Here is a 71120-nt window from a genome sequence, read left to right as displayed (position 1 = left end):
TATAAACAACTATCCTTTCCTGATCTATTTAGTACCACATTTCTTACACTTTTTTTGGTTGATTTTGCTGTTTAAAAAGACCCCCAAGTAAAATGTTGAAGTGCTGTGTAGTGTTCCTAAGTGCAAGAAAACAGTCATGTGTCTTTTTTTTTCTTAAAGATTTTATCTATTTATTTTATATATTTATTTGACAGACGAAGATCACAAGTAGGCAGAAAGGCAGGCAGAGAGGAGGAAGCAGGCTCTGCTCTGAGCAGAGAGCCCAAGCCGGGGTTCGATCCCAGGACCGTGGGATTATGACCTGAGCTGAAGGCACAGGCTTTAACCCACTGAGCCACCAAGGCACCCTGAAAACAGTTACATGTCTTAACATGTTACGTTACCTAGGTTTTGTTTAGGCATTAGTTACAGTTCTGTAGGCTGTGAGCTCAATGTCAATGAATCACATATACAGTCTTTAAACAGAAACACACATAGAACAGATTGTGTATTGAGTAGTTGGCAAAAATGTTACCAGAGGCCCTCAGGAATCTAACCCTGTATCTCCCCTAGGAGTAATGATTCAGTACTTGCTAATTCAGTGTCTGCAGCAACTTTATATGATAACTCCCATGAGTAATGAGAATTGACTGTTTATGGTGGGTTTTTTTTTTTTTTTGTAGATAGTTTTTGTCAGCTTTAAAAAGTGAGTTTTATTCCTAAAGTAAGGTTTTTATTTTGTTCTGTTTTAACTTGAATGATGTTGAAATTTATTTGGTGTTTTTTTCTGCATCATGAATAAGCATATGGTTTTACACAGTTAATACTTTGAATAATAGACTTTCTAGCATTGAACCCATTTTAAGATATACCCAATGTGTCATTTATCATTTTATTGCTTTTAAGCTCCAAATGCACCCTTCCTCAACCTAATTTGTGATATTGGACCCTGCAAACATTTCTCCTTTGCCAAGTGGCATGATGTTAAGCTTTGTCAATAGAAGGCACTGGAGAGACACTGAAGGAAGAAGTGTCTTGACCTCCTCCAAGTGTGCTTTCCTTAGTTTTTGCTCCTGTGATGCTCAACTATTGTGCGGAAGACTTAACGGGGTTCACCTCCAGTGTAGTTGCAGTGATACTTCTGCAGGCAGCTTCATGGTAAGTTTCATTGGCTCCTCCAATCAGCTTCCCAGCAAGTTCAGTGGCACTCATGGGTAGCTCCCTGGAGTTACCCAGTGACCCATCTGGTTTTCCTTTTCCCTCCCTCCCTCCCTTCCTTCCTTCCTTCCTCTTTCTTTCTTTTTATCTTTCTTTCTTTCTTGATTTCATTTATTTATTTGACATTAAGAAAGAACAAGCAGTGGGAACAGTAGAAGGAGAGGGAGAAGTCTCCCCACCAAGCAGGGAGTCCGATGTGGGACTCAATCCTAGGACCCTGGGATCATGACCTGTGCTGAAAACAGACGTTCAACCGTCTGAGCCACTTAGGTGGTTCCCCGCCACCCCCCACGATCTGGTTTCTAGCAAGTTGTATAGGCACTCAGGAGGTGGCTTCCCAGCTCATTTCATTGGTGCCCCAGCAGGCTTGCTAGGAACCTTGCAGGCACCCAAGTGGCAACTTCTTGGTGAAATTAAGCAGCACTTTGCAAGCAACATTCTAGGGAGTCCTCCAGCACCCCTGAGAGTAACTTCCCAGTGAGTTTTGTTGGCATCAGCGGACAGTTTTTGGCTTGCCAGCTTCATTCTGAGACATCTAAAGAACCTAGCTGACATCCAGGAATGCTACATAGCAACAAGGTCTGAATCTTAACCTTAGAGAGAGGGCCCTATTCCAAGTTCATTCCTTCCTTGGACATGTGGCTGTTCCCCACATCTGCTCCTCCTGTTATTTATCAGACTTCTCTTTACCTCTAGCAGCCAATCCCTCATTACATAATCTTATTACATTAAATTTTCCTTGCTCAGGGCATCAAGGACATGCTGCTTTCTTTAAAAAAAAAAAAAGTTTTATTGAGATATTCACTTACATACCATGCAGTTTAGCCACTTAAAGTGCACAATTTAGTGGTTTCAGTGATTTCTGTATTCATACAGATGTGAAACTGTCACCACAATCAATTGTAGAACATTTTATTTTGAGACTCGCTTCTTTCATTTAGCATAATGTTTTCAATGTTTATCTATGTTGTACCATATATCAATATTTCATTGCTTTTTATTACCGAATAATATTCCATTGTATGGCTATAACACATTTTATTTATCTATTCATTAGTTGATGAACATTTGGGTTTCTTCCACACATTGGTTTTCATGAATTGTCCCCTTTACCAAATAACCCTCTTTATGTTTGGTAATATTCTTCGTTCTAAAATCTATTATAGCCACTTCTACTTAGTTTTATGTTAGCGTGGTATATCTTTTCCATCTTCTTATTTTTAATCAATTTCCTCCTTTATAAAGTGGATTTCTAGTAGGCAACATAAAGGTGTTGCATTTTTATTCTGATAATATCTGCATTTCAGCTGGAGTGTTTATATATCATTAACAATTATGATTATTGATTTAGTTTAGACCTACCATTATGTTTTTTGTCCTTTTTTGGGGGGGGGACTGCTTTGCTTTTTCTACCTCATTTTGGATTAACTAAGTATTTTTTTAAGGTTCCATTTCATCCCCTTTTTGACTTATTAACTATTACTTTTTATATTTGTTTTTCATTTTTTATTGGTTGCCTTATGCTTTAAAATAGGCATTTTTAACTTTGGCTATTCTCAAATAATATAGAAGTATATTACATATGACACTGCACTTTTGAGCACTTGAAATGTGGCTAGTACCACTGAGAAGTTGAACTTTTAATATTATTTTACTTTAATCAAGTTAAAAATAAAAATGGATCACTTGGTTATTAGAAAACATAAGTATATTTGGAACAACTTGGATATGGGAAATTTTTTTACTGTACATTTTATGAAGTCATATATAGACCAAGTGTTTCCAATCAAAATTCAGTATTTGAGATGTAAAATCTACTTTGGATCTAAAAATTTAAAAAGCAAAAAAGAATGTAAAATATATTGTTTATATTATGATTACTTGCTAAAATACTATTTTGGCCATATTAGATTAAGTTCCATTAAAGTTAATTTTACTGATTATTTTTGCTTTTTTAACAAGGTTATTAGAAAATTATAAATTTCATATGTGGCTTTATTTATCTATTTGACAATACTGGTATAACCTGCTTAAATACAGCTTGCTTCCATTTTCTCCTTCTCAGCCTCTGTCCTATTGTTTTCATGCATTTCACTCCTCTATAGGCTATAAACCCCATAATACATTCATGGTTTAGTCATAAATTTTTGCTATAGTCCATTATTTTTTTAAAGTGGCTTAAAATTATAAAGTTTTTAATATATGCCTTCATAATTACCATTTCTAGTGCTCTCCAATTCTTTGTATAGATGTACATTTCTATCTGGTATCATTTTCCTTCTACATGAAGTATTTTTGTATTGTAAGTTTGCTGGTGGTGAATTCCATCAGCTTTTGTATGCCTGAAAAAGTCTTCACCTTCGTTTTTGAAAGTTTTTTTTTGTTGTTGTTGTTGTTGTTTTTTAGAGAGGGAGAGAGAGGGTATACAGAGGGAGAAGGAGAGGGAGAGGGAGGGAGAAAATCTTAAGCAGGTTCCACAGCCCATGACCTGAGCTGAAATCAAGAGCAGATATGCTTAACCAACTGAGAACAACTGAGGCCACCCCAGCCCCCTTGAGAGAGATTTTTATTGGGTATAGAATTCTAGATGTACTTTGTTCTTTTAAGATATTGCTCCACTGTCTTCTGACTTGTCTTTTTCTGACAATTTTTCTATCATTATTATCTTTGTCCTTTTGTAAGTAATACTAACTTTTTCTCCTGCTACTTTTAAATTTTTTTCTTTGTCACTGATTTTAAGCAATTTGGTTAATGACGTGTCCTCATTTGCCTTTTTTCAATGTTTCTTGTTCTTGCAGGTAGCTGAGTTTCTTGGTTCCATGAGTTTATAGTTTTCATCAATTTTGGAAACCTTCCAACCATTATTTCTTCAAATATTTTTTCCATTCCAATTTCACTTTTACTAGGCTGCTCAAAATAGTCATACAGCTTACTGATGCTTTGTTCATTTCTTTTTCTTTATGTGTTTGGATAGCTTTCAGTGCTTTGACTTTATTTTTTTTATTGAAATTCAATTTAGTTAACATACAGTGTATCGTTTCAGGGGTAGAATTTAGTGATTCATCAGTTGCATATTAACACCCAGTGCTCACTACGTCAAGTGCCCTCCTGAATGACTAAAATTAACAAGTCCGGAAACAACAGATGTTGGCAAGGATGTGGAGAAAGGGGAACCCTTTTACACTGTTGGTGGGAATGCAAACTGGTGCAGCTGCTCTGAAAAACAGTATGGAGTTTCCTCAAAAAGTTAAAAACAGAAATACCCTATCACTCAGCTGTTGAGCTAGTAGGTATTTATCCAAAGGATACAAAAATAGTGATTCGAAAGGGCACATGCACCCCAATGTTTATAGCAGCAATGTCCACAATAGCCCAACTATGGAAAGAGCCCATTCTTCATCGACAGAAGAATGGATAATGAAAATGTGATATATATATATATGAATACTACTCACCTATCAAAAAAAAATTAGAATCTTGCCATTTACAAGGATGTGGATAGAAATAGAGGGTATTATGCTAAGCAAAATAAGTCAGAAAAAGACAAATACCATATGATTTCACTCAAGTGTAGAATTTAAGAAACAAAACATTTGAGCATAGAGGAAGGGAAGGAAAAATAAAAAGATAAAAACAGAGAGAGAGGCAAATTGTAAGAGACTCCTAAGACTCCTAACTGTAAGAAACAAACTGAAGATTACTGGAGGGGAGCTGGCTGGGGGGAGGGGTAATTGAGTCTTTAAATTCAGTTATTTTGTCTTCTGTTGTGTCTAATTCACTCTTAATTCCATTAGTGTATTTTTTTTTGTCAGATTTTATATACTTTATCTTTAGCAGTTCTACCTGGGTCTGTTTCATATCTCCCATGTTTCTTCTTATACTCAAGCTTTCCTGTACTCTGTTGAACACAACAAGTATGATTATAGCTGTTAAGCCATCCTTATCTGCTAATTCTATCATCTGGTCTGTTTCTTTTTATCCCTTTTCTTCATTATGATTTGTTCCATTTTGCCTGTATCTTTTCAAGTCTGATAATGTTTTATTAGATACGGGGCATTGTGAATGTTTCCTACATTTATTCTTAAGCTTTGTTACGGGACACAACAAAGTTACTCAAAGACGATTTGATCCTTTACTGTCTTGCAGTCTTGCTTTTTTGGGCGGGTTTTTTTTTTTTTGTTTTTTTGTTTTTTTGTTTTTTTACTCTTAAACTTTGTAAGGCAGGCACAGAACAGCCTTTATTTTACTACTGAGGCAAGGCATTCTAAGTGCTCCTCTTCTCTGTCAAATATGAGAGTTTCTAATTTGACGGGTGGAACTCAAACTATTCTTGGCCACGTGTGAGCTCCAAAAATTGTTTCTCCTTGTACTTCCAGGTGGTTCTTTACATGACCATGGGTAGTGACCACTTACGGTCATCAGTACTCAGCTGCAGATCTCTAGAGCTCCCTGTACAGCTCCCTCACTTTGGTTCCCTAGCCTGTGATACCTCATTGTTTTATCTTTCCTGACTCTTCTCCTCAACTCTGAGAAACTTTCAGGTCGCACCCAGGTTTTCTGTCTATGCCATGAAGTCTTGAAATTCTTTAGGCAGTAAAGTAGTACAATTACTGGGCCCGATTAACTTATTTTCTCTATTTCACAGATCACTGCTCTTCATTGCCAGATGCCCAATGTCTGGAAATTGTTTCATGCTTTTGTCTATCTTTTTAGTTGTCTCAGGCAAGAGAGTATATCTTATCCCTATTACTCCATTTTGGCCAGAGCAGAAGATGGCATACCAATTCATAATGTTCTTTTTAAAATCTTTGTTGTACCGTCGCTTTCATCCCTTTCATCATTTCTAAACTGTTTTTTTAATACTTTTTATCTTTTGTCCCAAAGACTTTGCCAAATTGCTATATCAACTCTCTATATTCTATGTTTTTTTTTTTTACTTCATTAGTTTCTTCTCTTAATTTTGTAATTTCCCATCCTTTATTCCCTTTGGATTTATTCTATATTTCTTTTTCTAATTTCTTAGAGATGTTTAGTACATTTGTTATAAACCTTTCTTTTCTAAGAAAGGCATATTGAGGCTAACAATTTACTTTGAATTACCACTTCACTATCACTTTACCAATTCCACAAGTTCTGATATATAGCTTTTTCTTAATATTTGGTTCTAAGCATTTTTAAATTCCATTATGATTTACTCTTTTGCCTATGAGTCATTTAGAAATGTTTTGAATCTTCAAGCTTTTAAAAACCTTATGACAATAAATAAGTGAATAAAAAACACTATGCCGTTAATTTCTAAGTTGTGATATTGCATGTAGTTCAAAAAAGTTGATGCTTTATGGTTTACCATATGCTGTTTTAGTGAATGTTCCATGAGTGCTAAAAAAGAATGTGTATTATTAATTGATTCACATCTTTTATATATTTATTAGTCAGTGGAATTTGTCATTTTCTAAGAGAGATGTGTTAATTTCCCAAGTTAATGGTGGGCTTGTCCATTTTTTTCTTGTAGTTTGGACCATTTTTTAATGTATTTAGATGCTACATTATTTTGTGCATACAAATTTAGAATTAGTATAACATTTTTCAAGTTTGAATGAGAATTTGTATATTTATGCATTAAAAACCAGAATAGTTATTACAAATTTTATTTGCAGCTTATGTGATACATGAATTAAAATAAAACAAACAAGTTGAAACCTAATTGAGAATATTTCTCTTAGTTCTTTTGGTGGGAACAATAGATTTTGCTGCTGAAAGCTGAAGACACAGCAGCCTTATTATGCCAAGATGAAAATGAGATCAGATTGAAGGTTCAATCATAGTTTTTCATGGTGAAATCTTCTGTACCAGGGCACTAGAGAATGGCCACCACCCAAAAAAGCAGTAAGTATACAGAAGGAAAGAGTACAAAACCTTTGGTCTAGGATTTACTAATGTTAAAAAAAACTTAGGTGACAGGGAACAGATTGGTTAATAAGATGAAGTAACTAAAACAAAAGAGGACTAACAACAGAAGTCCTGCTCCCAATCTCTGTTCTAGGCAATTTTTCTGTAAACATCTTTGCTTTAAGCATTTTCCCTTCAAACCTTTTTACAACCTAATTGGCCATAAGGCAATTCTGTCATAAAAGATAAAATACCTGGTTGATGTTTGGTTTCATTCTCTACTGATGAATCAACAAGCTTTAGGAAAGTTAATGTATTGAAGATAGGTGTCTATTTGGTTTTTTCATTTCTCCATTGACAAAATCCCCATTTTTATATTCTATGAATCTGTGCTCTTGTAATGGTCTATATAGTATTCTATAGTTTTGGTAGTGTCCTTTCTATACAGTGTACTACTGTTTTTAATACATTTCAAGTATCTTTGTCTTCACTTACCAGTTTGTCTCATTTATTTGGAATACCAATAAATCTGGATTCATTTTAACCATGTTATTTTGTCCTGTTTCTCTTTTCTATTCTCTCTTTTTCTTTCCCTTCCCCCTTTTCTGCCTTTCGACTAAATTCAGTTGTCTATTTTTAAAAAATCTCTACTTGTTTGAGGGTTCATATTTTCTCATTACCCTAGAAATCTTAGCATATATATTTACCTTAAAAAAGTCTAAAGTTGATAGTTTTACATTCCTCTCAGTCAGTGCAAGAGTCCTACCCAAATACAGTGGAAATTTGGTTGAAAATTTAGATTTTGAAGAACACTTAGTGAATGATATACACAGAGTGCTCATTTTAGCATTATCTGTATCGACCCCAAACTGGACCAAATATCCAGATAAACTGTTGCATATTCACAATGGAATACTTTAACAAAACAAGGATGAATAAACTCATGCTACACAAAATTTGTGTAAGGATCTCACAACATAATGTTGAATCTAAGAATTCACCCTCACAAATGCATATTGTGTAATTCTATTAATATAAATTTCAAAAACAAGCAAAACTCATCTATGGTGATAAAACTCACAACAGTGGTTACCTTTGGATGGTAATGACTGACAGAGGGTAGAGGAGAGGTTTCTGAGATGTTACTGGTGTTCTGCATCTTGACCTGGGAGGTGGTTTTGCAGGTGTGTTCACTATGGAAATAGGTATCAAGCTATACACACTCTGTGCACTTTTCTGAATACAGTTCCACTTCAGTAAAATTTTACTGAAAATAAAAATAAAAAGACTTTTTGCTTCTCTTTAAAACCATGGCAGTTATTTCATTAAATATTCTGTTTTACCTATCTTTTATTGTTTTGGTAATAGTAATGATCCTCTGATTAACACCGTGTCTCTCGGAATTTCATTTAGCCTTAGCTTGTGCGGCCAGTGCAGCTTCTTCACGCCACTTAGCTTTCTTCGCCAGGTTCCAACTTGTTAAGGATTCATGTCGTTCTGCTGCCTGAAAAACAAGAATAACGAACAAAAACAAAACAAAAAATGAAGCAAAGCATTGTAACTCTCTGGAAAGAATTTGTATTTCAGACATATACGAGATCCTCTGTGAAAAGGAGAAAAGTAACTTAATACATCTGTCACAAACAGTAGCCAAGAAAAAGGATCCTTTGGTATAGAACAAAGTAGCTATGTAAGTTGCAAGACTTGTAGTCAACAGGACAACTGACATCGGAAATCTGCCCTGGATCTCTCAGCACACAAAGACATATTTTTTTGGATAAAAAAATAAAAATATTTTCAAATAGTTATGCTAAAAATCAATAAAGGGAAATCTTCAGGTATCAGAAATGGAAAGAACTCAAAAAGCATGAAATGGTGAGGAATAAAAAGGATTGAAGCCAGGAAGAGAAGGAATGATTTCAGGCAGAGGGCATTAGGGAAAAATACAGGTTTTAGCAGCTGGGAGCTGGGAGTTTAATCTCTGCCCCAAAAGGTGAGTGCAGAGTTTGGATCTGGAGTTGGAAGTATCAGGTACTCCATTGAAATGACTAAAATTACTCTTACCAGCCCAAGGAACTGGCAAAGAAACCAGAAATTTTCTGGGGGGAAAAATCACTTCTGAAAAGAAAAGATGATCAGCATCATAATTAAGACATAAAAACTCTAGCTAGAAAACAGATCTGTGGGAATAATCTAAGTGCAGTGCAGAGAAACAGATACAAAAAATAGAAAAAAAGTTAAGAGACATGGAGAGTAGAATTTAGAAGTTCCAACATACATACATAACAGATGGAAAGAATAGAGAGACTGGGTGAAGGGGTCATATTTGAAGTTATGACAGCTTGGACTTTTTCAGAAGTGAGGAAATCTATATATAGGTCCTCAGACTGAAGAGTGTATGAAGTCCTTAGCAGAAAAAAAAAAAAAGATATGGATGAATTCCTAATCCGTCCCTCACACTTATTATATTCCCAGTACAGGGCTTGGTGTATTTTGCCTGTTGTGCCTACCAGTTCTCTCCCCAGCATTACACATCTCCAAAATGGTGGCACCATCAACCTTGTTGCTGAAGTAAAAAACCCAGGCTTTTTGGTTTCTTTCTTCCATTTACTTTCCTCCTCCCACATCAAATGTACCACAAAGTTCTATCCTTTCTATCCCCCCAAATACATCTCAGATTGATAAACTTTCCTCCACCTCCATCTATCACAATCTCAGTTAAAGTATATGCATTGATTATTTAAAACAAAAGAATTGGAGAGAGGCAAGAGGGACAATTATGAGACTCTTTAGAAGATATTGGAATCAGTTTGGCAACAGATGTTGGTTATCTCAGACCAGGGTGATATCAAGAGAGATGGTGAGGAGTGGTCCAACCGTACGTATATTTTAAAATGGAGTCAACAGGATTGCTGATGTATCATCGCTTACTCATGAGTAGCTGGAAGATGATAAAATCGTGAGCACCTGGGAAAAGCCATGTTAAAGCAGGTGGTCATGGAAGATCTCTGCCTGGAGTGAGAATAAGCCAGCTATGGAAAGTCCAGAGGAAGGAAGGAAATCCTAGTGAGGAAAAAGGGTTTAGTATTAAAAAAGAGAAAAGACCTAGAGTAGATGGAGCATAATGAACAAAGAGAAGATGTTATAAAAACAAGGAGGGTCCAGACAGTATCAGACTCCATTCTGTCATTCAGGAGCTAGAGAATCATGACCTTGGTGGACAGTCATTTTATCTACAGTAGGTTATAAATAAGAGGTCACCAAATTTCTTTATTCCTATGTTTGAACATTTAAGAAATATTTAATAAATTTCCCCTTTGATGAGAATCCTTTCAAAGCACACATTCTCTGACACAGACCCATAAATGGGTATGTACGTGACATCAGTAAACTTACAGACTCAGTTCCTATGTGAATTACTGGGCTCAAATACTCTCAAAAACCTGAAAAGTAACCCAGGGCAGAATCACAGGATGAGGGAGAATGGTAATTGGCTACACACGCCCAGAGAGGGAAGATGTGCAGATCCAAGCAAATTCTTCTGTGTGATGCAGCTGCCAAAACTTGCCTTCAACTCTGGTTGTGTTACTAGAATGCAGTTCACAAACAAGGAAGTTAGTTGCGCTCTAATGGGTTCAGTTGCAAATGCCACTGTGAAGGGAGACACTGATAAAGCAGTGTGTTCAGAGGAGAGGAAAGTTGTACGGGATAGGGAAATTAAGACGGGAGAAGAGAAGACTCGTAGGGATGTGTTAGATGTCCCCCAATATTTGTGGGCTGCTCTTCATGGTCAAAAGTGATCGGCAGATGAAAGGATTTGGGGAAGCAAGAAACACAATTCGAGTAATCAGCTCTTAATTTCTCTCTAGAAACCACATACTGGAGATGACAAGGCAAGGGCTCACATGCAGGATACAGACAAGTTGGCCTTGAGCATGTCCAATATTTGCCATTTCTGAGGATTTCATGATTCTGTGTGATAGTTATGATTGAGTTCATGACTTCAGGGAATTACCAAGTCTGGGTAACTTTCACACAGCAAACTTCTTCTTGCACAGATTTTAACCAAGCTATGAACTGTCCTATTTAACCAGGCTATGAACTATTTTTACCTTATAAATGGAAACAAACTTTTGTTCCTCCTCTCTAACCATGTAGTTTGCATTTGCAGGCTGAAATTTTCATGACAGAAATTGTTTCCAGGAGGAGAGATATTTATGGATGGCTCAAGAAGTCTATGATGAAATTGTGCTTACATGTAAAACAGAACAATAATCTTCAAATTAAGAATAAAGCTCACAGTATTTCTTAAAATTCACCAGTCCAGCTGTATTTTAAAGAGACACTCACCCTTTTGGCTGAGACGATCACTGCAAAACAGGCGATAATGGTGAGTCCAATCATTATGTAACAAGCTTTCACTCGAGCCTTGTTTCTTGCAGCATCTATCATTTCTGGCCTAAACCAAGATGTGTATTCTGTTAATTATATTGCAGTAATCTGCTTTTCTCTCCCTGGCATGATAGACAATCCCTGATGGCCAACTGCAGATGTGGAACACGTCCAAAGCCGAGCCCATTATGTTCCCAATTTCAAAATAACAGGTATAATTACGTCTTCATTAATGTTAGTCACCATGAAACCACAGTGTAGTATATTTAGTTTCTAACTTCTCAAAATATAAAATATAACTTCTTGAAATGATGGCCTGATTCTTTTTTTTTTTTTTTTTTTGGTCACAGGTCAGGGTAAAGGTTAAGAATTTAAGTTTATATATGTCTATGACTTGTGTCCATTTGGTCCCTTTGTTATTAAGTGGGCTTCATCTTTAGTTTTTTTTAAAAGATTTTATTTATTTATTTTGAGAGAGAAAGAGAGAGAGAGAGAGCAAGAGAGCGTGGGGGCAAAAGGGAGGGCCAGAGGGAGAGGAAGAGAGACTCTCAAGGGGACTCTGAGCGGAGCCTGAAGCCCGAGGTGGGACTCCATCTCACGATCCTGAGATCATGACCTGCTCTGAAAGCAAGAGTTGGGCCTTTAACCCACTGAGCCACCCAGGCACCTCTCCTTCTTGGTTTTAATCAGGTTGTTTTTTAAAAAATACTTTCCCCTCATTTTTTTTTCTCACTGGGCTCCCAATCCCTTCTTGCCTTCTCCCATCCTCTCCTGATTAAAGAGACCGTTATACCTTGTGGGTATATTCTCCTCTATTAGAGAAAAGGTGTTTCCTTTGAGGCTTTTGCATGAAGTTTTCAAAATAAGTGATCAAAATTACAATGATTTGTTGAAGAAAAAGACAAAGTCACCTTCGTTTTCTTATTATTCTGAAATTTTCTATACTTGATCGAATACTGGGGAGACTTATTTATTAATATAAAGTTACAGGCAAGTTGTTTAAGATTTTAGCAACGTTACTTAACAAAGCAGAGTCACAAACTTAATTGTGTCTGTGGGCTTTTTTTTTTTTTAAAGATTTTATTTATTTATTTGACAGAGATCACAAGTAGATGGAGAGGCAGGCAGAGAGAGAGAGAGAGAGAGAGAGAGGGAAGCAGGCTCCCTGCTGAGCAGAAAGCCCGATGTGGGACTCGATCCCAGGATCCTGAGACCATGACCTGAGCTGGAGGCAGCGGCTTTAACCCACTGAGCCACCCAGGCGCCCATGTCTGTGGGCTTTTTATACTGAAATAAACTTTAACAATTTGCAATAATATGAAGTGCAGTTTATAGATACACATGATTAAAGAATGATTCTTGAGAATGTATGCAACAGTATTCTTTCTTATCTAATGCCAAGTTTAAATAGAATGTAGTTACATTCTTCTATTACTTCTATTATTTGTAGTTACTTCCTTCTTCCTTGTCAGAAAGACAAGTTGCAATTTCTCTTAAAAATGAAAAACATTTTCTTTAACTTTTCCACCAGCTTAAAGAGCATGGCAAACCAATATCTAGCCTGTTTTCCTTAGATTTGAGACAGCCAATGTGAATTTTAAGATGTTAGTTGCAAACAGGTGAATATGAAGACATTATTAGATTATATTTGTTGCTGACTTTTGTTCCAGATGGAGCCCAGAAGATATGATCTTTTTTACCCATCCATCTGGCTTTGATCTGCTATACCAAATTAGGTGTGCACTGAAAAAAAACATGAAAAAGCACAGTTATGATTAAGTATCATTAGTGTATAATACAAAAATTATAGCTCACTTGCTAATTACATGTCCATTAAGAGCATACAAAGTGAAAGCTATTCACGTTGTAAGCCTAAAACTTAGCTTGGGAGGTATATCCCTCAACAGCAATGCTTTAAAAAATTATAGGAAAGAGCAAAATGAAAAATATTCAAATACTTTAATGTTTCCAACACCAAACTACAATTCCTTTCTTAGACATTTTATTTGAAGTTAGATTCCCCTGTTTATAACACTTCTTTTGACTGTGATCCTGGGGAAATTAAATTATTCTATAAAATGGGTCTCTTCACACGCAATACTGGACCTACTGTCTCCTGACAAGTATTAATTTACAATACTACAGGTTCTTTACATTCTTTTTTACATTTATTTTTATTTAGTTAATTTTTATTTATTACTGAAGTATTGATTATTCTGTTATAGCACTGAGAAACTTAAAATTCCAAAAAATTAAGGATGGTATTTTAGCTTTTCTGAGGATGATTTCTGCTTCGGGCTGAGTCTGTAGTTCAGAATCTACAGATCTCAAGGAAAACAATATTTGTCTTGTAATATTACAAAAAAAGTCTCTGGGGTTGAATAAATGCTGAATATAGATTTCAAATTCTGTGTTATTTCAAATTCCATGTCCATTCCTAATTAAATAATTTGATCCAAGAAAGGGATAAAAAGGTTTGAGAATTCACTATTGAGCCAACATTTCCCAGCACGTGTTTCTTTCCTCATTTGTTAAAAATATGCTTTTGGTAACTAGTAAATTACAAAGTAACAAAAGTGTTGACAAGTACACCTAAAACTAATATAATATTGTGTGTCAACTATACTTCAATGTAAAAAAATGTACATTTAAATTTTGATTTTAAAACGTGTAGGTAATATGTGCAGAACAAGCTGCAGGCCTAGTTTCCATTATTCATTCCACTAGGCACGGATTATTATTACACCGTATAAAAATTATATACAGGACATCTCTAATCCGTATCTGATATTATAGTTCTAGTCTCCTCTTTTTTTTTTATTTTTTAGATCAGCTTAAAAAGTAGTAGATTGGTTTTATGCTTAATTTCCTTCATTCCCTTTTTTAAATCCACTCCCTTGTAACAAATGCTGAGAAGTATTTTGGGCTTGCATAAACTGAAACTGTAGAAAGATGATTTCTACAGGTTAAATTTACCTTTGGGGTGAAATTGTCAGCTTGCGTTTTATCATTTAAGCGACCCTCTATCTTGGTTTTGGAATAGTGAAGAGACCAGCGATGCTGACGCTCCGAGGGTCCCAGCCCGAGGGAACCCCGCGCTCCGTGGGCTGCAGAACCAGGAGCATCAGGCTTCTCCCGCCCCAGAACAGGAGGTCTCCTGGATGCGGCTTCCTCCCAGAGGCTCTTTAGTCCTCCCAGGAGCCAGGAGCCTTAGTTAGGTGGAGCAGGGAGCTGCTCCCCGGGCAGAGTCCCTCTCCCTCTCTGGGGACCCTGCAACCACCCGGAAGCACGCGCGGACCTTGCCGTCTGTTGTGACCCAAGCGTTCCGCTGCCTTGAAGCTCTGAGCTCCCTGGGGCGGGTATGTGGGCGATGGTGCAAGTGCCCACCGAACTGGGTTTTCACCCAACTTCAACAATCTCCTTGTAAGCTTAGGTGCCCACTGTTCACTCAAGGCATTTGACATTTAACCGCACTAGGGAGAGGCTGGGGAGGGGTACTCCTCAAGGTGGTGGGTGTTGCGAAGCACCGCGGCTGCCTTCTTTCCGGGGCGCGCCGAGGTCGGGAGGTGCATGGAGCCGGCACCCCTTCATGCGCACGAAAACTGGCCGCCGCACAGGCCACACTTACGGGATCCGAGGCGGGATGTCCTCCATCGCTTTGAAACGCCCGGTCCACACCAGGATTTTCTTATCGAATTGCGAAGGCTTGTACTCGGCGGGGACCCGGTGGACCTTTCCTGCTGCGAAGGCGACAGGGGTGGCCGGAGGAACCGACTGACCGATGGCACAGTGGCTCAGAGCGCACTCACACCACCCCCTTCCTCCCTCAGCCCAGGCGCGGCTCCTCGCCCGCTGCTCCGCACCCTCTCCTTTCCAGGTCGTTCCCAGCCCGGGCTCACCTGGACCCTGGGGCTCAGAGCCGCTGGCGGCCCGGCCGCTGCAGTAGCGGGGCAGACCCCGAGGCCGCAGGGGCGCTATGGGCCGTGTCGCTGCTTCTCCGTGCGCTCCCGGAGGCCTGCGGAAGATGCGCCCTAGGCGGAGGCCCCGGAGGCCCCCGAGAGCCGCGAGCATGCTGCGCCCCATTTCGGCGCTCCCAGCTCCCCGGCGGAGTTCTGCAGCTGCTCCCCGGCCCGCCCCACCCCCGCGGCGCTCCCAGGGGAGCCCGGGCAGTGCAGCTGGAGCCTCCCGCACGTACACACTCGCTCCCGGTCCCCGCCCCCGGCCTGAGACCCTGGCCACGACCCTGGGGGCCGAGTCCCCTGCGAGCAGGGCCCAGGAGGGTTGTCGTCTCTGCTGGAAAACTTTCGGAGCAGATTCACCACCTCCTGGGACTGCTCCCGGCAGCTCCTTCTAAAGCCATTTCTTTGTGTTGAGTAGAAACGCTTCCCTCAGACTTTCCTCCTTTGGTTCCAATGTTTGGTGTCAAGAGAATAAACCTAAACCCTCTCCTCCAGAAAAAGCCAACTGTCCCTCAAGGGCAGGGCACACCAGATGTTTTCCAAGTAAGTGTGAGGACAAGCAACAAACTTCTGAATTTCCCATGAAGAGAGATTTTGAAGTTGGCTCCTCATCCCACTCTCCATTCCCACACTTTTTCTCTTTCCTAGCCAAAACCACCTAAGTTGCTGCAATTTCTTTTTCTCCATCTTTCATTTCTTCCTAAGACCACACCCTCTCCAAACGTTCTTCAAATGAACCTTTCTTCTACCTTCCACCATTTTCCCTCGGCAAGAAAGGAGTGGGGAGGAATCTGCTATTCTCTTGCAGACTCTGGGAAAGGGGGTGAGGAAAGCTGTCTACTCCGAAGGACTTTTCTTAACTCTGCTTACTCCTATTCCCTGGACAACAGACCCCAGCCAAGTAAGGGTGCTTTTCAGGACCCAGCCCCAGGCCCTCCTCTCCCTCCTCCCATTATTGTCTCTGAGGTTCCTTCCAGAGCTGGACACTGCCTTACACATTTAGCTGAATCTCCAGATATTTCTTTTCTTCCTCACCAGACTGTCAGGCTCTTGAAGGCCAGATCCCTGTACCTCCAAGTGTCTTTCACATAACAATGCTTAGCAAAAGAAGAGAGTCATACCTCCCTACAGAAACACGCATTTGAAGGAGAGGCTCTAGAAAGAACACTGGCTTTGCCTTCATACAAAGGTTGAAGCCCCTGATGTATGACTTGGGAGTCTCACAGTCATAATAAGCAAATCATTTATGCTATCAGTCTTGGTCTCATTTGTAAAAGTATTCCTACCTCTCAAGTTCATTCATGCAGTGACTACAAAAAACGGTACAATCGGCCAGCTACTTCTCAGAGCCGGGGATAGAGCCTTGAACAATGTCAAGTGGGAATGAGTAGTTGACAAAACCAAAAGCAGGCTGAAAACAAAACAAAACAAAACAAAACAAACAAACAAAAAAAACAAAGGAAGTAGGGTGGAGAGGAAGATATTTAGAAAACTTGGTTAGGGATACCCTTCTAACTGCGCCTGGCACATAGTAACATTTCAAAAAGATGTTGTCATTTCTTCCCTTCACATCTTTTGTTTCACTCGTCCCAAAACACACGGGCATTTTAACTTGTGAAATCTCATGGAGTGAATTATGGGAGGCTATGACCTCCCGGAAGGTAAGGGTTATGTTTTATTGAACACCATATCCTTAGGATGTAGGTGAAAAATTTGGCACTTAGATCCTTGATATGTATTTGTTAAATGAATAAGTGAGTGCAAGTCTTCAATGATAAAATAGACTGTTTGGGCTAGTTTAAGAAAAGACTGAAGTATTTGAGGACACAATGAACTGAATGAATTCCTGCTTGACTAAGTACATTACCATGGATAACATTTGATTGTTTCAGGAAAATGCTACTTGAAAATTCTCCCATTGCTCAGACACGTTCCTTTTCCTTTTAAGATTTTATTTTTCTTCATGTTTCTGAGAAAAATATCTCTGGGAAACAACCCGTCATTAATCGTTCACCGAGGAGTTATTAAACTGGCCAAGTAAGTTTATTTCCCTGGAAAGAACCAAATGTCAAGCATCTACGCATGATTTTCTATCTCCAGCTTCTCTAGAAAGGCAGAATGACAGAGCAAGAGTGTAAGAGATTCTATCATGAGAAAAAGAACAATTTGCATTCTATTCTCTATTCCTTACGGGATTAAAACATCACTATTTGGCCGTGGTCTGCATAAGAAAAAAAAAATACAGCTGCATGGGAGATATTTTCTTTGGTTCTAGAATGGGACCAAATTAAAAAAAAAAAAACTCAAATCAACTTTTAATAGAAGAAAACACTAATTGTAGCTAATTGTATTCATTTCTTTTCGTTTCTTTTCAAACCAGAACAGCTTATTTATTCATTGAACAAGTATTTACTGAGTGCCTCCCCTGTGCTGGGCTGTGTTCTAGGATCTAATGTTATAGCAGGTAAGCGAATAAAACTCTTTGCCCCTTACAGAGTTTATTACTAATCCGTGGTGGTTTTAGTCTACCCATTGTGTACTATATTATATTACTTTTCAATCCTGTGGTTTATCTGATTTGTATATACTATTTTCAGTTTTGTTCCTTCTGGGTTTTTGATTAGTATGGTTTATGTTTTAATTTCTTAGGATGGTTTATGTTTCCATTTCTTACAGTTAATTTAGTTACTTCTTAAGATTCACAGTTAAGGGGCACCTGGGTGGCTCAGTGGGTTAAAGCCTCTGCCTTCGGCTCAGGTCATGATCCCAGGGTTCTGGGATGGAGCCCTGCATCTGCCTCTCTGCTCAGCAGGGAGCCTGCTTCCCCCTCTCTTTCTGCCTGCCTCTCTGCCTACTTGTGATCTCTGTCTGTCAAATAAATAAATAAAATCTTTAAGATTCACAGTTAAAACTAGGACTATATATTAAATGAAGCTATTATGTAGACTGAGGGGAAAATGGGGGTGAATTTTAAATTATTTTATTATCTTTATTTATTATCAAAAACCACTGTGTGCTCTCCACTGGGCTAAGACAGAAGATGCCAAAATTGCCACAAAGCTATCCCTGAGAATTTCCCACTCTGGCTAGGATGATGAGGGGTTGGGAGGGAACTTGACTAATTTATTTTCCAATCCCCTACTAGCCTGTCTGTAGGGAAAGCTCTACGGTGACTGTTGACCTGCAGACCCAACTCACTGGAGTCTCCAGTGGTTCAGGCAACCTTATTTAAATACATGGTCCAGGCGGTAGCCCAGTTACCCAATAGTATTAAGCATAACTTTACAGCACTAGCAGAAGCTCAAAATGAGATCTGAGGGCGCCTGGGTGGCTCAGTGGGTTAAGCCGCTGCCTTCGGCTCAGGTCATGATCTCAGGGTCCTGGGATCGAGTCCCGCATCAGGCTCTCTGCTCAGCAGGGAGCCTGCTTCCTCCTCTCTCTCTCTGCCTGCCTCTCTGCCTACTTGTGATCTCTCTCTGTCAAATAAATAAAATAAAATCTTTAAAAAAAAATGAGATCTGAAAAGCCAATTAATGAGCTCCTACACTCAGATCTTCTTGTTATTCCTCTTAATTCGCATTTTCATTCTTATAGTTCAATCTTTCATTCTCTCATTCTCTCTCAACCGTGCCATTGTAATGACCCCTAAAGACTTTTCCCTATCTGTTGTTAATTCTTTCTTTCATCCATTCTCTGCCTAGCCCCCAGAGATAGTTTTCGAAAACTCAGAAGCTATCATGTAAAACTTTCATGGGGCCAGTCTCTTTCCTATTCCCTCCCTAATCCTGCACTCGACCTCCCTATCCACAGACTACAAAAAGGACCCTGAAAAAAATCATAATGAGGCAAGGAGGACTCTTTCAAAGTCTCCTGCTTTGATATTTTGCAAAGTCTGATTCAAGTTCTCTGCCTTGTCATATCCCTACACATTGAAAATGTCACTAACCACAGGTAGGTGGGTCACACAGAATTATTGTGTGCTGTCACTGGTGTGTGCTATCAGTTAACATCACAGTGTAGCTCTGGCTTGGGTGGGGGGATAGGCACGGTGTGTGTGACCAACGCTTATCAGGACGTGGCTGAGTTCTGACTGGATGAGTTGCTTTTGTCCCATTGTTCTAAACATTAGTCAGAGAAATACATTCGTAAGAAAGCAGATTAGAGTAACATCTCCTGCACTATTTAATAATACATGGCTTTTACCAGAAAGGATGAATACCCAACATTTGCACCAACATGGCCGGGACTGGAGGAGATTGTGCTAAGTCAAATAAGTCAAGCAGAGAAAGTCAATTATCACATGGCTTCACTTACTTGTGAAGCATAAGGAATAGCATGGAGGACATTAGGAGAAGGAAGGGGAAAATAAAGGGGCGAATGATTGGGGAGACCAACCATGGAGACTGTGGACTCCGAGAAACAAACTGAAGGTTTTGGGGGGGTTGATATAGGGATGGGTTAGCCCAGTGATGGGTATTAAAGAGGGCACATATTGCATGGAATACTGAGTGTTATACGCAAGGAATGAATCATGGAACACTGCATCAAAAACTAATGATGGGGACGCCTGGGTGGCTCAGTTGGTTGGACGACTGCCTTCGGCTCAGGGCGTGATCCTGGAGTCCCGGGATCGAGTCCCGCATCAGGCTCCCAGCTCCATAGGGAGTCTGCTTCGCTCTCTGACCTTCTCCTTGCTCGTGCTCTCTCTCACTGTCTCTCTCTCTCTCAAATAAATAAAAATCTTTAAAAAAAAAAAAAAACTAATGATGTATTGTATGGTGACTAACATAATATAATTTAAAAAATAATGCATGGCTTTTATTTGTTCTAGAAATAGCAAATCTGAAACGCATGTATATTTATTAAGTACTGTTTATGCAGACTGGCCCAGGACAGTGAAGGGGTGTCTGCAGTGGCCATGTCTCTCACATTCTTTGGCTGTTTGGATATCTATTAAGCCTCCTGCATGTGTCAGATTGTATGCAACTGCTTAACCACTTCACAACGGGGCAGCCTCTGGTCCTTCCCCAGTGATCAAACTTCAAAATTTCTGGTAACAATCTCTTGTAGCAAAATTAGCATTTTACAGTCCCAGGGTCTAAATCTGCTACAGACTTTTCACCCTTGAGGCACAATGATGACTTTATGTCATTCAAATGTGTATGCTTTGGAAGAATTTTAGGATGGCTTAAGACTGCTGCTCAGCTCCCCGTCTCACACCACCCTCTTCAGACACTTATAGAGAAGAGGTCTTGCAAAATGAATTGGACCCATTATAAACGTGCAGTGTGATACCTTTCCTATCTAATTACAATTAAAGAAGGCTGTTCACAATCACAACGTGAATGATGCCACCCCGAAGTCCTATAAAATAATTTCCTTTTGTCCTACCTGCATTTATACAAATCTTAGCTTCTCTCAGCCATAATGGAATTTTTGAATCTAGAAATGATCTCGTTTTAGAAATTAAATGTCGAATTTAGTATAATGATAACTACTATCCTGGGCTTTATTTAAAAAGAAACTGGCCTCTCTCTCTGAGCTCAGGTCTGTTTCAGGCTGGAAGACTGCCACCGGGATGGGCCTGTGTCATCAGTTTCTTGTCTGTCACCTTCCTGCCTCCTGCTTCTCTTCTATCTCTGATTGACCCTCCCTCTCACTCCTTCACCAGGTCCCCGGGGGTTCCTGCAAACCTGGAAAGGAGAAGGGATGGAAAGAGAGGCAAGGGACATGAAAGGTCTTACGTGACAGATTTATTTATTTATTTATTTACTTACTTACTTATTTTTGTGATCTGATGTAGGCACTCTGTCTTTGATGGTTGTCAGAAACTGGGGGCTGGGGGCTTTCTGGAGGTTCCTGAGAGATACTGTGTACAGCCTGCCCCCACATCAGTGGAGGTAGGGCTGACTTCTGAAGCAGCCATCATCTCTCTGAGGCTGGATAGATGGCTTCTGTCACAACCTTTTGCCTTTAAATATGTTGGTCATGGGTCAAACTCGGTGTTACATGGGTCAGGTTCTCCAACAGGTTTTTCCAGATCTTGTCTCCCTGGAATTGAAGTGAGAGAAAAGAATTGCTCCTCCACTCTCCTCTTAACCATCCCGCATGGGAATGAGGGAGATTCCAAAGCACTTCAATAGCTTTTTCCAAAAATGTCTCTCTTAAACACATACATCCTCCTGGCTTGTCCAACATCTTAAATATTCATAAGGTAAGTAATAAGGATCCTGTGTCTTTTGCATATAACAATTTTGTCTAAACCGGAGGGATTATTATGGATAGTGTGAAGCTCCTGGTATCATGGGGATGCTGGAGGGGTGCCACTGAGCTTCCAGTAACTGCTCTTGGAAGCCCACACAGAACTGGCCTGGTAGGCAACTCTGTCTTCTCCGACCGAGAGCCACCCCGCCCCTGTCCCGGTTGGGCAACTCTTGTTGCCACAGTTGACCCCAGAACATACTGACTTGTCACTGCTAAGCCTAAATTTCATATGGAGGCATAGCAACAGCAAGGAGAATGGTAAATGTATCTGTTGTTATTTTTTATTTCATCTTGGAAAAGCACCACTCGTGGTGGGCATCCGTGAGTAGGTCCACATGTCCACAATAAACCACAGAGTTCTTTTTGGTGATTTCTTTTTCACGTCTTCATGGATGGCCCAGCATCTTGCTTTGAGATATGGAGATATTTAGCACCTATTGTTTTGTGTATTTTGTGAGTTAGGGATCTAATTTTTTTTTTTTTTCCCCAGTAAGGAGAGCTGCTTGTTCCTGCCATTATTTAATGAGCCATCTGTATTTCTGCATTGATTTTTATGTGGCCAAAACATAGATCTGGCTTTCATTTCTGTTTTATTGGTTGGGTTGGTTGTCCCTTCACCATTGTCATGCTCCTTGGATCCACTTTCCCTTGTTTTTCAAGAGTAACTTAATTCTTTGTTCTCTCACATATATTTAAAATCTGTCAATGTTGTTGAGATTTTATTGGAAATGTGTTGAAATTAATCACATAGAAAATGACCTCTCTATGATAGCAAGTCTTCTAATTCATGATTGGAAGTTTCCATTTATTCAGGTTTTCTTTCATATCCTTCATAAACATAGTTATTTCTTCATAAAGGCAATACTGTATCTCTGTTAATTTATTCCTAGGGGTCTTATAGTTTTTGTTTTATTTTGTTTATTATTTGTTTTATTTTATTTTGTTTATTATTTTATCAATACTAATTTCTGATGGGTTATTAGCCGTATATGGGCATGCTATTGAGTTTTCTATGCTGATTTTGTATCCATTGATCTTGATGAATTTTGTTATAGTTCTTTTAGTTTGTTTGTACATATTCTTGAATTTTCTATTTATATAATTATATTATCAACAAAATAAGGCATTTCAGTTTGTTTCTTTCCCACTTTTGTACCTCCTTATAACCATTGGCTATGAACTCCAGAACAATATTGATAAGAAAGCATCATAGTGGATTTTGTCCTTGAATTTGATGGGAGTACTTTTAAAAGTTTCACCACGAAATCTAATATTGGTTCTATTGTCTGAATGTTTGTTTTCCCAAGATTCATTTCTTGAAATCCTCATCACCACGGAGGTGGTATGGAGCCTTTGGGAGGTCATTAGGTCATTAGGGTGAGGCCCTCATGAATAGAATTAGTACTTTTACTAAAAAGTTCCAGGAAAGCACCCTTGTTTTTCTACCATGTGGAGCTATAGGGATGGTCATCTAGGAAGTGGGCCTTACCAGACAGGGACTCCACCAACAACTTGATCTTGAACTTCCAAGCAACCAGAACTACAGTAAATATGTTTGCTGAGTTTAAGAGATTTTTGTTGTAGCAGCCTGAGTGGACTAAGACAACTGTCCTTAAAGTTTGGGTGGTGTATTAGTTTCCAGGAGCTACCATAACAAATTACCATAAGCTGAGTGCCTTAAAATAACAGAAATTTGTTCTCTTTCAGTTCTGGAGGCTAGAAGTTCAAAACCAAGGTGTTGGCAGGGTCATAGTTCTCTGAAGTCTCTAGGAGAGTACACCATCATAAGATTTTGGATGCTTGTATTAAAAGCTGCTTGTTAAATTATTTTTGATAGACTGATGAATTTTATTTAACCAGTACATTTCTTAAAAGGACCCTCATCCTCAGTTAAAAGCTTGACTGAGCATAAAATTCTAGGACAAAAGAAATGTTTTAAAGATTATTCCATTGAACTTTAGCACCAGTATTGCTGTTGAGAAGTGCAGTGTTACTCAGATTCTAAATCTTTAGAAGTAAACGCCTTTTCCCTCTTAAAAAACTTTTGGAATATTCTCTCTGGCTCTGGTGATTTGAAATTTCAGAATGCAGTGATTTGTCATGGATATCTTTCATCCCAAGCACTTGGTGTTTTTTCGATTCTGTTTTCAAAAATGCATATTACTTACTAATGAGAGTAGTGGGCAATTTCTTGAAATCTTTCTCTGATAAAGTCCATCTATCATTTCTCTGCACTCTATTTCTGGAACCTCTATTTAGAGGTGGGTCTCTTAGAGAGGTCGTCTAATTTTTTTCTACTGTTTTCCATCTCTTTGTCTTTTAACTTACTTTTCAGAGTTTTTCCTCAGGTTTGTTTTTCAAACCTACTCTTTATTTTAAAATAATTGTTGATTGTCTATGCTGTGAAAAAAACAGTCCTAAGCACTATGATAACGTCAGTGACTAAAATGAAGATCTCTGATCTTTTGAAATTATTAGTCTGTTTGGAGGAAACAGAGCAAAAACTAAATGTCATAAATAGGAGAATTAATATGTTAATAGTTATACAAAAATTGCTTTAAATATAATATTAAAGAGGATTCAGAATGCCAGGATTGAAGGCAGATTGCAGTTTTATATAGGGTAGATGTATTTTGAATGCTCAGACAGCAGAATTTCTGTAGGGAATGATGGTGGAATATGAGATAAAGAGAAGACTCCATTCAAGAAACTTGATAGATGTAGTTGTTAGTAGATGGAGAAGAATATAGGACTGTAGACTGAAAGGATTTGGGGGGCAAGATATGTAGTTCAGTTTGGGATATTTTGAGTTTAAGGTGTATTAGAGTTCTTCAGAGAAATAAAATACATATGTATGTATGCATATGTATGTGTTTATATATATGATTTCTGTCTGTCTCCTCAAATATTTACATATATATTTGGTGGCTGGGAGAGAGGGAGGGAGAGAACGAGGGACAGAGAGAGACAAAGAGAGAGAGAGAGGATGAGAGATTGACAGATTTTAAGGAAATTGCTTGGGATTAATGGGATTGTGGGAACTGACAAGTCCAGAATCCACACTGAAGGTCAGCAGACTGGAGACCTAGGGAAGAGTTGGTGTGGCAGCTTGAGTCCAAGACAGTCTGGGGGAAGAATCCCCTCTTCTTTGGAGGACTTCAGTCCTCATCTCTTAAGACCATCAGCTGATTGGATGAGACCCATCCACATTATAGAGAGTAATCTGCTTTACTCAGAGTCTATTGGTTTAAATGTTTATGTCATCTAAAAAAATGCCTTTACCGAAAAATCTAGAATGATGTTTGACCAACTGTCTGGGTGGGTATCATGGCTTAGTCAGTTGACACAGAAAATTAACCATCACCAATGTCTATTAGACATCCAAGTGGAGATGAATATACAAGTCTAGAGTTTAGGACATGAATGAGAGATATTTAGGGGTTGGTTGAGATCACCAAGACAGGAGTATAATAGCAAAAAGGACCAAGGACCGTGTCCTGGAACATTATGACTTGAAGAGATCAAGGATTAGAAGAGGAACTAGCAAAGGAGAATGAAACATCTACTTGATTGGAAGAAGGGAAAAGGAGTGCAATGTTTCTGAACCCAAGTAAAGAAAGTACTAAGGAGGAAATGTGATCAACTGTATTCACTACTATAGAAGGTCAGTAAAACTGAGATGAAGAATTGGTGATTTCAGTCATTAACAACATGGCACCTTACTGAATACACTTTTGGTGGGGACTAGAACCTCACTGCAGTGGGTTTAGGAGAGGATGGGAATCCCCGAAGGGGTTGGGATGACTGTCGTTCTGGAATAATTGTTATTAGTGCTTTCTTGCATTCCCCAAATGTCCCTGTTTGGATGATAAAATGATATATCCCCAGAGGAAAGAGGGAATATAAATATCTCTTAAAAGGAAATTTGAAATAGACATGAAAGAGCAGAAAATTCCTCAGATATAAAGAAGCAACTGTTACTTTATTTTTATTTATTTTAAAGATTTTTAAAAAAATTAATTAATTTATTTCACAGACAGAGATCACAACTAGGCAGAGAGGCAGGCAGAGAGAGAGGAGGAAGCAAGCTCCCTGCCAAACAGAGAGACCGATGTGGGTCTCGATCCCAGGACCCTAGGATCATGACCTGAGCCAAAGGCAGAGGCTTTAACCCACTGAGCCAGCCAGGCACTGCTGTTACGTTGTTTTTAATCTGAAATTGTAGTACATCATGATGAATGGATGTCCAGTTTAGCAGTTTTCTCCTTTTCTCCTTTAGTCTGAGGAAAACACTAAGGTGTATTTAGTAGCTCAGCAAGAACCCAGCTGCAAATCACTTGAGAATATATACTTCAGACACATTTAGTCTTCTGGTTGGTTATTCCCTCTGCTCCTGTCCATCTCATCTTCCAGTACTCCAGGAAGAGCAGAGTTTGTACCTGGGGAAATGAGAATTCTCCTGTGGTGTTGGTATCATCAGGTCGGCTGATGATGGCTAAGAGTCTATCAGTGCCCAGTAACCAATGTCATAGCACCTGTGGCACGTTTTTGCCCTGATGTTAAAGAAGCTTGTGCTTCTCACCAGGTCTTCTTTGTTTCTGATGCTCCAGCTCTTCAAATAATTCCTAGAAGTAAAACTTAGCTATGATCTGGACTAGGCAACTGAGGCTTTGCAAACTTAGATGATGCAAAACAAGATTTCTAATGAAGATTGTTAAAAATTATGCACTTTTAAATCTTGTTTCATTTATATGTTGACAATACAAGTACTTCTTTGACATCAGAGAAATACTTGAATATAGTTTTGAGTTAGCACAGAGTTAAGCTAGGAATACCTGAGGGTGTTTAATGCCTGTTATAATAATCAATGAACCAGGGCATGAATTATACAATATATTTAAAATATCTCAAAATAACTTTCTTTTTACTTGCCTCAAGGGTGCCACTGTACGCATATGGTGAATGAATAAATGGTGAAATTGTTTAAATTTTTTCTATGAAGGTTTTGTTTGTATACATTATAATTAGAATATTTGGGAAGAAAGAATAATTTCTAAAATGACTTTTTCCTAAGGAAGAAAAATGTGTGAAAGTTGAAAATGAGGAATTATGCCCTGTTGATATTAAAAATTGTATTTTTTTCCAAAGAATCTTTGTTTCTAAGAATATACATCTACATTATCATTTCCTAATTTTTTTGTTTGGCAAACTAATAAAATATATAGTTTAATGCCTGTATTACTCAGTATTAGTCTAAGTGGAAACATCATTACCAGTGTTTATCTAAAAGTGTTCATGAGGGTTTCAGTTCCAGTTATTATACGGTCTATAAATAACAAGTAAAAACATAACCTTCCACCAGGTGGCAGTAGTATATCAAATTGTTCTACAAACGCACATCTGCAAAGTAGGGGCCCCTTACTAAATTCTTAGGGTGTGAAGAAATTGAGCTCTGTCCCGGCCTTCAGCTAACTCACAGTCTGTTCTGTAACTCAAATATATGTACTTCGTGTCTCTTTTTCTTTTGCTAGTAAGAATTCTAAGTACAGACTATTCTCATATGTTATGGGAGGAAAATGAGGCTACCATAGCTCTTTTGCTAGTGTGGAGCCTGAGCTAGCAAGTGGTTTTGTGACGTTCTTGGAATCATATTATGAGCCTGGCATCCCTCCCCTGCTGTCCCTAGATTAATCTAATAGACATTCTGTGATAGTATTTCCACTAAAAATATATGTGATTTTAGGCATTACACTTTTTTGTGTGTTATTCCATTGTTCCTAGACAATTAAAACTGGTATTTATTGATAAGAAAGTTGTGCTTTCAAGGTATCCTGTCACATCCTAACTAGTGGCCACAGAGTTGCAAGTTGGTGGTAAAAATCTTACTCTTGTCATCTGTACATTTCAATATGCTCCATTAGGTTATTTAAATATATTACATATTGTTACAATAAAATTAAAGGTAACACAAAATTATCCCATATTCTCACATTCTCAACACAAATATTTTCTCTCTCTCTTTGCTTCCTGTGAATCTTTATCTACATTTATACAGAGTTCTAATTAAAGTACCCATAGCACCGAAAATCTTTCACTTATTTCGTAAACCATTTTTTATCTTTAGCCTCATCTTTATATCTATCTTTTTGTGTGGATTTTTTAAAAAGATTTTATTTACTTATTTGACAGAGAGAGAGAGAGATCACAAGTAGGCAGAGGCAGGCAGAGAGAGAGGGGAAAGCGGGCTCCCTGCTTAGCAGAGAGCCCAATGTGGGGCTCAATCCCAGGACCCTGAGATCATGACCTGAGCCGAAGGCAGAGGCTTAACCCACTGAGCCATCCAAGCACCCCTTTTTGTGTGGATCTTAATATTTAGCTAGGAAGACAGATTATAATTTACTTTACTTTTTTTGTGGATACGTGTTGTATCTAATTTTATATGTTGTAATTTCTAGAATGTATGATGTTCCAGATGGGCTTGAGGTCAGATATCTTGTTTAATTCTGTTTGTAAATACTCTCATCTTTATCAAAACATGTTCTGAATTTGATTCCCAACACCTGTCAAGAACCATGTAAATTGTGTGTGTGTTTGCCAAGGTTTTTTATTCTGGGAAATTGACTTAAGGAAATAGTTCAAACACACAAACTAAAAAGTCTGAGTAATACAGTGTTAGGATGTTTCTTCATACTATATTGAAATTCTGGAAATGTTAGCATAACGTTATTTTTTGTAACTAATGTTTTCCTTTTCTTTTTTCTTCTTTCTACATTTCTATAACCAAATAACTGACAGGGAGTTCACTTGAGGTGTAAGTTTTAGTCTAAATCAATTTTCTCTATATTGCACTGCAATTATCCCTCTTTATTTATTAAATAATGTTCACTTGCCCAAAATTATGTGGGTTTTTTTTTTTTTTTGAGAGGGGGAGAGAGAGAAGCGGGGGAGGGACAGAAGGAGAGGGAGAATCTTAAGCAGCCTCCATGTCCAAGAGGGAGTCTGATGTGAGGCTCGATCTCACGACCCTAAGATCATGACCTGAGCTGAAATCAAGAGTCAGACACTTAACTGATTGAGCCACACAGGCATCCTGAAATTATGTAATTCTTACTTCACTGAACACTTAAACATAACATATATAGTGATATATCTAGGTTTAAAATTCAAATTTATTTATGTTTGTTTTTGTGTCACTTTTGCATCATTTAATTACTGCTATTTTATCTGGAAGGACTAGAGATGTTTGTCACGTCTTCCATCTTTATCCTTATTCTTTTTTGGAATATTCTTTACCACTTATTTTTTATTTTTATTACATAAAACAGATTTTTATGCTTTTCATTGAGATAGCACCAAAACAACAAACACACTTGTTAAGAAATTATCTTTATTTTGAAATAAAACATGCTCATTTTAACGAACATTCAGACAATAAAATAAGCAAAATAAGTGAACAAGTGAATAAGTGAAAGTCTTCTCAATCACACCCCTTTTTAAAATATAGATTTTATTAATTTATTTGACAGAGAGCATGCACGCACAAGCAGGGGAGCAACAGGCAGAAGGAGGGGGAGAAGCGGGCTTCCCGCTGAGCAGGGAGCCCTACATGAAGCTCAATCCCAGGACCCTGGGATCAAGACATGAGCTAAAGGCACACACTTAACAAACTGAGCCATCCAGGTGCCCCTCGGTCACACACTTTTTAGGGAAAATTTGTATTAACACTCAGATACGTGTCTTTCCAATCTTTGTATATATTATCTATGCAAAAATTGTATTATTCTGAAGCTGGTTTCCATTACTTACAATGGATGGCACGGTCTTTTAATATCTGCTCATATAAACTTACTTCACTTTTTCAAATGGCCGAACAGTCTTTTATTGAACAAATGTGTTATAATTTATTTAACAAATTCTTTAAGGACCTTCAATTTTTTCAAGTTTCTAATTTTTTTAATTATTTATAAGGGTTATTATAAAGAACATCCTCTAAATAAATATATCTCTGTGTAGTTGAGAATTTATATCTGAGGTTTAAATTTGTAGCAGAAGAATTGCTAAGTCAGAAACTATAATTATGATAGACACGGACAAAATGGCCTCTAAAAAGTTGCTCTGAACTGTCCTTCCCTCCGCAGCATGTAGTAATTCCCATGTCCAAACTAGTATATTTAACATATTTTGAAGGTCGGAGAGTATCTATCTTTTTATGGCTGGGTAAACATTCTGTGGAACAAACACATCCTCTCTTCTTGTTTCATATCTGGTTTTGGTTGATACATTGGACAAACAGATTTATGATTCTACCCTGGTATTTTGACTCAGATGCCTGTGAAATTATTTAATATAGCTCTTCACAAGTTTAAGCATATTAGATCAACGGTATGAAAAAAAAAGTGTTTCTGTACAACTCTGGAAATCTTTTCTCTTTCTTATGTTCAGGGCACGGAATTTTATGGTCTAGTAGCAACTTGGGGGGTGTGAATTCATATCACCTTGTGCACCAAATAGTTTTGGGACTCGAGGGAAGACAATTAATCTTACTGTTCCCTGATTTCCTCCTCAGTAATAGTTACCAAACTCACGAGCTTGTTGTGAAAACAAATAATGACAGTGATGAGGGTAGCAATAATATTTTGAGTAGTGATATATACCTTTCAAAGCACTTTGATGCCCATTATCTCTTTTGATCATCAAAATAACCTTATATGGTAGATAGGACAAACATTTTTATCATTGGTTTTTCACATAAGAAAATGAAGGTACAGTTAAATATCAGGTAAAAATATCAACAAATGTTCCTTCGAGAAGTTAAAGTTTTTTCACAAAGTTAATACCAAGGACAAGGAAATGTAAGTGTTGCTGTCAAGGAGCTTTGGGGAATACAGTACATGCATGTGTATGACATGCCTTTTCCCAACGTTCCAGAAGATGTTTGTGACCAGCCTTTCCCCCTTCTCTTTTCCCATCCAAACTCCTTGTATGTGGTTACAGAGAAAGCTTAATTACTAGAAAGTAGAAATCTGCATGTGATTTATAAACATTTACATTGTTTAAAAACTGAGAATCATCAGACAGGCATTGGGTTCATATAACACTTCATCTCATCCATGCCCAACGAAGATAGGATGGGTACGTTTTCCTCCCTTGATCACCACTGGAAGCCTTGACTGTAGCTTGTAGCTACATCTGGCTTGTAGCTTCTCTTTTCTGAGCTTCCACTGGAGCCTCATTACACGCACTGATGTGTATGTATACATATATATTTTTTGGAGGGGAAGGGGGTTGACTTGAAAGAGAAGAAAGCCCTGACATTAAGAGAAGCAGGAGTTCAAGTTCTAAAACTTGGATCATACTTTAATCTACTGATCCAGTAAATCCTTTAAAAATATTCCCTGTTTTCCACCAACAGAAATCAAGAAATATCAGATCTTCATGTTCATTGTGAATGGAATGATTAATCATTTTCCTCTTTAGCTTGTTTATGTCAACAATAAGTAACTCTTTTGGGGTATTATACTTCCCATGGAATCAGATTTGCTGTACAATGTGTATTTCTCACTTGGGGTTTAAACACATTCAGTAATTTAATCACATTATTTAGCTCCTTTCCCAAGAAAGGGAGACGGGGGTACATGTATCTGACACTGCTTTTTCGGGGATGTCGATGGGAAATAAGTAAGCATAGTTTTTTCATAAAAGGATAGGCTTAGAGAGTGGCCACCCTGTCCTTTTCAATTACTACAAGAAATAGTTATTGAGAGCCTACAAAATATTAGACATTCTGGGTACTAAACTAGGTGAAATAATATCCCTGTCCTGAAGGAGTTCATGCATTAATCTAGTTAGAGCTATAGATTTTAGGCTCAAAAGGGAAGTTTGAAATAAACTTTTTCCATATTTTCCATTTTACAGATGGGAAAATGTAACCAATGATGTGAAACACAAGGGTTTCAGTCACGGTTCTTTCGTTTCAATTACAGAAATCCAAAAAAAATAATTTAAAGAAAAACAGGAAAATTTTGCCTCTTGTAGCCAATAGTTTAGGATTGTTTGGCTTTGGGCACAGCTAAAGTGTAAGGATATATTTCAGCCTTGGGCACAGCTAGATCAAGGTGCTCAAATCTCATCTCCCTCCCCTTGCTCCCCCTTTCCCTCCCGTTCACATCCCTTCTCTTTCCTTTGGCCCTTCCTTCCTCCTCTCTGTCACTTGGCTCTGCTTCACTTTTCATTTTGACCTCATTATCTCCTGTATCAAACTGTTTTCCTTCATCTGACAGGAAAGATGGTGGTTGGAAGTCTTATCATTCACAAACTGAAATCAAGGAGAATCTTCCTGTCTCCCTCCAAGGGCAGAAAGGACCCAAAATGACTCTTACAGTTCAGTGTGAGCCACCTTTCCACGGCTGTGGTGTTCCAGGTGATCGACAGCCCTTCCAGTGGCACCTAGAATGGACAATTCCTCAAAGAATTCTGAAGAGGAAAGCAGTCTTGTAAGGTTGTGTGGTAAATACAAAAGGAGCTAAAACCAGAAAACAAACCTCCTGGGCTATAGACTTTCCAGCATTACTTCAATTGATGCTTGTGGAGGCCTATGGTGTCCACGTCTCTCTTCCTTGAGGCCCAGGGTGAATAGTTCCTAGCCTTGATTTCAGTTACCTGCCTCGTCCCACTCTATATTTGACTTTTAAAATACTTACTTTAAGAATTTTTAAAAATACATTTTCTTTTCATAAAATTCACATTAGGTCTTGAAAATAGGTGGTTGCAAACATAATAAATAAATCATACCCACCAACACTTTTCCTGTGCTTTTTACCTACCTGGTGGTCTCTCACTAGATAGTCTCCCTTCTATTCAGTCTCATATAAGGACATTGCAATTTTTCTAATATGCCAGAATCCATTAGTTTTACGCTGCTAACTCCTGGAACCTGGGTCTAGGTTTTCTATTTTATCTTAGTATCTACAATGGATAGCTGTTTAGATGAGAAATATTCCTAACACAGACCCTTTGGTTAATTGCAGACTAGATTTTACACTTTCAGCTTATATGTTTTTAGTCATGCCTTCAATGTCTAACAAGAAAGAAACAGATCAAGGTCACATGTTTATGGGTATGAAAGGATGGCTATTTGTAAAAATGGGAAAATATTTGATTAATATGTTTTCAGATAGGTCTGGAATTTTCAAAATTTCATTTTCTCATAACCTGAGTTGGGGTGGAAATGTAATGCCAGGTATCAGAAAAATTATGTAAGTGCAGAAGTTGTAAATGTAAGAAATTTTGATCACCTGAGGTTTTCCTACAAGAGGCTCTTGGATGTGAGTGCATCTTTTTGCTTTGTTCAGTCTTCTAACTCTTCACTTTTTTTGTGTGTTTGTGACTTGGCCATTCATTAGAGCAGAGGGTCAGCCCACACATGGCTGTTTGCTTTCCTTCCTTTCTCTAAGCATAAGAAATCCAGGGCTGGAAAGCAAATCAGATTTTGGCAACCAAGGCTTCTTCAGTCTTGTTGCTCTGCCCTCTTCAGCTGGCAGATCATATCTCAGGGACCAAGATGGCTGTTCCATTTCTGCAAAAGAGCCAGCAAGAAGAGGAATGGAAGTAGAAGGAGGGCACACTCCTTTCTTTTTAATATCACAGTGGAAGTTCCACTTACTACTTCTTTTTTTAAAAAAATACTTTATTTATTTATTTGACATAGAGAGAGAGAGCATGCATAAACAGGGGGAGTGACAGGCAGAGGGAGAGGGAGAAATAGGATCCTCATGGAACAGGGAGCCCAATGCGGGGCTCCCAGGACCCTGAGATCATGACCTGAGCAGAAGGCAGGTGCTTAACTGACTGAGCCATCCAGGTGTCCCCAACTTACCACTTCTATGTTTAATTTTTCATATGTTTGTTCTTCACCTTCTTTTAACCCAAGTTTCAAGGATTCTGCAATTAATTGCTTTCTACTTTAACTTTCTGGAAGTCTTATGTTGCTGATAATGGCAGTAAGAACCTGTCTGAAGGTTTGGCTTAAAGACAGCTTAAGAGCTGTGGAGAATCTAACATGAGGGATGAAGGCAGGGAAAAAAAAATGTTGCGTTATTGTGCTGATTAAGACATTAAGAATATTTGTGAGAACATTAAAGTTACTTACTCAACACCTACTGAATACTAATTTTGGGGATCACCTTGTATGAGTGCACAGAAAACGGTTATACTTGGACCCTGCTCTTGAGATCCTCACAGCCTGGGTTGACCAGCTTCTGATTTCATCCAACCAATAAAGGCTGTGGTGTAATGTGTATTGTTCCCTTGCCCCTACTTTTAGTAAGTGCATCTCTGTGATCAAGGTAAGAGGAAAACTATATGAACCAGTCCGTCAGTGAACTCTAAATACTCCCCCACCCCCAGATCACTTTGTCTTGACCAATGAGAATGTTTCTGTCTGAATAATGATTTGGACTTGACTAAAATAACCTGTAAAAAATTGAGTGCTAATATAATGGTGGACTGTTGGTTGGTTGTAGAGTGATGGGTTCTTTTCTTGTGTGTTAGTTTTGATTATTTTTATTTACTTATTTTTAAAAAAGATTTTATTTATTTATTTGACATAGAGAGACCGAGCAAGAAGGGGAATACAAGCAGGGGGAATGGGAAAGGAAGAAGCAGACTTCCCACTGAGCAGGGAGCCTGATGCAGGGCTCGATCCCAGGCCCCTGGGACCATGACCTGAGCTGAAGGCAGATGGTGAACAACTGACCCACCCAGGTGCTCCTTATTTACTTATCTTTTAGTAATATTTAGATATTGGTTTTATAATAGAAAAAAAGCACTTTATTCCAAAAAGAGTAAGCAAATTATTTAACTTACACCCTATTGAATTTAAATCCTCAAAATTTGACAGAAAAATTGGTGGTGGGTATTATAGAGGGCATGGATTGCATGGAGCACTGGGTGTGGTGAAAAAATAATGAGTAATGTTATGCTGAAAATAAATTAATTAATTTTTAAAAAAGAAAAATTAAAAGTACCAGAGTCATTCTCTTGTCTGTTTTACATGATGTCAAAGATGTAGTTTTGGTATCAAGGAATTCAAAACTTAATTTCTTATGTTAAATAACATTTTTGAAATTTTGGAATAATTGTTGAAAGCTATGTAACTGTAGTAAATGTCACAACTCTGATGAAACAATATTCCTTTCATTTTTCTATTGGCACAACAGTGCTGGGAATTCTGTTTTGTGTGATCACATTCAAGAATCTGGAAGCTCTCCTACAGTTTTGCTCTCATGTCAGTAGGAGAAACAGTTTTCATATCAACAGAGCAATGAGTCAGTGAAATAACAAACACAATACTCATTTCTCAACACTTTCATGTACCTCAGGATATTTTACCCTTAACAATTTCATGAGATGTTATCACCATATTATATGTGAATACATTTGGATTAAGCAGTAAACTTGGATTACTATCTTGGTGTTTTGCTTTGTTTTTAACATTCTATCCATGTTGGGGTGATACTGTGGAAGATCTTGCTTAGCAAGATAGGGGAATTTAGTTCTGAAAGTGATAGGAGGTTATTACATTTTTCTGAATAGGAGAATGATAGTACTGGAACTAACTTGAGTAAAAGCAATCCATGATGATGTCTTGTGTGTAATAGAAGAGTCCTGAGGTGATAACTAATTTGGACTGTTTCAACAACAGAGGTGTGGGGGATCACGAGAGTCTAAACTGGGGTGATGATAGCAATAGTAGTAGAGAGGAAAGAGCAGCCAAGAGCGTTGCTCCAAAAGGAGAACTGATTGTTCACTGCAAAATGGTGAAAACACCAGAATATAAATTCCTTGAGATGAAAAAATTGTCTTTTTTCTATCATTGTATACTCCCTGTGCATAAAATTATGCCTGGTACACAGTAGGCACTTGATAAATGTTAGTTGAATCAATTAAAATAAAAACAAGTGAATGTGATGAAGTGTAACAGGTGCTGTGACAGTGGCAGGAAAGATGGCTTGGTAGAATGGGAGACACCTGATTGTGTCTGGTGGATTAGCTGGAGTGTTCCAGGAGGACAGGGGTGGAAAGAACATCATAGGCCAAGAGGAGAGGCAGACACAGGCATGGAGCCGCATGCTGTGGGTACAGACAATCACCAACGGTGGCCATTTCTCAAGGTAATGTACCAACTAGAAAGGGACAGCCATTGGTACTGGAAGTGGAAAGACTGAGCATGAAGATAAGGAGTTTTGACTTACTGTAGGTTTTACGACAATAGAGTAACATAAAGAAGTTTTTGCCTCGAATATTTGTCAAGTGAAAACGAGTGGAAGGCTTAGTGAGACCTTCTGTATATTTGAAATAAAATGAAAGACCTATGTCAAATTAGGAAGCTATTGTAAACATCTGTGAAAGAGGAAATGAAGGTCTAGATTAAAGAGGTAATAACAGGGATAGAGACTGTGGCAAGGTTTTGAGAAAATTCAGGAGTTAGAAAAGAAAAGACAGATGATGAATAAAAGGTATAGCAGGGTGCAGCAGCTGGTTCATCAGCAGATGAATTGTAGGGTCCAGTGAGTTCAAAGGTGGTGCAATATGCTGAGAAGGAGAAAACAGGAGCCGCAGCCGTGAGAAGGAAGTAATGGATTAAATGTTAGGAATGTTGACTTTGAGTCCAAGGACAAGGGACAAGTAAGTGGGTTGGTTAGAGTGACCTGAACCAGAGATGTGGTTTGCGGAGTTATCTGGGTCCTAGTTAGGGTATAAAGATGGATGATATTATAGTGAGAGAGTTTGTGGGGAGATAAGAGATTTAGGTTGTGGGTAGAACTCTAGGGATTACCCACATTTAAGAGTCAAGTGGAGGAAGACATATGGTCAAGATGCCAGAATAGAACCAAAAGAGAAGAGTTTTGAATAATTGAAAGCTTTGGAAAATTATGTAGGTAATGAAGAAGGAGAATTTTAAGGAGGAGGAATTACACCAGAAATGCCTATCAGTTTCAAGGAAGATGGAGGCTTAAGCATGACCATTGAATCTGACAGATTAAGAAGTCACAGGCAACTGTTCTCTAAACTATTTTGGCAGAGTGGCATACTAGAAGCCAGATTCCATTGGGCTCAGTGGGTCACAAATCAATAATGATACTATTCCTTCCAATGTTCAGTTGTGAAGAGGAGGGAGAGAGAGAGTTGTAGTTAAAAAGGATGTCAAGATTGGAGATAATGTTATTTTGGAAGCTTATCTGTTTTATAAGGATGGATGACAATGTGAACATGGCCTTCAAATTCTTTTTTTTTTCAATTTATTTATTTTTAGAAAAACAATATTCATTATTTTTTCACCACACCCAGTGCTCCATGCAATCTGTGCCCTCTATAATCCCCACCACCTGGTACCCCAACATCCCAAGCCCCCGCCACTTCAAACTCCTCAGATTGTTTTTCAGAGTCCATAGTCTCTCATGGTTCACCTCCCCATCCAATTTACCCCAACTTCCTCTCTAACACCCCTTGTCCTCCATGCTATTTCTTATGCTCCACAAATAAGTGAAACCATATGATAATTGCCTTCAAATTCTTATCAGCAACCCAGCCCTGTCCCCTGAGCTCAGAGTCTTATATCCATATAGACACTTGATACATCTTGAAATTCCTCCAGGCACTTCAAATTCAATATTCCATCTTCTTTTCTGAATCAGTCTTCTCACATTGCATATATCTTTCAATAAATCAAACCAGAAGCTTATACCTCAACTCTCACCAACTACTTGGGGTCAATTACCACTTCCTATATGGATTAGGTACATATTCATATTCTTTTCTCTATTCCTTTATGTAGATCCTAATCCTCTCCCAACTAGACTCTGTCATCTACCCTGTCTCAGCGTGACCTTCTTAAAATGGGACTTTGAACCTGTCATCTTGACGACCTTCTGCACATACAATAAAGTCCCAAGCTTCCGATAAAAGAACTCCAGTCTCTGGTATTCCTTCATGATCTAACCTCAACATGCAAAACAGGACTCTTCTCTAGTGATTCCAAATGACTGTACTCCCCTGAGTGCACCTTCTTGACACTTTCTGCTCCTGGCTCTCCCCCTTTATCTGGACCAGCTTTCTGCACTTTCTTTGATTAGCTAATTCTTATTCATCTTTAGAGACTTCACCTAAAGGTCATATGGTTTATTTCACTTTCTTAGAAGCTCTTCATCATGCCTCAGGGTGGCCAAGTGCCACGTCACTGTATTCCAGTGCCCCATGTGCATGGCAGTCTTAGAATTCCCCACACTGGAATGAAGATGTCAGTATGTAATTGTTGCTCCTGGAGTTTGAACTCCTTGAGGTAAGAAATGATGCTTCGATCCTTCTTGTACCTTCATATTTAGCATATCACCTGGCACAGGGTAATCGTTCAAATATTTGTTCAACTGAACTGAGCAGTGGAATTGGGAAGATAAAGATGCTTTGGGAGAGAAGGAGAACCCATACAAATAGGTTTGAGGAGACAGAGGGTGTAATACAGATGATGTATTCTGGGTGACTTTTGAATAGAGATGTGCCTAAGAGGAAGGGGGTAAAGATGGAGGCAGGTGGAGAAATGAAGGCAGTTTCAGGGCAAGGGCTCTATATTTCTTTGTTAAACAGCTGGTTGAACAGAGGGAGCATCGGTGAACATGGTGGCAGGGAATGTATTTGTTGGAAAATAAATGCACATTTTATTTTTTATTTTCTTTTTAATATTTTATTTGTTTATTTGACAGATAGCTAGAGAGAGAGCACAAGTAAACAGAGCAGCAGAGAGAGGGGGAGAGAGAGAAGCAGGACCTCTGCTAAGCAGGGAGCCCGATGCGGGGCTCGATCCCAGGACCCTGGAATCATGACCCGAGCCGAAGGCAGCCGCTTAACCAACTGAGCCACCCGGGTGCCCCTAAATGCATATTTTAAATACAAAGATCCTAGACAAATTTTAATCTAGAACATGCCATCTCTTATGGACGCTTTCATATACTTGAAATTCTTTTTCGAGGCAAAATTTTAGATACACGTGTGGCATTTTCTCTGCATATGTGTGCAAATGCTTGCGCCTGAAGATCCTTGCTTTCCTGCCGGGTTGCCGACCTGCCACCAGAGCTGGGATCAGTCATTGTGATATTACTGTTAGTGGAGTCCAGTGAAACGTGACTTATGGCAAGGCTGCTCGCAGCCTGGGAGGAGTAACTGTAAATCATCTTGAGAAAGGCAGATTTTGTGTTAGCCTCTTGCCTACAAAGAATAACATAGCATTTGGGGAAGAATGTGCAACATAGGATCCCATAGTTAGATATTAAAATAACAATAATCTCCACAGCTGGCAAATATTTACCAAATGTGGTGGCATAGACGGGGATGAATATGATCCAAGCTATGAAATAAATGAGCATGCCAAATGTTATGAATTTGGCTTCATTGTAATGCTCAGGTAATTTCCTGCCTTTGAAGGCAAATATGAAGCAAATGAAGGCCAAGATGGCGATGTAGCCCAGCATGGTGCCAAATGCAAGGATGGATCCTTCCTCGCATTCCAGGAGGATGACTCTGGGCAAGGAGACATTCTCTTCCACGGCAGGTGCAGCAAAGATCAGCCAGATTGTGCAAATGACAACCTGGATCCCTGTGCAAGTGAAGATGATGGGGATCGGTTGATAGAGGCACTTCAGGAAGCTCTGCAACTTGGGATCGAAGCTGAAGGCTAGCAGAATTTTCAGGGACTTCATCAAAATGCAAGAGATGCAGAGGGTGAAACTCACACCAAATAACGTCTGCCTGGTTTTACAGGTGAAGTCTTGGGGTTCTCCAATGAAGAAGCCTGTGCTGGCAAAGTTGAGGAAATGACAGAGAAGGATCACATAGCAGACCAGCAGCCCCCCAGATGATTTCACAACGGGTGTGTTCAGGTTTCTTGTAAATATTATGCCGATGGCCAGAACGAACATGATGCCCAATAAGGAGAGGGCCAGGAGCAGTACAGCCAAGGAGTCATTCCAGTTGAGGTACTCAACTTCCTTTTCAAAGCACCTTGTGCTCCTTACAGGAGCCCAGTGAGTTTCATTGTTGCATAAAAAGCAGTGATCCATATCTAAAAGATAGGAGGAGATTCAGTTACATTGCAGACATTTAAACCAGGTAGATTGCCCACAACGATGCTACAAATGAGACTCCTTAGCTACAGTCCCGAGGAGAAAAGGGATAGAGATCATTGTTGTATTGGTTATTTATTGAAATAAAGCATGCACAAAACCTAAAAGAAGGCAAGAGAGAAAGTGTGAGAGTGAGGGAAGAAAAAGAGGGGACAGAAAGAAAAAAAGCAGCTGGGGTTTGAGTCTTTCGGAAATCCATATACTCAGGATAGATGCTAGCCTCTTAGGAACTTCCTGTTATAAAGGTGGCTGTTCAGGGACGCTGTTAAGAAGGAGGGCTTTCGGGGCGCCTGGGTGTCTCAGTGGGTTAAATCCTCTGTCTTCGGCTCAGTTCATGATCCTAGGGTCCTGGGATTGAGCCCTGCATCGGGCTCTCTGCTCAGTGGGGAGCCTGCTTCCCCTTCTCTTTCTTCCTACTTGTGATCTCTGGCTGTCAAATAAATAAATAAAATCTTTAAAAAAAGTAAAAAAGAAGAAGGACGGCTTTGAACTTGGATGACCTCAAGTCCTTTTCTCTATCACTTATGATTCCCATAATCTTGAACAAGTAAACTGAATTTTCCGAGTCTATTTCCAAATCTTTAAAAAAAATTTAAAAAGTGGGGCACCTATGTGGTTCAGTTGGTTAAGTGTCTGCCTTTGACTCAGGTCATGATCCCAGGGTTCTGGAATCGAGCCCCGTATTGGGCTCCCTGCTCAGTGGAGAGTCTGCTTCTCCCTCTCCCTCTGCCCCTACCCCTGCTTGTGCTCTCTCTCTTGCTCCCTCTCTCACTCTCAAATAAATAAAGAAAATCTTCTAAAAAAACGTTAGAAGACTCTGCCTCACTGGAGTGCTTCATTCAGTGGCAGAATAAATAGAAAATGCTTTGCAAGGAGCATTACACATGACAGACACTCAATGTAGTGAGACCTGCTATTATAAATGAGGCTGCAGCTCTTTTAAAAGCAGAGAAAATATGGTTGGGTCACCCTAAAAGCTCTCTAAAAGTAAGATAGCTCAAGATTGTAACCAATGACTATGAATGAAGAATTAATTTTTTTTTTTTGCTAGGAGGTCAGTAAAATTGAGCCTTTCACACAGGGAGGGATAAGCTTGGAAGTGATTTCTGCTGATTCTGATGGCAGGGCAGGATGTAGAGCTGATATCAGAATGGAGTCTCTGGGAGTGGGATTGCATTTGCTCTCCAGTCTCATGCCCTAAAGATGGCGCCCCATCTCTTGCTAGAAGCCCCTCTCTGGGCATCCATCTGAGAGTCCCCACAGTGCCCATTCAAGTTTATATGGGGCCTCTTCATTAACCTTAAAGTCAGGTTGTGTGTCTGTGTACACACTTCATTACCTCTTCAGCCTCTTCCTCTTCCAAACCTTGTTTCCTGTTCTCCCCTGATGGCTTCTGCTGTTCGGTGAACACTTAATGGTCTTGTCTATGTACAAGAGCTGTGCACTGGAGACGTGGAGAACAACAGGAGAGGATGTCCTTTCAGATCACCCTAAACCCTTGCTTTTCCTCCAAGGGAAAGTTAGTCTTCAACACTTGATCTTTTCCTGGTTGTCCAATGATAACCCAAATTATATTTTGAAAACTCGTGTACATCTTGATGGGAAATAAACGCCTCCCACTCTCTTGATGTATTTATTTATTCCACCTGGCAGAGTTGCCAGACACTGTATTACCTGAAAAATCCACACACACACACACACAGCTCCCCAATAATAACTAATTATTTACACAGTGGAGCCCATCTCAGGTTGGGACAAGTCACATTTTTGTGACAAATAACCACACTATTTTGTGACAAAATAGTGACAGAACATGACTATTGGAATGTTAACATTGCAATACATTCCCCTTGGAGGCAATGAGAAAAAAGACTAAGCATTTGATAACTGTTCCAACTGTCATAGATCAATAGGGATGCAGCAGTAAACAAGGGAACATGATGCTTTAAAGTAGGCTGAACTCCAGGGCAAGTGCTGATAGCTCCTCTTAAGACTCTGAAGGCTGCTGACCTTATTCTTGTTCTTTAATCTGTGTATTTTGCTCTGATCTTGTGAAGTTGTTAAAGATAGGTTTGTCAAACAATTAGTAGCATCTCATCTATGTCAACAGTTCATCCCATCCTCTCATAGAAGGTTCTTTTTAGACTTTACCATTGCCTCTTGGTAGAAATAATGAGCTCTCCAGGGTATGTACATCTATGGGTTTCTACCATACCCTGTTTAACTAACTTATCATTTATTTATTTATAGTTACTGTGCCCCAGTTACAAGCCAGGCATGTCTGTGTGGGGGCTACATGGACAGAAATTGACAGAATCCACACTGTTTTGAGAGATGTGAGAGAAGAAGTGCAGTTGAGGGGGTGACAACTTCCCTTGGAAGTGAAGTTACTTTTATATCTCTGTTACATATTGGTTGTACATTTGCTGATATAATAGAGCAAATTCCAAGATCATATAAAATTTCACTGAAATTTAATCTAGCAGAAGCATGAAATGCTTTTTTTTAATGAAAAAAAAAATAAGATTCATGTAAAAAAAAATCAGCCTAAGAGAAATGGTCCAGTTGTGTCACTGTACCTGCTGTGGTGACGATAATTACCTGTCTGGTTACTGTAGTGATTTTCAGGACAGTTCACACATTCATAGCAGCAGATATGTTGGCTTCTTGTGGTTTTCTTCATTTGTCCAGGAGTGCATTCCTTGGAGCATTTAGACTGAATTTGCTGCAACGTGAAAGAAGTCTCAAATAAATTTTTAAAAGATTTATCCTAAGTAACTTTGACTTAATTAATTAATTTCTTTTTATTAATTTATTTGACAGAGAGAGTGAGATCACAAACAGGCAGAGAGGCAGGCAGAGAGAGAGGGAGAAGCAGGATCCCTGCTGAGCAGAGAGCCCTATGCGGGGCTCAATCCCAGGACGCTGAGATCATGACCCAAGCCAAAGGCAGAACTCAACTCACTGAGCCACCCAGGCACCCCAATTAACTAATTTTTAAAAGAGTTTATTTATTTATTAGAGAGGGAGAGCACAAGCAGGGGGAGGGGTGGAAAGAGAGAGAGAAGCAGACTCCCCATTGCGCAGAGAGCCTGATGTGGAACTCGATCCCAGGACCCTGGGATCATGACCTGAGCTGAAGGCAGATGTTTAACCAACTGAACCGCCCAGGCGCCCCAAATTTAACTTAATTTAAAAATACGTTTATTATATCAGTGAGATCACATGATAATTGTCTTTCTCTGATTGACTTATTTCGCTTAGTGTAATACCCTCTAGTTCCATCCTTGCAAAGGGGAAGATTTTGGGGGTTTTAATGGCTGCATAGTATTCCATTGTATATATATGATCTCACTGATATGAGGAATTTGAGAAGCAAGACAGAGGAGCATAGGGGAAGAGAGGGAAAAATGAAACAAGATGAAACCAGAGAGGGAGATAAATCATAAGAGCCTCTTTATCTCAGGAAGCAAAGTGAGGGTTGTTGGAATGGGATGGCTGCATGATGGACACTGGGGAGGATATGTGCTATGGTGAGTGCTGTGAATTGTGTAAGACTGATGAATCACAGATCTGTGCCACTGAAACAAATAATACATTATATATTAATAAAAAAATAAATTAATTAATTAAGTAAAGAAATTTTAAAAATACATTTACTAAATAGTGATCTCTTTAAAAATAGCAAATAGAATTGTTTTGTCATCTGGAGAAATATAAACAAGTTTAAAATACAGAAAAATATTTCAAACAGTGAAACTGCCTTAAGAAGAAGTAGTTTTTGTTGCATGAATAGCTTCTATAAGAAAATAAGGGAAATTAGTTCTTTCAGAAAGTTCCTAGCAGAGGGACAGATGTGTAATGATGGAACTAAAGAAGAAAACAATGGCTTAGAAATTTCCAATCTTGCATTGTATTAAAAAGTTCAACTATATAAGAAATACTAACTTATTGGGCTTTTATATTCTTTAGAAGAAGGTTATTAATCATGCTGTCCAAGGTCTCTGTCCAGTCTAAACATCGAAAACAAAACAGTGGAGGCACACCTGGGTAGCTTGGTTGGCTGAACACCCGACTCTTGATGTCTGCACAGGTCATGATCTCAGGGTCCTGAGATCAACTGCCACTCCCCACCCCTAACTGGGCTTCTCGCTTAGCAGGGAGTCTGTTTGAGATTCTCTCTCTTCTTCTTACTCTGCCCCTCCTCCCACTCTCTCTCACACACAGTTTCTCTCTCTCTCTATAAATATATATGTAAAATCTTTTTTAAAAAAGTGGAAATTTTGAATTTAAAACCAGTAGTGTATTAATGAAAAAGGCAACCAAAGATATATAAATAATATTTTAATAATCCTGAGAATTTAGGTTATGATTGTGCATGCACAATGTGAATCATATGTAGCATCCTGTTTTTATGAAGCCCTTTCCAATTAAACTAATAATTCTTTGCACTTCAGCTGTGTTTTTTTTCCATTTACAGTCCCTTTCTTGTGGCATATCTTGTGAAATAAACCTGTTGTTGTCTCACTTTTACTTTTGGAAAGCCAAAGCAAAAAGGGTAAATGAGGATTTGCCTAGAGTCTCTTAATAGCTCTTCCTAAGCCAGGAACACAATCCAAGGACTAAGCTAACTTGTCCTTTCTCTGGGAGATGAAAATGATCTGGCTAAGGGAGAAAAGAAGCCAAGGTTTGGTAGCCCCGTGTCCACAAGCGGTGGCATTATTCTTCTTATCACAGTTATTCCTGATCTGTTTTCAGCAGGCAGGACATCATTATGGGATAAAAGAGAGACCTCCTTTCTCCTCCCCACCTCCCACATAAGAGACAGCAAAGACATTCTAAAGTCTGGTATAGTAACTTCGGGATATCAAAAGATTTAGGTTTATCTGATATTTTGGACTATGGGTTTGAAAGTGAAATTTAGATTGGATAGGAAGCATGACAAAGATTCTACAGGTTTTGCCATGAGCAACTAATAGGAAATTGCCATTTATTGAGATGAGTGTAGGTTTGGGAGCTCAGTTTTGGAGGTAGTCAGTGAAGAGGACCATTAGACACCTAGGGGAGATGTCAATTATGCAGCTGTATATTTATTTGGGTTAAAATTTAGAAGATTAAAAAGCTGGAAGTCATTTGCCTTCTATATAATGAATGACATTATTTAAATCCACAAGCCTGCGTGAGATCACTAAGGAAAAGTGCAGACACAGAAAAGGAGCTGTTTGAACTCTGGGTATGCCAATATTTATAGGCAGGTGGAACAATAAGGAAGGAGCAAAAGAGACTAAGGAGTGGCCAGAGACAGAGGAAGAAAATTAAGGGAGCATGGTGTTGTGGAAACAAAGAAAGAAAGCATCTTACAAAGAGGAGAACTATTAGCCAGTAAGTGAAGTACGATGATGTTTGGACTTATTAACATTGGTGAACTAGATAGAATTTTGGTGGATTGGAAAGAATTTAAGAAAATTATGGGAGGAGAGAAATTGGGGCCAGTGAATGTATTTAAATTTTTCAAGGATAATTGCTATAGAGAGAAATAGAGAAAGGGGCAGTGTATAGAAGGAGAAGTGGGGATCAGTGGAGTTTTTTCTTTTTTTTTTTTGAAGTTGAAAAGAATAACAGCATATTTATATCATCATGTAGATAATGGAGAAAAGAAAATACTTGAGGATGTGGGAGAGTATGGAGAATCACCAGAGCAGTATCATCGAGTACAAGTGGAAAGGAATTGGGAACCAGAGGATCAAGGGAGGAGCTGATCTTGGCCAGGAACACAGTGCTGGAAGGAAAGTGGACGTGGTGGCAGGCGGACTCTCCAGTTTTCTTCTGGTTTTTTCAATTTTGTTAGCAACATAGGAAGCAAGGTCAAACAAAAATGAAGATGGAGAAGATGTGTTGGAGTTCGGGGAGAGAAGAAATTCTATGGAATAGCTCTCTAGGAAGGGGGGCAAGTTAACAGACTAAGGTAATAGTCTGATTGTTCAGCAGCATTAAGGGCCCACTGGAGGTTAGAGATCATGAATTTATTTATTTATTTATTTATTTATTTATTTATTTATTTATTTATAGTTTGACAGACAGAGATCACAAGTAGGCAGAGAGGCAGGCAGAGAGAGAGAGAGGAGGAAGCAGGCTCCCCGCAGAGCAGAAAGCCCAATGCGGGGCTCGATCCCAGGACCCTGGGATCATGACCTAAGCCGAAGGCTGAGGCTTTAACCTACTGAGCCACCCAGGCACCCCGAGATCATGAATTTAAAACGAAAACAGTCAACAAGGTGTTTTTGTTTTTGTTTTGCCAAGTTCAGCTATATGGGGGCTCTATTGATTAGGCAGAGAGTTGAATTTACCCAGGATTATGCTTTGGTGAAATCAGGGTAAGGAGAAGAGCATGTACAAGAGAGAAAGACACAAGTTGACCAGAGAATTTGAGGAAGGAATTTGGGGACAGTAAACAGACAGTAGGGTCACTGGAGATGTGGTGCTCATTTGATTTGAATATTATAAAGCAGGCTACCACAAAATTACCTTAAGATTTTTGAACTCGTTTTTTGTTTCTTGGTCCGTGATGATGAAGACATCATTCCTCAGATCATATTGCGCCATCTTGGTGATAGTCATGTGGCCATCGATCTCTTTCCAGAGCACAACGTCATATCCGGTATTCATATCCCCATGGGCATCAAAATGAAATGAATTTCCTTCATCAATGAATGTCACATTTTTTAATACATCAAGTAACTGTAAGATATAAAAATAGAAATAGACACTAATAGAAATATGTATCCATTATGCCAGTTATAACACTACCTTATAAGGAATATCATTTAAAAGGTAGAAAAAGGACATTCTGAATCAATGAGTTTGGTAACTAGTTGAGAAGGTTGGCAATAACTTGAGAATTCTAGCCTTATTTCTGCCAAAGTCTTGCTCTGCCAATTTGAGAAATCAAGGTAATGTTTATGGAGGGCAGCTTCTCCGGCTTATCACATTGAGATCCGAGCATCTTTTTTTCCCCACGTTATAAAATTTCAGAATGGATCCTTCAGGGCAGTTGCCTGGGTTCTAATCCTGGTTCTGTATCTCATTAGTGATATGGTCTTGACACCCACAGTTTTTTTCTGGGCCTTAGCTTCCCCATCTGTCAAATGAAGTCTACCTTATAGGGATTAGTTGTAATTAAACCTAAAAAGAATTCAGCCCAGTATTGAGCAAAGATTAAGATTAGTAAAGTTTTGATTAATATCTGTTAACCCTGTTAATTAGCTAATAGGGATATTACGACAATAAATAAAAATACTTTGAGTCTATCAATTAATGGTGCCACCTGACCTTCATGTATTCCTTCTAATACTCAGAAGTGTGATATCCTTCTATCCCATAACAACTCAGTGAAACACGCTGAGCGAGGATCATCTTCCTCTTTTCTCAGATGAGCACAACCAGCCAAGGGGCCAAGAGCCTTATCTGGGAAAACACAATTTGACTTTCAGGTCTTTCCATTGTGTCTACAATATATTAATTCAATATCTTCTTATTTTTTGCTTCTGACTCAAAAGCAGTCATGAGTTGTCTTCTGAAACTATAGAAGGCAGCACAATTCATCCTTTCCTTCTAGTCACAATTGGATCCTTGGCCAAGACTGAGTGGGTGATCTGAGCCAGTGGTTATTATACTCACCATGCCCAAAATGAGGGCTAAGGAGACAGAGGTACATATGTGGGACACAGTCCAGTGACAACAGCACCTTGTTCTTGGGGTGTGTCCCAACCAGAGAAGTTGAGCTGGTGGATGGAAGGTACTGCCCTTTAAACCCATACTTTGTTACTCCGTTTGGTAGGAGGTATGGATCTTATCATCTACAATGGTTTTCAAATCTGTTTCAGTGATTGTCTAATAAAGTGATCTCTAAATTCTATTTTCTTTTCTTTTTTAAAAGATTTTATTTATTTATTTGACAGAGAGAGAGAGAGAGAGAGAGATCACAAGTAGGCAGAGAGTCAGGCAGAGAGAGGGGGGGAAGAAGGCTCCCTGCTGAGCAGAGAGCCCGATGTGGGGCTCGATCCGAGGATACTGAGATCATGACCTGAGCCGAAGGCAGCGGCTTAATCCACTGAGCCACCCAGGCGTCCCTCTAAATTCTATTTTCAATGCAATTCATAAAATGATTATTTTTTAGCTTGAGAGGAAAGAAATGCAATGAAAAATTACTTGCCTTGTTACCCAATTTGTACAGTAAGAACTTGTAGGCAATGCAGCTAGGACAGGAAATGTTTTCCTGGCAAACAGGGTGGCTGTATTGAGTTTGTGCTGCAGAAGAACACTGGACCCGGAGGGAGGAACACCCTGCTTCACCATTAAATTGATATGTAACCTCAGCTAAGTAAATACCCTCTCTGACCACACTGGGCCTACTCCTCTAGGAGGAGTAAAGAGGTTATGAGGGCTTTTGTTGTGGCTAAATCTGTGGAATGAGGCGACATTATTCTATTTGAATAGAATTATTCTATTCCTTCTCAGTTAATCTTTTATGAATGTTTCTTTTCTTCAATTTTGTCATTAGAACATAAGAACACCCAGTTATATTTTAAGGTAAATTTATTAGTTACAAGAGTCAGGTCAATGACGAAATGTCACTTTGGAAAAATCTCTAAGCAATGCATATTGACTTTATTATATGTCCCCACAGATTTCTTAGTTCTTTTAATGAATATAAATTGATTAGTATTACTTTAAAGAAGCAGGATATCAGATTCAACAGGGTGGAAGTAACCCACAAAAGTTTTTTTTTCCAGCAATGGCCTGGAAGAAAAAATGCAAAGGGAACAAAAATTTTAAAAAAGGAAACAAGGATCTACGATCAATGTTTTGACCTCTACCTGTGTATTCATTTTTCCTTGCTTCCTTTCTTCAGCAATTCACACACACGAACCCCTGAAAACTTACTTCTTTAGGGAGCATATCCTCTTCTATTCTTGAGTCTGAACTGCATTTCCACCTGTTTTTTTCCTGCGCTTAATTAGATTTTCCAGGGTAAAGTTCTGACACGTACCGAATCTGTAAATAATGGTAGCACTGTGTGATGTACATAAGCTAACATAACTGTAGGCTTGTCCTCACAGGAGAGAGGGTGGAGGCAAGCAAAACAGTGTATTCCTGACCTGGTAAGTAAGACAGAACACTTGCTCTGAGTTAAGGTAATTTTGAACGTTGTTGCTCAATGTTGCTAAGGTAATTTTGAACATAGTTATGAAGCTATGAAAGGGTTTTTCTGTCAATTTTTTTCCCATGGAGACTCTGAAAGTCACTGTAAATTGACACCATAAATCTTAAACTGGAATTTGCATTTCCATGATTATGGCATTCACCCTGTGTATGGTGATGACTTGCTTTTAAAAATGAAAGACCCAGGAGACGACACCACTTAAGCTGTTGTGGTTAACGTGTTTTTCTTTTCCTGACTACTCTGATGTCCACAACATCTCCCTAAGGAAGTTGTGCTGGTGAGCAAATTCGAGTTGCAGAGGACACGGCCTTGCATCTGTCTGGTGCTCAACTCATGTCTTCTTCTTTCATGGAGTTTTCCATGCTATAGTGGAAAGCATCCTGGACTAAGACTGGGGCAGTCTCACTGCTACCTGTGTGGATGACCATAAGCCAGACCCTTATTGGGGAGTTCCCCTCCATCTCTAAACGGCTGCAAGTATCAGTTACCAGTAACATTTCCTTTCGTTACTTCTTTAGGATGGAGTATAAGGAGCATGAAATGGTGGACCTACAAGAATATTATGGAGATTAGGAGTGATATATGTCAATGCCTACTATAGTAGCCCTTAAAAACTATTAGTTCTTGGGGCTCAGTCAGTTAAGCATCTGCCTTTGGCTTAGGTCATGATCCTGGGGTCCTGGGATTGAGGCCTGGGTCGGCATCCCTCTCCCTCTGCCCTTCCCTCCCGCTCATGCTCTCTCTTGCTCACTCTTCCTCTCTCTCTCTAAAATGAGTGAATAAATAAAATCTTCTAAAAATTATTAGTTATGATTCTCCTGTTACTTCACAATCACTATCTCCTCAGCGCATGACTCTTCTGACTTCTGGACTAGTATCTGACTGCCATTGCTACAGCTGAATGTCTCAGAAGCTCTTCAAATTCAACATCTCCAAAACAGAATACTTCATTCTTCACCCCACCAGACCTCTACTTTTCTCTGTTTCCATCTCAACAAATGGTACCAGTTGTCCAAATATAGAATCGCTTGCAACATCTTTGCTTCTCTTTGTCTGCCCTGGTCTATCTCCTGATACTCCTCATCCTTCCTCCTAAACACCTACATATGCATGTCTCCATCCTCATGGTCACACACAGTACCTGCAGTACTTGTACCTGGAGTATAAGCCATCCTTATTTAATGCCTTGATTACCAATTGGTCCTTCTACCTCTAGGTTTGTGACCCGCTTATCAGTGCACACCACAGTGGAAATGAAATGCTATTTCTGCAATGGAAAGCAGATCACGACACTTTCCTATCTAAAAATATCTTTAATTGACTCCCCTTTGCTCTATCAAGTCCAAACCTTTAAACAGAGTTTGCAGAGTTTTTGTTGAAAGGAAGTCCCTGTACCAGCAGTATCAGTATCACCTGAGAGATATTAGAAGGGCAGACTTTCAGGTATCCCCCCAGTGGTAACTGAATTAGCATATGCATGATAACAAGGTTCCCAGGCAATTCAGCTGCACATCAAAATTTGAGATGCTCTGATTGATTGGGCCCTAATGAAGGATCCCTCACTAATCTCTCTACTTTCATTTACCTATAGTTTCCACAAAAAAACCCGATTCTTGGGCACTATTTTCTTATCCCTGGAGATGCCATGTTTTCTCTCCCTTCTTGGAGTATTTCTGTCCTGGCTAACTCCTACCCATCCATCATATTGTTCAGAGATGTCATGATCTTTGGAGAATGTTCTTCAAATTGTTAATGCCAGATTGGTTTCCTCCACTATGTGCTTCTCTACCATTTTGTGTCTCTGTGAAACATAGTAATGTATCATTCTGCATTGTAATCAGCTCCTTAATTATTTGATTGTATACACCCATAGACAGATGACTCTTTTAGGAAGAGAATCATTTTGTTTTCCTGAATATTTACAACATTCAACACAATGACTGGGACACTGAGACACCCAATAAATATTTGCTAAGTCAGTGTATGAATTAGAAATTTGACTATTAGACATTCTGTCATCCCACATACATCACTTACTACTTTCTACATCATCACAAGTAAAGGAAACAAAAACCCCCAAATCACTGGTCACAACAAGAAGGTGGTATCGTCACACACATTTGAGTAACATTAAAAATGTGTTGAAGTAAAACAATTCTTGTTGCGCCATTCCTGAATCCTGCTCACACATGTTGCCAAATGTGGAGCCAAAGTACGAGCTACCTCAAATATTGGGAGAAACTTGTTTAAAGTTATTTGAATGTAAAATTATTTAGAAAGTAATATTTAAATATGAGTGAATTTTACCAGGGGTCAACATAATCTTTAAGAATATATCTTTGATTAGTGACCTTAAATGTTGCTGATCTTTTAAACTTACAGTGTGTGGAGATTTCTTCATAAAAAGGCAGTTGTCTGCATTATTTCTCCCACTGAATGTGGCACATATGTGGTTCACTCACATTGTGATCAAAGGAGTGAGTCACTCACATATTCCTCCTTTCCAATCTGTTTTTGTTTGTTTCTAGATAACCAGGCTCCCAAGGGGGAAAAAGAGCAACCCCAGACCCCTGCTGTTTAAATAAAACATTGTAGAAGACTCTGCTCAGATTACACTTTCTTAAGTCTTTTCCTCAGAATGTTTGAGGTTTATTTCTGATTTAAAATAGTTTCCCAGATCTTTAGTGGATCAATAGCTCTATCTGAATTTCTCTTTCCTTATGAGGCTCTTTATGGCTCCTCTCCTTTATCCTTTCTGTCTAATTTCTCTCGATTGTCTAATTTCTCTCTATTACTCCTCAACTTCTCATTCCAAAAATTCTGTTTAATGGTTTCATTATTATGGTTCACTTAATTTTCAGTTTTTACCAATCCCTCACTAAAATTTTACATTACAAAGAGTGTGCTTTCAAACAGATACCTTAAAATAGCTAGACATAAATGTGTATATTTTAAGAAGATAGTTTTAATTTTTAAAAAATTCCAATCTCTAGCCTTACATCTTTATTAGGTTTTTTGCCTTGCATTTACAAGATCAAAACTGGTTTTAAAATGACCAATTTGAAACACCCTATGCTCGTCCCATGATCCACCCAAAATGTAAGCTGATGACCTCAGACCTTGGAGCATGTGTTTGGGAGTGTTTAAAATGAAAATGACAAATGTAGAAATAGCCTGTCCTGGAACTCATGTATATGGTAAGAATTGAGTCTTACCTCCTTTCACCTTCTTTTTCCTTTATGCATTTATAATAGCTGTACTTTTGGAACGTGATTCTGCATCAAGAAAACAACCTTGTCTTTGAGTACACACTATTGAGAAATCTGTTTTAATGAGTAAAATTTATCTTCATATAAAGCAACAATTAGCTTTTAAATATCTTTTTATCGGCATTTAAAAAACACAGTGGAAAATTTTCACTCAAAGGGTCACATTAAGCTTGAATTTGAGTTTCTACAAACTAATCAAAGAGAAGAAAGGAAAAGACTTCCTTTACCCAGGATTTGCAGCTCATTTCAACCTGAGATATCAGAAGAATTGTGATGATTGATCTAACTAACATTCATTTGAGAAAGATTGGAGTCCTAGGAAGACTGTCCTGAGAGTTGTACCTGAAGGCTTTAAAGACTATAAACCACCAGAGATACCATGAAAAACAAAGGGCATGGAGGCAGAAGGCCCAGACTAGAGTCATATTTCTAGTACTTTCTAGCTTTAGTTTCCTTATTGGTAAGATTTAGTAATAATAAAAAGGACCATTAAACATGCCCTGTCTCATGTTTCTCAAGAGCACTACAAGGGATAATTCATATGAAAACACTGAAATACTACAAGATCAGATACAAATCCATAAACTCATGGAAAATACTATCAACTGGATCTTCTTGGAAAATTAAAGAACACCATTTTAGAGGGTCAGTGTAATAGTGAAGGCAAAATAACAATTCTCAAGAAGAAAGAGCTACTAATGATAGAAATTCAGGCTGTTCAGACACTGAAGGTATCTACTTACAAAAGCAATACAATTAAGAGCAGTTAATATAAATATCTGCAAATTAAAGCAAGGAAAGAAATGACTGAAGGGGAATTTTCTCAGATGTGTGAGTTAGTACCTCCCATGGTTGAAAGGCGTAGGGGTTCTGACAGTCCCGAGCTTGGCAGAGATCCCGAATGGCATAACCAAGGGCAAGAACCGCGAGCTGGATACTGTGAACAAGTCCCGGCTCGGTATAATCCCACAGGAAATCATTTCTCAGGGAGAAGTTCTTTTCCATATCCTCGTTAGCCTTGTAGGCCAAAGTCCCCTGAGAGTGGTTGGCAATGCATTGACTCAAATCACTGTTCTTGACATGGGCACAGGCAGACAAGAGCATGGCATATTCATGTAAGGCCTTGTTATTCTCACTGGGAAATATATGCAGATGTTGAAGAAAGGAATGGAAAGAAGACATATTCCCTCTTCTAAAGGCAAACCCCACAACTTTGCCAATCTTTTTAACATTGGGAATGGTAGTAATCTTGGTGGCCGTTGACCAATTATCACTAGCAATCCAGATCTTATTTATATTTCTTTCTATAGCTTTACTGAAGAGATTGAAAACATGGGATTGCCTCAGAAATACCACAATGACATTAACCTGGGCTTCTGCTATGATTTTCTCAAGTGTCTCATTAATCCTGACTTCGAGGGTGTCATCTGAGAGGAAGGCCGGAAGAACTTCTTTGAAAGCTATGCACACGTTATTTGCTGTGGTCTGAACTGCAAAAGTGTTGAGGGCCAGTCGTCCATAGTCATCATCTGTGGCTATGATGCCAATCCAGTTCCATCCAGATTTCTGAATCAGGTGGGCCATTGCTTTAGTTTGATAGAAGTCACTGGGCACAGTCCGTAAAAATGAAGGAAAGCGAATTTTGTCACTTAGGATTTCTGCAGTTGATTCATAACTCACCTGGAAATTGACAGAATTGCTTAGTCATGGTATTGATGAACTCCACGTGGCTGTTCATATGCTTTTTCATTTCTGTGAATTTCTGTAATCCTTTCCTAAATCGTCTTTACATTCTTTACATTCTTCACCTTCACCTTGGCACATGGTGAACATTGCCTTAACCTAACTACCATGACATTGCTACGCAGACCTCATTTTATACCTGGCATTGCTGGGCTCATCTCCGTTTGGCACCTGGGCTTCAGTAAAATTAGTGTTCCCTGCAGGGAGTCCCCTTTCCTTTTGTGTTGTCTAGTGTTGTCAATTATGGAGATTATGTTTTTACATGCCATAATCATTGTTGAAAATACTCTACTTTTCTTAATTATCAGCTAACTAGCATTATACGTACTCTAGAAAATTTGAGCCAAAGCCTTATCTCTGAGCTCTTTGGGGAAATAATTCTTTTGTTTTGTCATTTTGGATATTAACATTTTTTTAAATCAGTTTCACTGGGCTAGATAATGGAACTCTTAGCGTCTTTCATGGGTATGTGCTCTTACTGACTCTAACTCCAGAAAGTTAGATGTTCTAAGTTCTTATGCAGTTACTATCATATATATATATATTTTTTTTTTCTTCCTATTCTCTTTTATCAGATGGCTATTTCTTGAAAATCTGACTATAACACTTTTTCCTTTCTACCTTTTGGCTTCTAATCTTCCCGGAGCCTAGAAAGCACTGGCCAGTGAGTCACAAAGCAGTGTGATGAGAAGGTAAGTTCACTCAAAATACAAGCTAAGGGGACTTGCTGGACTCTGAGTAGAGTGTGCAGGACTCTAGTGAAGGGCTCTCTGAGGTTGGTTTTGGTCTTTAGGAGGCCTTTTTGCTTACTTCCTGAGTATTTATTGGCTTGCATTACAAGGAGATTACGTAGCTCCATAGTCCCTGCTCAAAGCTTCCCATCATATTAAAAAAATGCAAATTATACTATAGCTTATAAGATGTTGAATGACTAGCCCTTGCTTATCTCTGCAAATACACATCTTACTGAACTCCTTTCTATACTCCTGATCTAGCTGTATTTACCTTTTGTTATTCTTTGTACATTTCCTCTTAGTCCTTACTGTGTTGTCAGCGTAGATGCTGTCCTCTTCTCCCCATCTTCCCTTGCTTGTCCCTCTCATCCGAGTTTCAGGAAGTGTTCCTTGACCTGCATGTCCCCTTACCCCTTAGTCTCTCTTCAGTTTTCCTCATAGTACCCAACTGATGTTAATTCAGAAACAAGGCAGTTGAGGCCCTCAGAGTTTTCAGTCTTATCTGAATCCTGCTGAGAACCTTCAGAAACTTGATCTGACAGATTGAGGGGAGACTATTTCCTTAGTGCTCTGTCCACTATACCATCCAGAATAGGGCACCATGCCCTCTTTGACTGTAGAGAAAGAAAGGTTAAAGTACAAGCAACTCCCTAACTGGTTTCCCAGGTTACCCTGATCCTCTCATAATAAAGAATATACTCAAAACCAACATTCGTGGTAACACAAAACCCACCTGTGGCATGAGCTGTAAATTCAGCATCCTGGAGACAGCCATCGTTATTTCCGAGTAGCCAGCACCTATGACAGCCTTAACCCTTGGCATGTAGCTGGAATAGTCACACTTAAACTCCACCATCTCTCTGGAGCAGTTGAGCTTAGACAGAAACCTCAGAGCAGCAGCCATTGCCACTGTGACTTCGGTACAGGTGTCATAGATTTCGTACCCCAGTGTGACTCCAGATAATAGTGGTGAATTGTTGATCATCTCAATGCTATGAATCATGGCAAGAGCTTGAAGAAAAATTGATATTTCAAAGCTGTTGGGAAACAAGATTTTTTTTAAAAATCAGAATATAACTCTTCTATAGACATTATGATGGTAACTTATTTTATTCACATAGTAAGTTATGATGTGATAATAAGTTACATTGTGTGTTATACTCACACAATAAGTTATGATGATAACTTATTTTATTCACACCTCTGCTCTAAAATAGATGATTTCTGGGTCAGTAAAGCTTACCTCTTAAAGGATAAACTCTACTAAACTTCATTTATTTAAAAATAGTTCTTGATGGAAACCTTTCTAAAGGGTATATTGTTTCTCAAATGGGGTCTATGGAACAGGATTTAACTTCATCTTGATTAATTTTGGGATAATTTGAATACTCAGTTTAGTATCTTGCAGTATGAAGATCTGTTTGATATTTGCTCTTTTTTATAGTTAGATGTCGCCATTTTATTGCTGTCCAAGTATCTGCTCTTTAGATTCACTAGTCTGGCTTTTGTGGTCGGAAACCAGATTAATAAGACTCTTCAGAATCACATATAAAACAGGCTGTGGGTACAAGTTCAGCAGCTTTCTCCTGGATAAAGTGCACACTTGAGTTATGAAACATAGCTATTTCCTCTTTTAGTGGGTTTTCCCAGTTGACTTCTGATTTGTGATTACTTCAGGGCACTGAGTTGCTTGGTTACTGATTTACTGTTCAGTTTATGTCATCCACCACTGTATATTAAAGGTTACAAACTGCCTAATATATAGTAAAGATTCAAATTTTTTTAAACAAATTAAGGAGAACATTATTATTATGTTAAATTCCAGTATAGTTAACATGCAGTGTTATGTTAGCTTCTGGTGTGCAATGTAGTGATTCAAAAATTCCATATATTACTCACTGCTCAACATGGTAAGTATATGCTCACAATTCTCTTCAGCTATTTCACCCATTCCCTCCCACCCCATCCACCTTCCCTCTGTTAGCCATCAGTTTGTCCTCTGTAGTGAAGAGTCTGCTTTTTGGTTTGTCTCTTTATTTTTGCTTTGTTCATTTGTTTTCTAAATGGGGGAAACCATATGGTATTTGTCTTTCTCTGACTGAGTTACTTCACTTAGCATTATACTCTTTAGACTCATCCATGTTGCTGTAAATGGCAAGATTTCATTCTTTTTATGGCCGAATAATATTCCATCACACCACATCTTTATCCATTCATAGGAGAGAATATTATTGTTCAGGGTTTTGGTATTTTTAAGTGTCCTTTTAGTTCATTGAATTACGATAAATTAAAGTATTTTAATAATATTATTTGCCATTGGAGACTATCTAAAAATGAATTTTGGCAAATCAGCATTAAGGTTTTAATTTAAAGAAAGAGACAAGGAGAGAAAAGTTAAAGTAATGAATCATAACAAAAATAATGCATTGTATGACAAAATGTATATTTTCAGGGTCCCCCCCCATGTTAGCTCCATGAGAATGTAAACCTTTTTGGTGTATTCATTTTGGTATCCCAGTGCCTAGAATAGGGCCTGATAATGTAGGCACTTAATAAATAGTTGTTTGATGCTGAGTGAATACTGTTTCTCTTAAGGAGTGTCAATAAGGTGAAAGGAAGTTCAATTCAATTTTTTTTCCAGAATAAATTTATTAGATCAATGATTTTTTCGTATTTTCCATCCTTAATAGTTGGCCTATAATTGTGGGCCTCAAATCTTCTTTCGGTACCAATTTAGTGCTCTGAAAATCTTCATTATTTATCTTGAGGCATTTGCTGGTATTTTTGATAGTCAACATTTAAAAAGACAGTAGCTCAAAGTGCCCAACTTCTAGGGCAAATGCCAGGAAGGAATTTTAGTGTGATGTGGAACCACATTTTATCTGACAGCATTCTTAGAGGAGTTGCTAAATATTTTTTGATACAGAAAGAAAAAAGAGAGGGGGGAAGATAAAGTCAAATTTACATACAAAAACGTCAAGGCAGAAAGCAGGATTTCCCAGTAGAAGGAAGCATGGCAAACACATTGCCATAGGAACAGAGGCTGATGCTGCCTGTGTCCTTAGAAGTTATCTGGTCCCTTAGTTTACAAAAGAGAAAACTGGAAACAGGAACTCAAAGAGTTTAAGTGATTTGCATAAGTTTACAGAGTAAGTTTGTTCCCAAACTGAAATTAGAATTCAAATATCCTGCTCTCCTTAAAGAAAATCCATTTGTAACATCCTCTGCCCAGCTTTACTTTTCTGTAGTACACTGTGCCATGTTTTTTCTATAGTCAAACTTTTATCATGAAGGAATTTAATTATTTCAAGTATGAAAGGAATGCAGCATTGACAAAACGCTAGTGTAGAGAGAAATTTTAAATGTAGCCCATTTTAAACAAAACACTAAATAATGCATTTATATTTAAAACAAAATGCATGTTGTGGGGGATATAAACATGAACAATACATGCTATAAATAGATAGTGTAGTGTAAATTCATATGCATTAATCTTAATACATAATAAATATATATATATAATATAAATAGAAACATGCTATGTATGTTTGTAATGGATAGTCTACGATGTCTCCTAATTGGTTTTCTCAAGTGACTTCAGGGGTTGTTTGTATTTAGCCAAATCTAAATACATATATTAAGGGAAAGTATTCACTACCTCTGCACTTAGAGGTTGATTATACATACAGTGCTGAAATATTTCTCTTTTAAGGAAGGATTACAAGACTAACTATATGCAACTTAAAAACATAAGAATTTAAATTTTATTAAAATAATTTTAGATATTAATACAAGTGAATGCTTACATGCCTTAGTGTTATAGTATAATCAGGAAATCTAAATGTGTTCTTCGACACTTTACTCACCCGACACACTTTTGGATTTCTGGTCGTCTGGGATAGTCTTCTGAGGACAGCATTTTTTCATGAATGGCAAATAAACCTCCAATCATGATATGTCCTGGAGAAGTGGCAGCCACAAAGTCATCAGGGGTCTGGCAAGGCTGGAAAGTAGCAAGAATACTCCCAAAGCAGGTCATTGGTATCATTAATAGTGCCATACTTCAATCCCATTTGCTCTGTTCATGTGAGTTCTTAAGAATCACTAAGCTCAGAGAGTGCCAACAACATGGTTTCTATTTCATCTGTAAACACCATGTAAGGTATAGGGCAGTGTCAAAGGCCGGAAACATTCAGTTTTCAGATACTTGATGATAGTCAAAACAGTTCCTCACCAGTAAGAACATATCAGACTCTAACATTCCATTCTTGGAAATGGACGCTAGCAGTCATGGTAGGAAAATAATTATAGAATTAGAAATACAGGTCTTCTCTGGTTTAGTACTCTTTTACTTTACTGATATGCCAAAGGCTTTGGGTCATGTCGGCATTCTTTTGAAGTAGAATATAGAATCTTCAAAAGGGAGCAGTTTGGGAAAGGCTTCCCCCTTGAGGCATGGACAATATTGCGTTTCCAAACGGTCTTGCATTCAAGGTCCAAAAGCTTCAGTGTTGTTTATAAACTGTTTAGAAAAATAGCATTCTGCTTTCGTTTTTCCAGTAAAGCTCTATTAAGAAAAAATGAAATTCAGTTAAGTGTAGGTATTTATCACTTCTAGTTTACATATGTTAGAAATAAATAGTTTTGGTGATAATGGGCAAAACTAAATTTGAGACAAAACTTACCTGATACAGTGTTTGGCTTTGAACAAGAAAGTTCTGTCACAGATTGTCGACATTGCCATAGTCTGTGGATTTTATTTTTATAAATTTGGAATGAATTTTAATTTATGTGTTCTTAAACATTTAGGAATCTGAGCTAACATGATTTAATGGATTTCCTTTAGAATCTAACAGAGGATAGATACACCTCAGTGACTTAGGAACCATTAAGAAAAAGTTAAAAATTATAGCTTACCTTTTTAAAATCAATCTTTCCCAGTCATTGGATTAAGAAGGAATATATCATGGGTAGGTAGTTCCATATCCCATACAACCAGGTTGTTGATAGGTCGCAGACATGTTTAGAGGCATTTACAATGACTATTACAGTGTTTTTCATCACCCAGATTAGCCTTATGTTCTATTGACATGTGAGGTCACACGAACCGAAGAGTGGAGAGGTCACAGCTCCTTACACAATGTCCAATGTTCCTTAAGTCCTATGTTTTTACCATTAGCAGGATTTCCTCTTAGGATCCAAACCAGTTAACTTCCGTTGTTCAGAAAGTTTAATGTACATGGGTTTGAAATCTCTTCAAATGTATAATAATTGCTTTTGCCCCTCGTAATCTTATTACTCATTTGTGCATGTATAGGTGTGCAGTTGGATATAGTTGTTTTTATTGGTGCAGTTTTTTTGGCTCAGTGATCTTTGTTACAAATTCAAACATGATTTTGGCAAAAATATAATAAAAAATAATAAGTTCAGATCATTGTCCAGAAAAAAATATGTAATAGGTATTAAAGAACTCAGAGTGATTCTGAAGGTATGACCCTCATGTGACCCTATTGCTCAAGCCTGACATTTATTTGAAAACTCAGTGACAAATTTGGACCAATGATTTCTCTTTGGTTACAATTTTAACAATATTTAGGGACTTTGTTATCTGGCAAAAATTAAAGATAAATCATGTTTTCTTATTTTAGTAAATATAATCTAAGTAGGAAAATCTACTTCTATAAAGGAGACTTCTGAAGGTAGGAAAAAAAGGTTTAGCAAGCCCTCATCCTATAAAATGCGGTGTTATATGGCAGAAAGAACTCAGACTTTGGAAGCAACAAACTGGTTGGCTTGGCTCACTACTTAGCATGTGACCATGAATGAGTTACTAACCTCTTCTGAACAATAATTTTCTAATTTATAAAATAGGTAGGCAGCTATTCTTTCTCACAGTACATTTTGAGACTTGAACTGAATTGATTTGTAAAGCTCCATATTCTACTAGACATTCACTAATTAACTCCTGTCTTAGTCCATTAGGGCTGCTACAACAAAAACACCATAAACTGGGTGGTCTATAATCAACAAACATTTATCTCACAGTTCTTGAGGCTGGGAAGTCCAAGCTCATGGCACTGGCGGTTCAATACCTGGTGAGATCCTGCTATAAATCTCACGTGGTAGAAGAGGACAGGGAGATTTTCTTGAGACTGTTTTTAGATGGGCATTAATCCCAGTCAGGAGGGCTCTGCCCTCATGATGTAATCATTTCCCAAAGTCCCCACCTCCCAATAACGAAGTCTTTGGGGTTCTGTTTCATTATATAAATTTTTTTTTTAAGAAGACATAAAACATTCAGAACATAGCAGCTCCCACCTTCCCCATACCAAACCAAACTGAAAGTTACTAATTCTTAAATTTGGAGTTCTACAGTCGGCTTGCTCAGAGCTCTTTCTCAAACACCATAAATGCATGCCTGGTGGCAGTGATGACGCTTGGAACAGTATCACTGGTTGGTTATCGTCTCCCTAGAAGTTAGATCATTATTGAGTTAGACTTGAAGAAAGATACAATCTATCCATTACTTCAGAATGCCACTGGACATAGTCTCTCCACTGTTGTAGTTTCTGTCATTTTCAAGGTTTAGTTTTGAATTACGGACAGCACTTCTAGCCATAACTTTGAGTCTACCATTACCACATATTTTCTACTATCAAAAACAACTGCAGGGGCACCTGGGTCGCTCAGTCAGTTATGTGTCAGCCTTCGGCTCAGATCATAATTCCAGGGTCCTGGGATCAAGTCCTCTATCAGGCTCTCTGCTCCGCGGAGAGTCTGCGTCTCCCTCTTCCTGCAGCTCCCCCTGCTTGGGTTTGCTCGTGCTCTCTCTCTGTCAAATAAATAAATAAATCTTTTTAAAAAATCAAAATACTTGCATATATTTGATATGTAATAACAGCAATAACTATTACTAATCCAAAAGATCTTTTTAAAACAACGGTTTCTAGGGGTGCCTGGGTGGCTCAGTTGGTTAAGCATCTGCCTTGGCTCAGGTTATGATCCCAGGTCCTGGGATTAAGTCCCAAGTTGGGCTCCCTGCTCAGCAGGGAGTCTGCTTCTCCCTCTGTCTGCTGCTCCCCCTGCTTGTGCACGCGTGCTCTCTCTCTATCGAATAAATAAAATATTTTAAAAAACCCACAGTTTCTGAAGGATAAAAACTCTTGAAGAAAGTTTGAGAGATGAATTACTGATGGCAATAGTTCTTTCCTCCTTTTGATCTCAAGGTTCTGTATTTCTTTGTAACTATCTTGATGTGAAGCGCTATCTGGTTAATATTATTTAAGAGGAATAGTATGGAAGCGAGATCACCACCCACATAATTCTCCTAGAGGCACCATTGCCCTGCTTAGACAAGTACAGCAGGGACATATACTCAGTGAGTAGGGATGCTCTGTTCTGTCATCACAGCACTGATGATGGACTGACCCCCACCCACACCCCCAAACCTGAAAGACTGCAGTGCAGACTGGTTCAGGTCAGGCTGGAAATGGTCCTCTGTGGCCTGAAGCTCACAGTATGGCATCAACACTCTGAGAAACTTCTGGTCAGTAAGGTGGACACCTGTCAGTTCTTAGCATGTGCGCATCCTCTCCTGCTATGACATCTGTCCATTCGCCCACTCCAACTCCATAGTCTTCTTTTCTGCTTCGTTACATTTCATACTGATGATGACACCACAGCGCTATTTGCATCTGCAATGAGGTTTTTAAAACAGAACCATCTTCAAAATTAGAGGAATCGATGTAAACAACGGATTTCAGTTACCTGAAATTACTGAAGTTACTGCAGGGAGATCCAGCATGGCTGGGGTTTGTAGGGGGACTTCTGGACTGCACGAGCTGGGCAGTGACCACTCTGCCTGCACATAGCCGGCCTGATGGACCAGCTCAGTGTGCTCACCCTGAAACGAAAGAAGGCCACCCCAGTGTTAGGCAGGGGGAAGCCAGGATCTACAGCCTACGGAGAAGACAGTTTAAGAATTCGTTCTGATCCATATGTCTGTGTTGTCCGTGGCTGGTAGTTATTTATTTATTTTTTTTCAGGGCTGCACAAACAAAAATATATTTAGCTACAAGAAGCAGGTATTCAAAGCACAATACCAAAATGACATTTTATTTGGTCAACGTGAAATTTGAGTGCTTTTGTATGTTCCTTATGTTTCTTTTGCAAGAATCCCTTATCAAGTAGTTGTAACAGGAGATCGTAGCCTTAAGAACACAACTGCTCAGGACTGAGCCCAGAATCCCACGGTTCGGTGCTTTCACCTGCCATCTATTGTGCTTATGTTTTCTATGTTTACTTACTCTTCTTACTCTTTCCTCATTTTTTGTGTGCTTAACTATTATCTCTTCCACTAGACAGACACTTTTTGTAGGGCTGATGGGGTTTGATAGGTCTTTGCACATCTCATAATTTATCATCTTTCTGAAAAAGTTCAGTTTTGTGATGTATTGAGCACCATTAGAAGTGTATTGCTCAGTGTGATCTTTTTAACAAGTCATCAATGAGGTCATAGCAGATAAGCCCCAGTAAGCCAATGTGAGCCAGAGGACATGTTAGATATGATCAGCATTTTTGTAGTCCATTATTATTATTCACTTGCAAAAATCAAATATCAGTTCATATTGCATAAGCAGCAGGGAGTGCTGGAAGAATACCATTGTCCTGTAAATCACAAAGTTCAGTAAAACTTCAGCAAAGGGTAAAATTACATGGCAAAGGCCTAAATTCCCAATGAACCCCATTGACTGTGTAGCTAAGCATTTTATTGCATTTAGTTGGATTTCAAATAGATCCATAAGATCAGAGATGGTTGTTAGCAAGGATATAAAACAACAGTCAACTTTTGGTCCTCTTGCAATCTTTCCCCTATCAGGTTCCTTGCATTTACACATCTTGTTTCAGTATTTCCTCACTGTGCTATTCCATACTGAATTCATTTGTCACCGCAACACTTCTGTTCCGCCCTACATCATCTTCTCTGGTTAATTAAAATTTCTCTCCTAGTGGTTTTTTTTTTTTTTTTCATTTAGTATATAGTTTTAACATAAGGTCATTAACTTCCTTTAATATGCAACATAAAAGAGACATTATCCTACTTAGGGAATCCCTGGATATCTGTGGATGAAATTCATGGAAGTCTGTCAATCCCTTAAAATTGTGTAAAAATTTTGAGTGAACATGCATATGTGGATTATTCTGGGGGGAGCATTCGGTCCTTTTATCAGTTCGTCAATGGGTCTGTTACCCCCAGAAAAGTTAAAAACACTGTCTTCAATTTAAGCCTCTCTTCCCAGGAAACCCAGGAATGTTTTCTGAGATAATGATCCAGCCTTTGTTGCTACCCATTCGTAGCTTGAACCATCCTCACTAGGCACAACTTCATCATTTGCTTGATACACATCAGCATTTAACAGCACCAGCCAAAAGATTATATGAACAGTTATTACCCACAAGTCACTTCTCTCCATCTCAGAGAAGACATCTAGATCACTACCCTAAGGACCCTGGACCTACTTCCCCTACTTCCCACAAAAGGAAGTGAAGGATAGTTATTTCCTGGTGAAACTAAGCAAGAGAAATAGACTATTAGTTTCCACAGAACAGGCCAGGTGTTCATTTTTCAGAGTTATTTCCTTTGTAGTTTTCCCACAAATCATATAAAAGATACTGTTATTAAAGTGTTTTCTTGGGGCGCCTGGGTGGCTCAGTGGGTTAAAAAAAATAAAAAATAAATAAAATGTTTTCTTGTCCCTCGAAAGTGTTTGTGCATGTGTGTGTGTGTGTTTTCCCCTCTCACTGAAGGGAAGAACTTGATTATTTTAGGTTACCATTTAGATGGCTATTGTATTGTCTCACATGGTGTGTTAATGCAGCATGTCATGATCTTTTCCCTTCTGGTATTACTGTTCCACTTACAAAAGTAGTTCTTTTGCCTATCCTGTAACTAATTGTAAAATAGGCAAGAAAATAAAAATCGTGACAGATCTACTTCAGTATCCAATCATCGCCTCACTTTTCTCTTATGTATTAATTGAATCTCTCATATTGCAAACCATATTTTATTTTTAGTGGCATTATTAAAAAACTGAACGGATTTGGTCCTTTGCATAACAAGCTGCATGTGCTTGAAAACCATTTTTAATATCAAACTAAACTGTAAATTCAGTGGAAAAACAAATCTGCCATATCACCACTTCAGTGCTATTGATAGAGTTTGTTGATTGAGTGAATGTCTTACTGTTCAATTCATTTTGTTGTTTTTTTTCCCTGTGTTTAGACGTAGTGCAAGTCAACCACTTGGATCTCTTTTCTCTATGGTAAATAAATACTACTTAATTTGCAAAAGTATTTTTTTCAGGCATTTACAAACTGTGCCCCAATGTCCCCACATTCCCAAAGAAACATTCTGCACACAATAGATGCTTGCATTGGCAAGAAACCTGTTCTTTCTTGCCCGGTTTGCTGTGCTGGGCTCAAAGTTGAAAAAGTGTAAAGACATTCTTTCACCTTGCAGATGTTGATACTGGAGGATTTTCAACCTTCTTGTATTTGATTTTTTTAAACAAATTTTTTTGAGGATTTTCTTTATTTGTTTGAGACAGAGAGACAGAGAGAGAATGAGGGGGGAGAGGCAGAGGGAGAGAGAGAAGCAGATTCCCTGCTGAGCCAGGAGCCGGAAGTGGGACTTGATCCCAGGACCCTGGGATCATGACCAAAGCTGAAGGCAGACACTTAACCGTCTTAGCCACGCAGGCACCCCTTGTATTTGATTCTGGCTTACCTCTCACTCTCTTCGATAATGTATTTATTTTCTTCACAGCCATTTATGAATATCTGCTGTGAAGAAAATGAATATGGTTAAGTGTCTGCTGTTGATTATTTGTTTACAGTGCATCTCTTCCATTATATTTTAAAGCTCCATAAAGACAGAGATTATGTTCATATTTTTACTTGATTATACCCAGTATCTTATAGAGTGCCTAGCCACATGGTAGACACTCACTTACTAGTTGTTGAACAAATGAATGAGTACATCGGAACAGCCTAGAAATGTATAATTATAGCTTGGATCACCCTTCTTAGCTGGTGGATGTTGCTTTGAGAACCTGCAGCCTCCAGAAGAACTCAAAGCTGAATATTGTTGGAGACCATTCACAAGCTAAAAACAGGAACTCCAAGTTCACATTGGTTTTCTCCAGTTTGTAATGTCAGAATGATGACTTGTTTGGGGAATCATCGACACCGGTGCTCTGCTCTCCAATTCTAGCGTGGTAAGCACCTGGCTGATTGTAGAACCAACAGACCGTACACTACCAACTTGTTATTTGTTTTCAACCTACTCCATTAGGTTCACAGTTCATGTTGTGACTGTCACATGTTTGTGTTTTAAGGATAAACAATTCTTTATATGTGTCTTTGTGCAACACTTAGTTTGATTTCAGTAGCAAGGAACAGGCCAAAGTAAATGATAGATAATATACAACAAAATCAGAACTGGCATATGAACAGGTTACCAGTGAAAATAATGCAAATTTGCTCAGCAACAAAAATATTTGCCTCTATAGATTTCACATGGATCTAAGCAAAAAGAAGAGTTTGGTGATTTGGGGAGGAAAATAGGACATTGTGTAAGAGACAAGCTCAGGTCTTCTCCTTTGAGATTCCAGGCAATCAACAGGTTTAATCCCTCAAACAAAGGCAAACAACTTTGGTTAGACTAGGTTGGTGAATTATTGCAGATCTGACTGCTGTGGTTGGCAAGCAATCACCGAGAGTTTTTTCAAAGCTTCTTGTACAAAGGGATAATAGAGCTCTTGGGAACAAATAGATAGAAGCCTCTCTAGTATGGTTGAAAAAGATAGTGTAAAAGATAACTAATTTAGAAAGATGATTTTACATATGAGTGCTTTATAGAATCCAAGTTGGTTAGTCAACTGGCCAGTTGTTTCAATTTAGCTCTTTGAACCCATGATTGTCCTCAAATACTCTAGAAATAAATGTACGCAATTCTTTAAATTTGTGAAGTAGAAAATGAGAGTTGGAAATAAGAAATGAGGTTGAGTCATATATAAATATGTGCTGATAGACTATTTAAAAAATTTTTATTTTAATTCAAGTTAGTTAACGTATAGTATAGTATTGGTTTCAGGAGTAGAGTTTGGTGATTTCATCACTTACATACAACACTCAGTGCTAACCCCAACAAGTGCCCTCTTTAATACTCATCACCCATTGAGCTCATCCCTCCTACCCACATCCCCTCCAACAACCCTCAGTTTGTTCTCTTAACTGTAGAGTCTCTTATGGTTTGCCTCCCTCTCTGCTTTGACCTTATTTTTGTCTGCTCTGTTTCTTAAATTCCATGTAGGAATGAAATCATATGATATTTGTCCTTGACTGAGTTATTTATTTAGCATAGTACCCTTTAGTTCCATCCACATTGTTGCAAATGGCAAGATTTCATTCTTTTTGATGGCTGAGTGATATTCCATTGTATATATATATATATCATATCTTCTTTATCCATTCATCCATCGATGGACATAGACTCGCTCCATATTTTGATAATGCTGCGGTAAACATTGGGGTGCATGTTACCCTTTGAATCATATGCTGATAGATGCCTGTAGATGCTTTCCTTTCTTGGGAAAGAGGCATATTAAACTGTGCCTATTGTCTGTGTATATATGTGTATGTATATACATGTATATACATATACACACATATATATGCATATATACATACATACATACATATATACTTACTGAGTGTCTACTAGGTCTCTGGCACTGTTCTGGGTGTGGGAAAACACAAGTGAACAAAATGGGAAAAGGGAAACATCTCTCATGAGATTTACATTCTAATGAAGGAGGCAAACAATTATATAAAATGTATGTTTATCATATTTTAAAAGGTATTAAGAAGGTTGTGAAGAATAGTAAAGCAGAAAAGGACATAGAAAGTTCCAGAGTAGGGTTGGAATTTTGGTTAGGCAAGCCTAGAAGATGATATTTGGGGAAAGATTTAAAGGCTCTGGTCATGACCCAGGGTCCTGGGATAGAGCCTGCATCAGACTCCCAGCTCAGTAGGGAGCCTGCTTCTCGTCTCCTTCTATGGCTCCCTCTGCTTATGCTTTCTCTGTCAAATAAATAAATAAAATCCTTTAAAAAAAAAAAAGAAACTTTTAAAGGTGAGGGAGGGAAGCTTGTGGATGTGGGAGGGAAGAGTTATCTAGGTAGAGGTAAGTGCAAAAGCCCGAAGAAGGAGAAGAGCAGGAAGGCCAGGGTATTTGGAGGAAAAGAAAATAAGGCATAAAGTAGTAAGAAATGAATTAGAGAAATGACAGGGGACCATATCCTGAGGGCTGTACAAATCATTGTGAGGATTTTGCTTTTTCCTCTAAAATGGGAACTTACTGGATGATTTTCAGTAAGAGAGCGATATGTTTTTGATTCACATGTTTAAAAGGATCATTTTATGTCTGTTGAGAATAGATTGGAGGTGAGTTGATAGCTGTTGCAATAATTTAGCCAAGATGATGCTGGTTCTGATAAATCTGGTAATAGTGGAGAAAGTGAGAAGTAGTCAAATTCTAGATATATTTAAAAAGTAGAGACATCAGAATTTGCTGACGTCATTACTTAGAAAAATGACCAATTCTAAAATTCATATTTTTTTCCTTTCTCAGTTTCCATCCGCATATACACTAAGGATGAATCTGCTGAGACAGATTCAGAAGGTAGTGTTATTTGGTTAAAGAGACTATAACTTGAGGTAGATAAAAGATCAAGAAAACTATATATTTCTCAATATTATTGTATTATTATTATATTTTTCCCAGAATATTCAGATAAAATGGAAGAAAAGATAAAATGCAAACTGTTTTTTTTCTCTTAGTAAGTATGTAGTAAATATAATTTTTAATGAGGTGTGGCTGAAACATTTAATTTGGTCTTCATGGTTCAGTCTTTGTGTTTACCTAACAGTAACAGAATAAGTCTAACTTGGAAAATGAAAAGATCAAAGAGTTTCCTCATTTGGCTTCAAAAAGGAAAACAGGAAAGGAATAAAAGCTGATACTTTTCAAGTTTTGAACTCTGTTACTATCTCTTTGTGTATTTTCACATCTCACTTTCTTGGTTAGTTTAAATCACTATAATTTACTGTAGTAAACAAGAAATGATGAAAGCATTTTCTTGTAATTATAAAGTAAACAAAAAATTTAACTCCACTTTAGAAAAAAAATCTTTTAGGGGACAACCACAAAAAAACAAGACTCTAATGAGTTAGAATTTCAGTGAAGGAGAGAATCTCTACATAGAGAAGGCGTCTGATGACTTCCTGGCATGGATGCTATGAAAATCCAATGGAGAATTTTATGTGAGTTACTAGAAAAAGAGAAAAAGAGTAAATTCTCTAGACCAATGTTTCCTACACTTCCTTAAGATGTTATTAATTGTCCTTTGATAAAATGATTTTTTATCTAAATAAAATAGGAGACACTTGGGTGGAGCTAAATAGTCCGACCCCTCATTTCCCTCCCAGGCTCCCAGGGTTCCCATTTCTCAGCCTTTATTCACTCTAGAGAGATAGGACCACATGGAGCTATCTTCCACAAGGTGCATGATCTAAGTGTTTTGCCCATTTGAAAATGAGGTTTGTCCATTTAAGGGGTTCTTTATAAATTCTGCTAAGCAGAGACATTTAAAATATTGTTTAGCATTCTGTCCTCTGTCTTACCAAATCCCTCTCTATTGTTATTTCCTAAAGTTTCAGAGAAACATAATGTCTTATTTAGGTCAGGAGGACAAGTTCAAGGAAAGAACTCTCCTGGTAAATCAGGAAAACATTGTTCTTTTGTTGCTAACCCAGCAGCGTCCAAGTAGGTGCCAACAGCCCCCAGCCCTGAGATGGAAGCTATATTTGCTGTTGAGTGCTGTGGTTTCCTCACTGGAGAGATAACCTTTGTTAGTTTCACTAAATCTTTAAGCTCTTCAGTCAGAATGGGCTCCTAGGATGAAACAGACCATTAATTAGATATTTACACAGAAGTATAACCTACAACATACAGGCTTAACTTAGTCTCTCTTTTAAAATTTGATAAATGAATTTTGATGTCTTATTAGGCAGATGAAAAATAAAACAGGAGTCAACCAAGGGTGAGTTAAAATTCTCTACCACCTAGCAGTTGAAAGAGTTTAGGCAAATAACATAACTTCATTTCTCCATTCCCTTCTTTGTAAAATAGAGCTAATACTCTTGCCCACCTAGGGCTGCTCTGCAGACACAATGTTACCAAGTATAGAGAGCACCTAATTTAACACCTGGTACCAGTAGCTGCTTAATAGCTGTTATTAATAAAAGGAGAGGATATCAAGTCAGGCTCTACTCTAGTATTTTCAGTAAGTGAGTCAGACACAGGCCCTTATTCATTATTTGTATCTTGTAATCCACTCTCGAACCCCTGAGTCCCAGACTGAGATGAGGTATTGATTTAGAGTCCACTAAGCTGTCAAGAGGCAAGAGGCTGAACCATTGACTTGATGCAATGAGAGGGTCTCTCTATAAGAGCCCCAGAGTTCACCTTCTAGGCTGAATCCAATCATTTTTATAGTCATTATGAAACCTTATAGGTTATTCATTATTTGGGGGGAAAAGTTTCATTAAAAACAGGTTATGCAATATAATAAGGCAGCTGTTTATTCACAGGCCTCTTTTTTTTTTTTTTAAGTCAGGACCAAGTCTTTTAACAACGCAGAAAAATGTTGTTCAACATCTCCACCTACTGGTAACTCTACAGAATAATGTATTACAATTACTGAAAGAACTGAAAATCGCTAGTTTTCCAAGAAATACATTACTACTACTAATGACAATGATTAACGTGCACTGAGCACTTACTTGGTTTGGAGAACTTTTCAGAGCTTTATGACATGATAAATCACAGAATAATAAAATAGTTTTGGATCGAGTCAGTCTATCCTAAGGAAGAAACAATTTTCAGCATTATCACTGGGCAAGAGAACAAATCATTGCCCCAGTCCAAAGCAGGATCTTGGGTCCACACTGTCTTAAGTGCAGAAGGCTGCCATGGCCTCCTAAACTGCCCCTCTGCCCTGGGTTTCCCCTCAGGTCTATCCACTCTGCCCTTTGACACTAATTTTCTCATGATGATTAAACACAAAGAAAGGATTTATGTTTTGAATAAGCTCCCCCCACCAAAAAAAAAAAAAATCTGAAAAAAAATTAGCAGAGACAATAGTCTTAAAATG

General features: G+C 38.4%; 2 protein-coding genes across 2 annotated transcripts; both read right to left on the bottom strand.

The window, feature by feature from the left end:
• Positions 1 to 6829: 6829 nt before the first annotated feature.
• FAM162B (family with sequence similarity 162 member B) lies at positions 6830 to 15561 on the bottom strand. Its single transcript, XM_044250065.1, has 5 exons — positions 15378 to 15561; positions 15107 to 15218; positions 13138 to 13221; positions 11437 to 11545; positions 6830 to 8590 (listed from the first exon to the last, which is right to left on the bottom strand). Exons 1-5 carry the CDS (start codon positions 15559 to 15561, stop codon positions 8492 to 8494), a joined length of 588 nt encoding a protein of 195 aa, XP_044106000.1. The 3' UTR covers positions 6830 to 8491.
• A 23035-nt stretch (positions 15562 to 38596) lies between these two features.
• GPRC6A (G protein-coupled receptor class C group 6 member A) lies at positions 38597 to 58961 on the bottom strand. The gene is made up of 6 exons (XM_044236963.1): positions 58710 to 58961; positions 55577 to 55880; positions 53210 to 54046; positions 46400 to 46612; positions 42476 to 42599; positions 38597 to 39813 (listed from the first exon to the last, which is right to left on the bottom strand). The coding sequence occupies exons 1-6, from the start codon at positions 58901 to 58903 to the stop codon at positions 38699 to 38701; spliced, it is 2787 nt and encodes a 928-aa protein (XP_044092898.1). The 5' UTR covers positions 58904 to 58961; the 3' UTR covers positions 38597 to 38698.
• Positions 58962 to 71120: the final 12159 nt, after the last annotated feature.

This window comes from Neovison vison, chromosome 1 (genome assembly GCF_020171115.1).
Source record: "Neovison vison isolate M4711 chromosome 1, ASM_NN_V1, whole genome shotgun sequence".
Taxonomy (NCBI): domain Eukaryota; kingdom Metazoa; phylum Chordata; class Mammalia; order Carnivora; family Mustelidae; genus Neogale; species Neogale vison.
Note: the sequence above shows the minus strand (reverse complement) of the source record. Positions and strands in the feature narration are given on the sequence as shown.

Bases quoted from the DNA above. Each gene is read 5' to 3' on its own strand.
- FAM162B (XM_044250065.1), bottom strand. From the start codon at position 15,561: ATGGGGCGCAGCATGCTCGCGGCTCTCGGGGGCCTCCGGGGCCTCCGC. The intron at 11,546-13,137 runs GTCAGCAACAAA...ATCTTGGTTTAG, and splicing joins GGGCTCCATCTGGAACAAAA to GCCAGAAATGATAGATGCTG. The intron at 8,591-11,436 runs GTGAGTGTCTCT...CTTGTTTTTCAG, and splicing joins TGATCGTCTCAGCCAAAAGG to GCAGCAGAACGACATGAATC.
- GPRC6A (XM_044236963.1), bottom strand. From the start codon at position 58,903: ATGGCACTATTAATGATACCAATGACCTGCTTTGGGAGTATTCTTGCT. The intron at 55,881-58,709 runs GTGAGTAAAGTG...GTTTCCCAACAG, and splicing joins GAAATCCAAAAGTGTGTCGG to CTTTGAAATATCAATTTTTC. The intron at 54,047-55,576 runs GTGGGTTTTGTG...GTCAATTTCCAG, and splicing joins ATTTACAGCTCATGCCACAG to GTGAGTTATGAATCAACTGC.